The sequence below is a fragment of the Rhipicephalus sanguineus genome, chromosome 4, assembly GCF_013339695.2.
Source record: "Rhipicephalus sanguineus isolate Rsan-2018 chromosome 4, BIME_Rsan_1.4, whole genome shotgun sequence".
NCBI classification, from domain to species: Eukaryota; Metazoa; Arthropoda; class Arachnida; order Ixodida; family Ixodidae; genus Rhipicephalus; species Rhipicephalus sanguineus.
The window spans coordinates 66,639,535-66,711,623 of NC_051179.1; the positions used below are offsets into that span (position 1 = coordinate 66,639,535).

General features: G+C 46.0%; 2 long non-coding RNA genes across 2 annotated transcripts; one reads left to right on the forward strand and one right to left on the reverse strand.

The window, feature by feature from the left end:
• Positions 1–9,875: 9,875 nt before the first annotated feature.
• On the forward strand, positions 9,876–20,959 carry LOC119388799 (uncharacterized). Its single transcript, XR_005182836.2, has 3 exons — positions 9,876–9,954; positions 13,284–13,380; positions 20,705–20,959. It is a non-coding gene; the product is annotated as an uncharacterized LOC119388799 (long non-coding RNA).
• A 6,229-nt stretch (positions 20,960–27,188) lies between these two features.
• Positions 27,189–44,054, reverse strand: LOC119390165 (uncharacterized). Its single transcript, XR_005183236.2, has 3 exons — positions 43,889–44,054; positions 31,324–31,384; positions 27,189–27,448 (listed from the first exon to the last, which is right to left on the reverse strand). It is a non-coding gene; the product is annotated as an uncharacterized LOC119390165 (long non-coding RNA).
• Positions 44,055–72,089: the final 28,035 nt, after the last annotated feature.

Here is a 72,089-nt window from a genome sequence, read left to right on the forward strand (position 1 = left end):
GATGACCTCAATATAGCGTCCACCACACTTTCGTGCTGAAGCTCCGGAGTACTTAAATAGCGAGTCTGCTTATCTCTTGAATAAATATAAAGAGGTGACCAGACGGGTAAAGCAAGCCTCTTTTGTCCCGCAGACGCGTGCAATCAGATGCTCTGAACTGAGAATCACGTTTGTTTTCAGGCGATCGCTCGTAACGTGAAGTGAGGCTCGTAACGTGAAGTGAGGATGTTGCACTGTTATCGTTTCATTTTCTTTGGTTTGTCTTTTTTTTAAGGCTAAAGCCTCAGATATCTCATCAAACACGAAAATTGACAGTCGGCGTGCCGCGTAGTCAACACGAGTGAAGCACAAAATCATCACGCGATGACGTCGACAGTACTTGTGTCGTCACTATGACGTCATTCAACGTGACGTCATATGATGTCGCCATCACATGACATGGTCGCTTTGCATTGCCTCCGTGATCGTTCTGCACCTCACCTGCTTTTACATTGCCTCCGTGATCGGGAACCGATCACGAAGGCAATGTAAAAGCGGGTGAGGTGCAGAAAGCTTGCAATGCCTTCGATCCTGTCGGCAGTCCGAAACCACGTTATGTGCAGAAAGCTTTCGGACGGGCGAGGGAGGTTCAATGCATCGACTGACGAAAAAGATGGCTTTCGTTTTCGAGTCATCTCAGGCGAATGCATAAGTGACCGTGTTTTTTTTTTCATGTATTTTTTTGGCATAGATTTTACCTATGCGGTCAGTTCTTCAAAATGTATGGGTAACTCTAACATGTTGACATCGATATTGGTGACCATCAAGTTTTTTATAACCTGACGGAAACAAATCGTCAGACCACACATCGTCAGAATTATTTCTGGCTACAGAAAGCGGGTTTGCGCGCCACACGCCATATTATTATTGTTAGTCGTTACGCAGATGGCAAGCATGTCAAGTTAGTGATCCCATGACCTATCGGTCGTGTTGGGCATACGCACATTCGTGCCTCTCCGTGCCAATTTTCGTGTATACCAAGTCAACGAGACGCGAGTTATGCGAGTAATTTTTTACTTTTGGTACCGCGGCCAAGCCGACTGACACATCCGGCTTAGCATGAAATGGCTTGAAACAACAGAGCGCTGGAGGCAGCCTTGTAAAACAAATCGAATGCACGAAATAAAAGATAGGATATAAAGGGTGCAAACGCGTTAGCATGCATGAGCTAGTTAATACGTGAATATGTGCTACGTTCTCCTGGTTATCTCCAGTTTATTCTCTCCTGCAGCAAGTTTACGTTCGTCATTCCACACGAAAGTAAGTTAAGCGCCTTTTCTCACGATAAAGTGCGCGCAGGATGCGTTCCTCAAACAGCCACGAAAGTGTGGACCAATGCGGTGACAAACCATCCTATATACAAAATCCCCGTTTCACAACACACAAACTAACAAACGCGTTCTCTGTGTGATTAGTCGCTGCAGTATTATGTTGCAGTGACGCAGTATTAAATATTGCCAAAATTTCCGCAACTTTAGCTAATAGCGGCCAAAATATCACGCGCGTAGCAGACGCTCGCCGCTTTGACGCGGCTTGCGCCGCGGAGAAAGCCCACGGGTCCGGCACGGTAGCGCCGCGGCGCGGGAGTTCACCGCAAAAGGACCCTCGCTCCTCCCATGTATTCGCGCGGCGCTTTGGACACTCCCCCTATTCTAGGTCACTCTAGTTACGCAGTTCTCAGTTGCTTTAAGCGTTTTACTTAATTTTGCGCCTAGTTTTCAGGCTCAAAAAGTGCTTAAAACGTGCGCAGGAACTTGTCCGCTATGCCTGCAGAGTCTGACATGTTTGACGAGCGATCCCTGCTTCAACAAACCGTGCCGAAAGCAGGTGGTCTGGGCGACGGCTCTGAGCAGCGCGCGGTCCCGAAGCGCGGTCGCCGCCGTTATTGTTGCGTGGTTAATTGCCTCGAACATGGGGGTAAGGATCCTAATGTGCGGTTTTACTGGTTCCCCTGAAAGCCGTACGAAGTGGAGCGACGGAACCGCTGGATACGTGCCGTCCGACGCGTGCAGTGAGTACGCGAGCAAAACGTGGTTTGCAACGTAACGTGCTGATTACTTCTCGTACGCGCGTGCACGCGTTTATATATACATATATTCCCTGTGTGCAGTCCAGACGGCACGCCGTGGCTGCCGACGGCGATCACGAGGACATGCAGCCGGCATTTCGTGCGAAACGAGAAAAACGATGCCATGAGTCACCCTGCGTATGTGCCTACGATTTTTCCGGCAGCTTACAGCCGGCTGCTTCCAGCGGCCGGCTGTAAACATTGCGCGCCGTCGCTTCTCGACCGCCACTGCACGCTGACAGAATTTGACGAATTCCCTAGAAGCAAATGTTGAAAATTACGACCGTGCATGAGGAAAAAGTGTGTTTGCGACTGAATGCGGCAGAAAACGGCACACGACGCGAATGCGCTCATTCGGGCCGCCGACGGCTAGCCTTCGTCTGGACCTTTCTTGATTCCCTTTCGTCGTGTAATGCAAATCATGTCGGTTTTCTTAACAGCAATCTTTTAGTTTATGCACTGTCGTTAATCGCGCGAGCATGCCTCGTGAAACTTAACTCGAGTTCAACGTCGTATGAGATTCGCTGCACTTGCGAGTTGCAGCGCGCCGAAATGGTTCCTTCAATCTCGTGCACGTCGTAAACATACTTGACGTTGACGAGCTTCTTGCGTTTAAGCAGATTGCTTGGCCTGAAGAACTCAGCCACGCCAGAAACTGGCCGAGATCCAAAGCGCAGCACAACCGACAGCGGCGGCTCCATTGCGCATCTGAGCTTAGTGCTGCATGCGGCCGCCTGCCTGACTACTCGAAACCAAAGAACTTGTCGTAGGGGGCGCTTTTTAGCACCGTTTTCGCAGCGCCGCCTGGGCAGCCAGTCAGGCCTATGCTGGTTGTCGTCACTGAAGGATCCCTCAGGTCGCCTCGCCCGCTGGGCACTTCGCCTACAGGACTACGATATCCGCGTGCTGTACCGCAATGGACGCCAGCATGCTGACGCCGACGCACTCTCGCGCTCCCCCTTGCCTGACGACGATACCCATAGCTCAGTGTCTCACAATGCCGTTTCTTCTATAGACATTCACACCATCGCTACTGAACAGCGCAAGGATCACTGGATCGCCTCATTGATAGACTTGCTGACTGATCCATCGGCAACACCATCCACTCGCGCGTTGCGTCGTCAAGCCCACCATTTCGCCGTTCGCGACGACCTCCTCCACCGACGCAATTACGGGGACGGCCGCCAGTGGCTACTCGTAATACCCCGCAGTCTGCGTTCTGACATATGCGAATCGTTCCACTCTGATCCGCAGTGCGCACACTCTGGGGTATCGAAAACCTACCACCGCATTCGCCAACGGTACTTTTGGCGAGGGATGTACCGCTACGTGCAGAAGTTCGTTCGCTCCTGCATCGATTGTCAGCGCCGCAAAACATCAACGCACCTGTCGCCGGCAGGTCTGCAACCTCTCCCTTGCCCTGACCGGCCGTTCGGGCGCGTTGGCATAGACTTGTATGGACCAATTCCTCTAACGTCGGCTGGTAACCGCTGGGCCATCGTCGCTGTTTACCACCTTACGCGATACGCCGAAACTGCCGCCCTCCCAGCGGCTACAGCGCGCGATGTTGCTTCCTTCCTGCTGCACCGATTCATGCTGCGCCACAGTCCACCCCAGGAGCTGCTCAGCGATCGAGGTCGTGTCTTCTTGTCTGAAGTCCTCGAAGCCATCCTGAAAGAGTGCAACGTTGTTCACCGGAAAACTACTGCTTACCACCCGCAGACGAATGGCCTCACCGAACGCTTTAACCGCACGCTCGGCGACATGCTCTCGATGTACGTCGCCGCCGATCACACCAATTGGGATGCCATTCTGCCTTTCGTCACCTACGCCTATAATACCGCCCCTCAGAGCACTACTGGTTTCTCCCCTTTTTTCGTATTGTACGGCAGACACCCGTCGCACACAATCGACACAATATTTCCATACGAGCCGGATCCGTCCGAGTGTGCGCCTATTTCTACCACAGCCAAACTTGCTGAGGAGTGTCGGGAGCTTGCCAAGACGTTTACTACGCATGACCAAGAGCGGCAAAAGAGCATTCGCGGTGACACCACCACTTCTGCGCCAACGTTCCGCCCTGGAGCACTCGTATGGCTCTCAGTCCCTGCCACTGCACCTGGCCTCTCTTCCAAACTGCTGCCCAAGTACGACGGCCCCTACCGTGTCGTCGAACGCACATCCCCGGTCAACTACCTGATCGAGCCCGTTGAACCATCTTCGGACATGCGCCGTCGAGGGCGCGACATTGTCAACGTGGAGCGCCTGAAGCCCTATCATGACCCGCTCATAGTGACAAGCAGTTAGGTCGCCAGGCGGCTCCCTTTTTCGTACCCGGGGTAATTGTAGCGAAGCGTTGGAAGTCTGTAATGGGTCGCGTTCTCGAGCGCTTTCTAGTGAGTCGTCCCCTTCGGCTCTTCTCTGACAGCACGCTCCTCGCGCTCGGAGTCCGCGCTCTGTCTTGACTGTCGCCGTTGTGCTTCGTCGACTATTGCCGTCAATAAACGCCTTTATAGTGGTTATAACCGCGAACTTATCATTGTAATATGGTGCTTACTTTTGACAAACATAACTAATAGAAACACTTACCTGCCCTTCTGCCGTTTCAATACGAATCCCCCACTATTACCCCAGGCTTTCTCTCTCTTTTTTTTACTCTCTTTCATTTTGACTCAACCATTTCGGCACGCCAGCGCCTTATTCTCCCTAACCTCCACCGCCGTTTTCGCCCTTGTCCTTTCCACTTCTTTTGATTGGTTTGAAGGAGAGGGTACGAAGCCTCTACATACACGCACTAGGGTACGCAGCTGAAGCCTTGACCAAGGCGAGACCGCTTGTAGAAACGTTGGCTGCAGCGCTACCCCGTGTTTGCGAATTTTTCATGGTTGATTGTTGATGCAGAATAAAAAGAACAGCGGACTAAGCAAAATCGTTCGAACGCGTGTCAAAGATGTATGAACGAATGCAATGACAAAAATAGCAAAAAAAAAAAAATTCGGCAGATCCCACGCGTGGGAATCGGTTTCATGCGAAGCAGTCCGCGATTACTTCTATGCGCTGTGTATTTTATGGCTTCGATCTAAGCGTTACGAGGTGGATCGGCGTGTTTGTGTAAGTGTAGTAGCTGTGTACACATCGTGGGCTTACCAGGCATGTCAACAACACTGGCATTTCAAGGTTAACTTATGGTGCGACAAAACTTCAGCCCACATGTTAGAGTACATCCGTCATTATTATCGAAACTAAGTGAACTTTAGGTGCAATCATGTGAATATCATACGTAACTTTCGTTAATGTATTCCTCCGGGGTCGAGCAATTCTTCATTATAGCTTGGTGAATCATAGGAATACAAATGTGATGTTTATTGGGCTGCTATAAAATCGGAGCGAACACTGGAACCACATACGTTAATATGACATGAAGCCGTATCGTAGAAGTACGTATGTAGTGCTTATTGCCTTCTTGTGAAGTTGGATAGCCAGCACAACAACCATGACTGACGTTGCACCAACATTACGCCAGCTTAGGGGCTGTTTTTAAAATCAAGTTTATAGACCTTGCATGGCTCTGTGGTAGAATACCTGACTGCCACGCAGAATTCTTGGGTTCGATTGGTGCTGGGATCCTAATTTATGTTCTTTCCATTCGTCGGGTCAACGCTGCCGATGTCAGTTTTTGTTAACGTTCTCGCATTTTAACTAACAATGTATGCTCTCGCCGGTCCTGGGTAGATAAACTGTCAATCACCTGTGGCGCGTACCCATACACCGCGGTCCGTGGTAAACGGGTATGTGCCACAAGTGCCTGGATGGAAGGGTTTAACGACGTACGCAGCAGGATTTTCACGTTATTCATGTTATGAACCGACAGTCATATTCGTCAAACCATCTTACCCTCCCATGCTAATTTTGGTCTGTGCCAAGTTAAGGATGCGGTCTTGAGTGCACCCAGACGTAGGCGGCTCTATAGATAGATAGATAGATAGATAGATAGATAGATAGATAGATAGATAGATAGATAGATAGATAGATAGACAGACAGACAGACAGACAGACAGACAGACAGACAGATAGATAGATAGATAGATAGATAGATAGATAGATAGATAGATAGATAGATAGATAGATAGATAGATAGATAGATAGATAGATAGATAGATAGATAGATAGATAGATAGAAAAGCTCAAAGTGCCAAAGGTTCGCTAAGAAATGCTTCGCACTTAAAAGACAGAGTAATCCAAGTCACTCAGGGAGAGTTACTGAAAACGGCATCTAGTAGGACTATCATTAAATGTAGAGGACCATACCAACCATTTTTGTGATATCAGCGATATGAGGGGCACGGTTGCATTCTCCTCCCTGCGTGGAGGGAGGGAGCCTCATTATCTCGTCAGACATTTTCATAAACTTGTTCTCTCTCTTCTGTATAGTTCACGAGAACTACCCGTTTCAACGTGTGTCCCCACAACATTTCGAAAGAAGTCAAGAACAGACAGTGACTCTTGGTTCTGGTTCGCGGAATCTCGACGTCAAAGTGCGCACACGACGAGTGCTTTCTCTATTGGCTTCTTTTTTTCCCCGTCCCTTTATGCATATCCCAATGTGCACAGACTGAGTGTCTAGTAGTGGACGGACGAAGTCGGAAGTAGGTCTGGTTAATCTTTCTGCCTTTCTTTGCTCCTTTTTTATCTCTTTCTCTCTTTGTTTGTATCACGTGTCCGATACTTAAGGCACCACTGTGACGTTTTTTGCAACTTTATTCATAGTAGAACGTTTTCGCGAATTATGACAGCCCTCCGCTTGTTAGAGATGCACAATACGTGCAATGGAAATGAATTTCGCATTTCGGTTAATGATAGGGTTTGCCGCGGTGTCTTTAATTGTTAGGAGCCCGATAGCACATAGACTTTTCTATGATAGTTTCTGTGGTATGGAAAGCAGCACAGATAAAAGCCATTGTATTGATCCTAAAATAAAAAAAATGCTTTGAAAGCACTCGTTTGGCATTGTTCAGATGAAGAAATAACAGGCAGGTATATTGTTATAAGGCTACAGGTGATATGGAATTATGAAACAGTGAGTTTGCATTCATACTTATAATCTTCTTGTAAAGATACGCATTCGCTAGGGTACAATACGAACAGGTTAACTAGCTTGCAGCAGTGTTTTATTATAACAATGCGAAGCGTTGCACAATGAAGCCGGACCGCACGTTTACTTAGAACAATTATGTGCAAATCCAGTGTGGGCAAGGAAGCGAGGAGCCATCGGAGGGTTCGCAAGGAAAAACACGGCCATGTAGACGATTCAAACGTTAACTTGAGCTCGTACGCGGTGAAAAGCGCTATAATGTGCACAGGCACTCATGCAGGAGGACTAATTCAAGTTTAAATAAAACATAGCATCTGCATGGGATTACTGATAATCGGCAGTTGTGCTTGAATCTTTCATAGGGCTGCGCGCAACAGGGGATGAAGCTACACAAACATTGTCGAAATTTGCTCAAGCAGGGCACTTTCGCAAACGCTCTACAACATTTGAACAGGGGAACAGCACGTCGATGATGATGTAGGGGCATAGGTCGGCAAACTCACTCATGAGACGACTCACTCAGAGTCAGACAGAGTCGTTAGTCTGAGTCTCAGTGAGTCCGGGTGAGCAATATTTTGGTGATTTTGAGTCCGAGTGAGAACGGCTCAGAAAAAAATTTAGTGAGTCTGAGTCCGAGTGAGTCCGGTTGAGGAAAATTTTGGTGAGTTTGAGTCCGAGTGAACCCTAAGCGCAACATAGATATCTTGAGTGAGTCTGAGTGAACTCCACATTTTTTGCCGACCTATGGTTTTATCTACTCAACTTCAGCAATATTATATGCCTTATATCGATTCACGTTTATGCTCACGCAGACTCGCAAATACTTCAACGCACTTGCGTTCGTACGCTTGCTCAATATTTATTGATCAGAGGCGTGAGTTCCGGGGGGAGGGGAGGGGGTGCCATGACCTCTGAAAACTTTTCACGGGAAAGTTCTCGATAAAAATATCTCGTGTGAGTCATCTCTTTCAATAAAAATGTCCTTACTGGATTGCAACCACTGATAGCTCATATTTGAAGGTACGGGACCACAAAGCACCAAATAGAGCGCCGAATATGCGAGCTATTGGTGTTAAAGAGCATTGACACCGTGGTCCAAACGGCCAATTATACGCTAAAGGAATCATTAGTCGACTCAGACTTACTCAGACTCAGATAGAGCCGTGAGACTGAGTGAGTCCGAGTGAGTAATATTTTGGTGAGTTTGAGTCCGAGTGACTTCGGTTGGGAAAATTTTCAGGGAGCCTGAGCACGAGTGAGTCCGGTTGAAAAAAAATGGTTAGTCTGAGTCCGAGTGAGCCTCAAGGGCAAAATATATTTTGTGAGTCAGTCTGAGTGAGCTCCACATTTTTTGCCGACCTATGTCTAGTGCCAGCACTTTTAAACAGGCTTTGGATTGCGACCTCGGCGGTCGGTAAATGGCCTGTTGATGCGTCAGTTTACACGTTCATACCATATTCTAGTCCTTCTGAACGTACCAGCTCGCTCGTGGTACTACCAAGGTAATTGAAGATATAGATAAAAGCACGAGTAATCGTTAATTATCTAAAACGGACTTTTTCTCTCGCATGAGACACGACTTGCACATTGTTTTAAATGATAAACAATGACCCTTGCTGATCCGGCAATGAATCCCAGAGCATCGCTTAATGAGTTTTCTTGCTTTCTTGCAGTCGAGTCTTTAAATCCTGAGAAAATCAGCACGGTGCTATTTAACTTCTTATACACGGTGCAATTTTAGGCTCAGAAGAAATAAAATCTTTGAAATAAAGCCACCAGATGTGATCTGCGGACCAAAGCTATCAGTCATTGTGGAAATGATGAGTAGTAGAGTAGTGGTGTTAGAATATAGTGAATCAGTTGATAAAAAGACCATGGAGAGTCACGGACATTACTTATGATTCGACCCACGCCATGGGCACCGCAAGTCGTTATCAGCTGCGTTGAAGATACGTGGCAAAGCTTCTATATACCTTACATTTTTGTTTACACGTGAGAACTTTTCTTCCTAGCTAGCTTCTATTATTAAATTTGACATTGCGACGCCCGTCCGACTCAGCTGAAATGCGTCAGGTGCCATCGAATATTTTCGTACGTACTTTTTTTACGAGACAATGTCAGAGTAAGGACGAATGTACGTCTATTCCGGAAATAAAGAACCTAGATAGAAATGTTTTTCCTTGTGCGAGAATATTTAAAAGAATTAAAATGTTGCTGCGCAGACATAAGCTTTTGTTTCCGGGTGCTTTGTTCTGCTCCTACATCTACTTGAAAAAAAAGAAAACATTTGTCCGTCGATGATAGCCGCCTGAAATCTCTGCTCAGGCGGTTCGAGGCTATTGTGTCCGTTGCGCATTGTTCCGCGTGTTCTGCTTTGTGCGGACGTTTGCAGGTCACAAGGCGATTGCGTGTTTCTTTTGTTACTGAAGCTTTCCCATGTAACTCGCCTAAAAATGCTAATAGCGAGGTTAATGCGAATACCTATAATATCGAAACCGATGGCATAAGGCTATCTACAAGGTAGATAATGGTGAACATACAGGTGGCAAGACTGTCAACAAGGCAGCTGTAGGTCCTCGCGCAGCCTCGACCTTCCCTTCTTTCGGCGTCGACGCAAAGAGCCGCATTTACTTAAAGGCATTCAACTCCTCCCGATTCATTTATATAGCACGTTTGTGGAAAAGTATCCTCGGCAGGATTGAAAGACTGTGTTACTGAAGAGCCTTCTTGCTGTGATCAGTGAAGGATGGTGCAGGTAAAACAGTGAGCGATCATGAACGTATAGAAGAAAGGCGTGTATCCTGTACCTTCGGTATTTGTCTTGCGGTACAAGCACTTAAGAAACGACAAACACTTTTGATATCTATCTATGGTTGTATTAAAGGCGTCTTGGCTAATATATACGACGCGTGTTGGGAGGTGTTGCGCCAACCCAGCCGTTGTTAGATGTATCTGGCAAAAGCGATATTCGCTGTGTCACAACGGCGCTCACGTGGGGATAGTGCTGAATTCACTACCCATACGTGAGCGCAACCACTTAGCGCTGTTTATAAGTGATGTGGAGGCTAGGAGATACTCGTTTTTGGCGCTATCGTAGTTGGGTTCAATAAAAATTATCATGCAAGCACGGTGAGGTCACAAGCAGGAAGTGGCCGTCTGCGTACCACAAGAGCATTGGTTGGTAAGGAAATAGTTTTGATCAATAGGTGGTATGGAACGTCGTCAAACGGTGAAGCTAGGATGTCACTTCATTGGAAATTTTTACTAGTCTTGCCGGGTAATGTGGCTTCATGTTCTTGCGTGAACTAATACTCTGAGTTCGGCTCCAGTTACCTCTGTATGCATAGTTATCTAACGCGAACGTACCCTGCAGGACGCAAATATCATCGCCAACTCTACGAGTCTCTATAGATGTGCAGGTTACATTCCAAAAAGTTCGGCAGATCCCACTCATCCTGGGACTCGACGTAATGCGAAGCAGTAAGCGATTAGTGGCCTATAAAGAATTTTTTTATTGCTTTGTATCAAGCGTTGCGAGTTGGACCAACTTGTTTGTGCATGTTGAGTAGTTATGGGTATATCATTCGCAGGCCCATAGCGCGGAACTGTTTCGAAGCGGTGGGGGAAGAGGGGCGCGGAAGGGGAGCACTTCCTTAAGGCCTTGACTATTTGAAGTAAGCACCTATTTTGAGGACAGTACATATTTGAGGAAGCAACAACAAACACTCGCCCACACCCATGCTTCTAAAGCAAGAGTGTCGCAACTGTCCTTCTTGTTAAGGAAATTTGCGACGATTTACGGTTGTTTTTCACGCGTTTTTCACGGCGAGTAGAGTTCCGAATTTCTCATTACGGCATGTCTTCCTCTTGCGAATCGGTGAAGTAGCTACTACGTGTCAGTAAGGCAACACGCGCACCCGCGCAGCTCCACACTCCGTTGATGCTGTTGCGGATAATGACGATTAATTATGCCTGTGCGCTTTGTAAGTGGTGGACCTTTAAACCAACCACTAGTTACGCAACGCGTATGTTTTAACGCGTGGTACGATTCTACACTTTTGCCACGCAAAATTGCATGCCTTAAGGAGACTACTCGCACTGGATGACATTCGTATAGGTTTCTTTCTTTTTTTTTTCAAAACAGGTTGAAACCATAGTGCGCGATTCACAATAATTACAGGTAACCTGTCCATGCATTAAAGAAACAAAATAGCGGTGGCGTGGTTCTGCGGTAGTACACCTGCTTGCCACGCGGAAGTCCCGAGTTTGATTCCCGCTCGTAGCGATGATCTTTATTATTTATTTTTTGCATCTATTTCGAATTTTCGCACACAGACAACGCTGATTTTTCGGTCACAACCAACGACGCTGACGCCACAATTTTTGCTAAACAAGCCCTTTAACGCTATCGCGTTAATAAGAGTGCATTGTGAATAGAAGTTCCACCTGACTGTAGCCATGTGCTCCACCGCCCTGCCGATTTGATACTCAAGAGCACGAATAGCAGCAGTTGACATGGAGCTTTTTCGAAAAAACAAATAGTTGTTTTTTTAAAGCTTCATTTCCAGGTTTTATTAAAGGGGTCATGAAGCACTCCTTGGGCTTGTTGAAAAAACACAACCTGCGGAAAGCTGACACGGCTATGAACTGCTCTGCAAAATATTACAGTCGTGCGCGCCGCGTAAAGGCCACAAGCAGAGCGCGAAGATGCCGTTTCCTCAGGTGCCCTCTTTTCAAACAGAGGCCGGTTCTCACTGTCGTCGGTGGGCGGGGCGTCTGCACGTTGACGTCGCGGAGACATAGCATGCTTATTGGCCGATAGCCGGATGAGATGCGCTTCTTGCCACGGGGTGCCGCCACTTGCCCACGCCGCACTCCTCAGTTTGCTAACTTTACACGGTAGCCGCACTCGCGCGTGCGAATCACAGCGGGAGAGTTATCGCGTTTCATGACGCGCGCTGACCTAACTTCTTACCCCCGTGCCATCCCTCCCTGTCTAGGTTCCAGTGCGCTCGTCGGCACGAGAAAAGTGAGAAAGCGCTGAGAGCGTGCGCCAAACCCCCGTAACTCCGCTGATTCTTGACGGATTCGAGAAATTTTTCCGGCAATCGATTCGGGAGGCAGTAAACTCCGATACTAAGGTCATTAGATCATTACTTGGAAAAGTGGTTCATGACCCCTTTAAGAGTGAGTCGATGACAATTCAGTACCAACACCCCAAGCGTCACGCGCTTCCGATGCCTGCAACAGCGTTGAATTTCTGAAGGACGCGCCCACGTTAACTTGCAGCACTTTCTTGTATCGGAATATATATGTATGTACATAAAGCTCAAAGTGTGCGTGTAACCGGCTGCTCCCAAGCTGGCAACCTTGTAGGACGGTTCATATGACCTTGTATTGACGCTGCTTTCGGTAGCTAAGCGATCCTTATTAGAATGTATGCGCAAAACAAACCTGTTAGTTTGTGTGTGGCACGCCTTTCCTGCTTTGTAGTCAACAAAGTCATGCCTAAGGGCAACCTTCCGAACGAACAAAAAAAAATCGCAATTGTAATTTCATCACACATAGCAATGTGTGATGGAAATCCGGAAATCTTCCTGTTAGAAAAGGTCCGTGGTCTATCTCTAACTGTGAACTTTTATCTCACGGACCTGCGCCCTACTCAGCTGATTTGTGCGCTGGCCTAACAATGGCTTTAAGGTTGCTTTCAGGTGATGCGGTGGCTGCCTTTTAGTGTTGTCTTATATGTCAAGCAAGAAGTTTCTCTACGAGCCATTCTTACATTTTCATTTCCGTATTTTCTTATAGTAGAGTTGAAGCAGCTTGGCGTAATCCGTGATTTGATCTGAGCAGCACATGTATTACTCAGAGAGACAGCATTTTGGCTTGCTGTGTACGCAGTATTCGTTGTCGTCTACACTGAATCGGGCCAACTGTAACTGTTACGAATGATGTCTCTGAAATTGTGCCGTGAATCTGACATGACAAATTTTAGTTATGGAAAAGGAACGTTTTCATTGCTAAAGTAAACGGCAGGTGATTGGCACCCTGGTTCACTTGGTGATGCAAAACTTTTTTCTTTAGGTGTCTGTCGTTTCACTGACCAGGAATCTGTGCTTTTTCCTACACCTGTTGGTGGCTTCATGCTCCTGACAGTACGAATTGGCAGCACGTGTATTGGGTGAGTAATTTATAGTAACGAAAAACGGCATTGTTGTAAAGGGCTATTGTACTCTGTCTGCGAAACATCCAAGTCAACTGGTTTTAGGAACAATTCGAAAAAGTTTGTTAAGCATGACGTAGCAAACGTTAGGAAATTTTCGCTTCGTTGCGCAAAGGACAGATCCTTGGACTATTATATTTAAGTTTTTCTGATACCTACAGTGTCGCTGCCCTACAATTGTACTGTTAATCATGGATGAGATGTGGGAGGTCCACATAATATTCTCGCAAAAACGTAGCCGCAAACCTGGTTACACTGTGAGAAACGCGACAATGCGGAACTGCAAATATAGCCTGCGCGCGTATGTCTCAAGGATAGCGTACGACGTGCTAACGCCTATCTGTTTTGCATCGTAGGAGTCCCTAGAGAGAGAGGAGGAGGAGATATGGAATAATGAAGAAGGATGTAGGATCGGCTATATATGTTTAGATGCCGGGATATGTTTGCGCCACTCTAACGGCAGTTAGTTGCCTATAGTATACTAGAGATGCAAAAATTTGCAAAAATCAGGCACCGCTGTTGCAGCACCAGCCATATACGGTAATAAACTTTGACAGTTTACGTAGAATAAAGATCTTCAAGGTTCAATATTCTGATAATAAATAAGGTTGGGGTTTTACATCCCAAAACATGATATGATTATGAGGGACGCCGTAGTGGAGGGCTCCGCATATTTCGACCACATGGGGTTCTGTAAGCTGCACCTAAATCTAAGTACGCTGGCCCCTAACAATTTCGCCTCTACCTAAAAATGAGGCCTTCGCGGCTGGAATTCGATCCCGCAATCTTCGGGCCAACATTCCAGCACCATAACCACTAGAGCACCGTGGCGGTAACTTTTAATCAGCGCAAGGTTTTAAAAAAAATACTGAATTGTGCTGATATGTCATTTTCCCGTTTTTAATTTTGCCTGAGTGACTGTTCTTCCTTCTCATAAATGTTAGGCTGCGTTCATACATGCGCTCGAAGTGGCAGAAGCGTTAAAACTCACAGGAAATCCATTTGCTACGCCGCTATATGCAGGCGGAAAACCAGGCAGCGAGCCCGATCTGCCTCCGACCGATTTCTTCGTCAGGGCAAAAGCGGAACGTCCTTCTAATTTACCTTAAACTGCACTTTAGCTGGACTAGCATATATATCCGGCTTGGCAATTGAAAAAATGTGGCCAAAGTGTGAACGTTTTCAAACACATTGAACGCATCTTACCTATTGAGCTTTCGCTGTAACTAAAATGTTTATTCACATGCGTACAATGAATGAGCCAGCGACAAAGGGAATGAAAGATAGATGCTGTGTTTCGGCGTGGATGGGAGGTTGGGAGAAAGAACACGGACTTCACGTTGCCCCCGTGAGGCTACTGCTTGTAATTCATGTCATCGAAGTTCTCACCCGCCACTTCAGGCCTGGCTCGATAACGTTGAGAAAACGACCACTGCGAATATTCCAAAGTGATAGCCGAGATTTTACTTGGAGCCGAACAAACACTTTATATGGCAAGCTTACCGACAAGTGGTATAAATCGTTGTATAGGAGGTTACGCCATACCTAAATGAACCACATTTCTGGCTTGTCCAAGTTGATTTGTAAGCATTTGATGGTAAAGAGCTCTTCTTGTGCCCGTTGCTGAAATATATACATCGCATATGTTTTTCATTCACTTCACGCAAAGCTCTAAACGCCCCTTTATTATGAACAAATGCCATGGGTTTCGTGATCATGCATAAGCCCATCCTTCCGCAGATTGCTCAAGCCTACCAAAAAAAAAAAAATCTGGTTATTTGTACCGTCGTTCAGCATCCAAACAATAGGCGGAGGCGTGAAGACAAATGCGCAGTTGAGAGCTTTTTGCAGCTTGGGCTGGTCTGGGAATATATTGTCAGAGAACGCATATTGTTCAGCCAGGTGGCAGCATGTTTTGCAACTTATTCTGCGGCGAGGAATGCTTCACTAATATCGCACTGGTCGTTACTATAGAATGAAAATAGAATCGGTCTACTGCCATTGCCAGTCTACCGTCTACCGGTCTACCGTCCACCTCCGAATGCCTAAAAAAATCCGACCACAAAGTTTATTAGAATCAAAGGATCACGATATTATATCCGTACTTTATCTTTCTCTGTGTTATCACGCGCAGTGGCTTTATGTGGAACTTCTCGCAAGAAGCAACAGGTGCTGTAAACACGTCAGTAAGGACTGGACCATCGGAATATGCAGGATGTATTTTTAAACGAATTCCGAGCAAGCTGATTGATCATCGCAAGGCAAAAACAGTGCGCACTTCACAGGGGCACAGAAAGGGCACGTCAAAACAAACGCCGGCGAACAATTGTGAGCACCTGTGCGTAGTCTTCCCTTTCTGTGTTCTTATGAAGTGCTTGCTGTTTTTGCCTTGTCTTTTTCGACAAGGCAGATTTCTTAAATAAGGAAAGCTATTACATTAAGGCACCTGTCGTCTTCACGGACAAACTATACTTCAAGGCGGAAATAGTTCGCCGCCGCTAAAGTAATATTAGAACGACTAATAGACGAAAACTTTTAAGTGAACTGCTCAATTAGCAACTTGAATTATTAAGAGTTTATTAACCGAATTACAACTAAAAAGCTGTAAGGCGTCAAAATCTGTGAAATTCATATATTTTACAAAGCCAGAAGATTGCACGATATTTGAGATAATAAAAATTTACCGTCCCTTTAGCTAACGCTGAAGAGAGCACAGGCGAAAGCCTATGCTCTCACCAGGGCTGGGCAAAGATACTTTGGAATTGTATCGCGATACGATACAAGATGCCCAGGCAAGACGTATTTGAGATACAGATACAAGATACTACAAAACTGATTGTATCCGATACGATACATTCCAATTGTATCTTAAGATACTTCGATACATTGGCAAATTTGTTATTATCTATCCATATAATGTAGCACTAAAGGCCCATACACAAATATTTTGACTTGTAAATTTATGAACAGCGAGCAATATTGTTTCATTTGAATGAAATATGTGTTGGTATCTCAAAAGTTTTGTACTTCTATCTCAAGCTATATCAGTTTTATTCCGAGACAACTTACTGGTGTTTCTTTACAGCGTCTTAGCATGATACGAGTAGCTACTTAACATGATAGCTCTTTATACACTTCGCTGATAGAGGTTTCGTTTGTCGCTTTTGTAATTGATGGAAGTCGCTTCTCTGCTTGCCGACCAGCTAGCGGGTTGCCATCTACTTAAAAGAACGTCAATAAGAAGCCTCCGCACGATGGTGCAAATACCGCTGTGGAGTTGTACCTTGCCCGTAAACGTATTACGGTTTTCTCCATAGCGGGTCACCGGACAGGTGTACGTCACCAAGAACATGAGGAGCCCAATGCTTTCAGACGTATTGTACAGTTGTACGACGCGCCGTAGGACGCCGCCACTGTTCACACAAGTGGCACTAATAGCTCCGATTATCTGGTGATTAGTAACAGTATACAAAATAATTTAGGGAAGCTTAAACAAAGAAAACAAATATATCTAAGTAAAATAGAAAAGCGGTTCCTTATCAAACACGGAGAATAAGTATAGAAATAGCTAATAATATAATTAAGAGCTAATAATATGATTAAGAATAATTGTTGGGGTTTTTAAGTCACAAAACCGCGATATGATTATGAGAAACGTTGTAATGGAGGGCTCCGGAAAGCATCTGGTGTTCTAATACCTAAATATAAGCACACGGGCCTCTAGCACTTTCCCTCCATCGAAATGCGGCCGCCGCGAGCTTCGGGTCAGCAGTCAAGCACCATAACCACTAAACAACCGCGGCGGGGTACCCCGAATAGCTATGACAATTAGGCGCTTAAGGTAAGAACACATAAAATTCAGTGCCTGTGGAAAATAGCGTGAAAGGGCTCATCGGGACGCTCATGAGAAAAACGGAGCATTTGGTTTCTCGAATCTGGCTCCTAATAGTTTAGGTTATTATAATAAAAACTCCGTTTCACTATTTTACTTAGCAGTAAACAGAATTTGTTGCTGTATACTCTAGGCACGCCCGACTAATTATATATTTTCTTAACATATATTGTTCTCAACATCGCCTTTACATAACACTAAATAAGTGAAATATAAGTATGTAAAAAGTAACACAAATGACGCAGACAGTCGAAAAGTAAGAATAAAGCAAAGAGCTTACCTTGGCAGCACGTTAAAGACATATTGCAGCAAGCAGATCAAAATAAAACTATATAGAGACATAGGTAATGTACGGGATGAAAAAAGACAACTAAGAAAAAACTTGTGCTTACAATCAAACTATGATTTTAAAAACTCTATGAATAAAAAAGAGACGTACGCCATGACTTCGGTTAGGTGGATGCCTGTCCTGTTAGATCCAGCATCGGTGCCGGTGCACGGTGCTATAGCTATTAGTTATTTGTATATAAGCCAGTCTTATTGCATGTAAGCCAAACTTACATCCGTGAAATTCCTCAAATCACCGGTGTGTGAATGCCACGATACGCAAAACAACCTGCCATTATTCCATCATTCAGACTTCGTAACGACGCACTACGCAAGAGAAACATTGATAACGACACTACAGCGGCATCAGGATGTGTGCGAAGGACGCCGCACGCATTGGAGTACGCGGCACAGGAAGGGCTAAGTGCGAAGTGCAATCGCATTGACAAAATTAAAAAAAAGAAAAAAAAAAAGCAAGAAAAGAAAATGTCGGCTAGGCATCGACGTTCACGCGCTTGTCTTTGAGACGACTCGATCGCCACCACGTGACTCTGCTCCACCAATAGGGACGCTCAGAGCTCTTCACCTATCCTCGCTGGAATACTCTGGCGTGAAGATAAAATAATATGTCACTGCCTTTAGTTTTATTTTCGTGACAGTGGCAACAGTACTAGCTCGAGAAGCGAGAGGAGTTCAGTCAACGTTTATTGTTTCGCGCAGAGGTGGTGTGATCGCAGTATCTTGTACCTTAAGATACACGATACATTCTTCAATGTATCGGAAATACAGATACTGATACACGTCTTGCGAGACGTATCGCGATACAGATACAAGATACTCAAAGAGTATCTAAGATAGTATCTAAGATACATGTATCTTCGATACTGCCCAGCACTGGCTCTCACGATACATTCATTAGTTTACTTTGAAATCCTTGGTCGATTCTATTAGACTAGACCTCACAGAAAGATAAGCAGGATACCTCATACGGACATAATAAACGGTCCGCTGGTTTATTTCAGTGTACCTGCCGTTTTTTTAAATAACATTCTGGTGCAACGTGATTTAATTTAAATTTCTTCACTTCGTCACGGGAAGTTCCGATCTGACGTAACGCTCACAGCGACCGCTCTTGCCTTGCTACAATGCACCTGTGCGCGCGATGAGCTTGATTTCAATATCGGGGCCTTGAATCGGTAATTAATATATCTAATTATGTGTGCTTTTATGATTTCTAAAAATGAGGACACCAGTTATGTTACGGCCTACAACCTTCCCGTATAACTACTGTCCTGAAATTAGTTATTGAGAGGTTAATTAACATGGTTTTATTAATAGTTCATTTCAGTTGTACTTTAGCAGCGGCAAGGTATTTCAGCCGAGATGTTGAGTTCGTATGCGAAGACGACAGATGCGTTACTGTTATAGCATTTTTATAAAAATTCTGTGTTGCCTAAAAAGCTCACTATAAAAACAAAACGAGCACGGGCTTCTCTGTAGGTGCTTCGAAATGCTTATGGGGCTTCATAGCAGAGTAAATGCATAAATAATCGAGCAGCTGTCGTTCACTACTGGGTGAAAGTTTGGTGAAAGGTGCGTTCAGTGAGTTTAGACCTTGCAGAATTATAAGTTGTAATCCCTAGAGTATTCCACCCATGAAGGTGCGATATGGCAAACGTATACGCTTGAGACCGCATGTTCCCGTTGCTGTCTCAAGCGTGCAATGGAGCGTAAGGAGTGCAGGGTGTGCGCGATTAGTTCTTTTTGGAACGCAATCACATATGCACTAAATACTTCCAGATGCGAATGGAATCGGGCATCAGATATTTTGTAAATAGTGGGCGAGTAACGTAGACAATTATTCTTGCCATTAATATAAGCAAATCTAACTTCGTAGGATTCTCTATGTATACTCAATTCCTGCCACGCATTACAGTGCATATTATAAACAATTGTTTAAGGATAGTCTGAAACGAGCATTACAAGGCAATTAACTGAGCAGATCTAGAACGTCTCAAAAAGTATTTTATGCTTGATACTAACGATTCCAGTTGTGAATCAATTTCAGTAATGACTGTTAAGTTGGAAGACAGTATCCCACAACAGAATGTTTAATTTATTGTTATCGAATGTTGGCATTCACCTGAAGGCCGCTAACACTTCCTGACAGTATACTGTCACGGTATCGTGACCTGGACAAAGGCAGCAGTCAGCTCGTTGAAGACTAAACTTGTTATTTAGGCGAACCTGTGCCCGATAAACGAGAAATGAAACTACAAGCGATACACTCTTACACTGATAGCGGCGAACAGAACGTCGGCCGTCGATAATCTGAACCGCGGCATGGCGCGTCGGCATTTATACATGTGGCATCGAACATTCCAGTCTTATCGCTGGTGGCCGCGTTAGTTCGAGAATAAACTCAGATGAGTGCGCTCAAACCTAACTGATAATCCTAAAATGATCTCGAATGTTCCTAAAAATTCTGGCGCGGTTTGCGCAAGGCAGCAGCTACACGTGCAATGGGCCGGTAACATAAAACAGAAAGAAAGGACCGTGTGTGTGGCATTGCCCCCCTCAGAAAAGGCTTCGTTCCGATGCTTGTAACAGAGCATAGAAGAAGAGAAAAAGTGAATACACAAAGGAAATACAATAATAAAGCAAGAAAGTACAATAAGCAATTAGTACAAACTGAAAAGTACAGTGATAAAGCAAAAGGTATAGTCATTAGGTTCACTAACGCGCATAAAACGCTTAAAGCGCACAGCATGGAAAACTTGAGGTCGCGCACGGCGCCGTTGAGAGTTCGTAATGCCGTCGGGGATAACCTCGTAGTCTAGAGCGCCGAGACGAAAAAGCACCTTGTATGGCCCGAAGTATCGCCGAAGAAGTTCCTCGCTAAGTTACCGTCGGCGTATGGGCGTCCAGTAGTGATGCACACTTACGATAGCTTAGTCACTATCGAACTATCGATGGTAAAAATACTATCGATGGCGCTATCGATAGTAAGAAATTTGATCGCACTATCGATAGTATAAATTCAACAGCACGAACTCATTGCAGAATGAACTTCGTTCCCTGGGCGCGTGGTACATGGTGAAACCGGAGGAACAAGCTGAAGGGCAAGAAAGTTGACATGCTTTGCGTTCTTCACCACAGTGCTTTGCCGACACATCATCATAAAGTCAAAGTGTTCATTTGTAGCGGAAAGGAAGGCTTTACATGTGGTGGAACTGCGCGGCTTCAAATTTATATTGCATTTTATGGATTAAAAAAAAAACATATTTTTTAATTGTAAGGTGTAACTGGTTGTTTTTGGATGTGAATTTATTGATGGGCATATTCCGCCATTTTCACTGCAGAAATAATTTATGTCTTTCGCCAAAAATTGCTAATAAATTAAGCGAAGCTGATAGGAGACTGTCGCAAATATTTTGGCCATATAGCCGGCCAGCAACGGCATCATTATTCACACCACTATCAACAGTATTGTCACGTAGTTGTGACGGTGAAGAATGCTGGAGCAAGACTGAGAAATACGGAGCTCTTTATTTGGGCAGACTTGTGCCCAGAAAATCAAAACTCAAAATACAAGCGATACACGCTGCGCACTGATAGCGGCGACAACGGTCATCGACCGTCGAATAACCTGATCGTCGGTGGAATGCGTCGTCTTTTATACATCAGTCATCGAACCTTCCAGCGTTATCACTGGTGCTCGCGTAAGCTCTGGAATAAACTTGACTATTCACGCCCGGTGCGTAATCTTAACAGAGTGATCTCAAACAATCGCGAAGCTTCTCAAACATTACAGTCTTTCTGGGTGAAACCCTGATACATCAAAACAAAGCAATAAACACGCGTGGCTGTAATGTCGCCAGTAATAACAACGATGGTGCTACCGATTGCACTATCGATAGTTTGTAGATAGTAGTACTATGGATAGTTTGTTTACACTATCGATAGTTTCAAGAAAACTATCGATACTATCGATAGTCAATTTACCGATAGTTCTGCATCACTAGCGTCCAGACCCACACGCGGGAACCGGGCGGGTATTCCATGTGGCGTCGTCGAAGATTGTAGTGACGGCTGTCGACCCGCTGCTGGTTCTTGATGTGCAGGCGGGCCAGCTGTCGAGCCTCTTCGGCGCGTTGCAAATACGCGGCAACGTTGCGATTGTCTTCATCGGTGGCAGTTGGCAGCATTGCGTCGAGCGTCGTTGCTGGGCTCCTTCCGTAGACCAACTTGTAAGGCGTCATCTGCGTCGTTTCTTCTACAGCCGTATGAGAAGGTCACATACGAAAGGGTGGCGTCCCAAGCCTTGCGCTCTACGTCGACGTACATGGCCAGCATGTCGGTAATGGTCTTATTCAGGCGCTCGGTAAGGCCATTTGCCTTAGGGTGGTAGGCGGTGGCCCGGCGGTGGCTTGTCTGGATGTGTCTCAAGATGGTCTTGGTTAGGTCCGCGGTAAAGACCGCACCTCTGTCAGTGTTGAGGACCTCAGAGGCGCCGTGACGCAGGACGATGTTCTCAACGTAGAACTTGGCTACCTCGGCGACACTGCCTTTGGGCAGGCCCTTGTCTCGGCGTGGCGGGTGAGCTAGCTACGACGATCCATTTATTTCCGGAAGTCAACGTTGGGAACGACCGCAGTAGGTCCATTCCGATTTCCTGGTATGGTCAGCGAAGAGGTTCGATCGGCTGAAGAAAGCTTGCTGCTCTTGTCGGCGGTATCTTGCGTCACTGATAGCTTCGGCATGACCTTACGTAGCGAGCGGCGTCGGCGGCAAGGGGCGGCCGCTGATACTTTTCTTGGAATCTCGTGAGCGTGCCGGAAACGGCGAGGTGTCCAGCCGTCGGATCGTCGTGTAGGGTCTGGAGGACTTCTGGTCGTAATGCTGGGGGCACCACGAGAAGGTAGCTGGCTCGAACTGGCGAGATGTTCTTCAGAAGAATGCCGTTTCGCAAAAGAAAAGACGCCCAGTGCTCGCTTGAATACCTTCAGAACAACGGCGGTCGGGCCTTCGAGGTATTCCACAAGGCCCCTGAGTTCTGGGTCGGCTCGCTGTCGTTCAGCGAAGTCGTCGGCGCTTATGTTTCCCAAAAGCATTCGTCATCCTGGTCGTCCTGCGGCGGTGGGTCTACTGGGGTACGAGACAGGCAGTCGGCGTCGAAGTTTTTTCTTCCGGACTTGTAAACGACGGTAATGTCAAATTCTCGAAGTTTTAGGCTCCTCCACGCGAGGTGGCCTGAAGGGTCTTTCAAGTTAGCTAGCCAACACAATTCGTGGGCGTCGCTCACAACCTTGACGGGCCTGCCGTAGAGGTAGGGTGAAACTTGGATGTAGCTCAGATGGTGGTGAGGCACTCCTTTTCTGTTGTGGAATAGTTGGTTGCCACCTTGGATAGAGACCGGCTAGAACAATTTATTACCCTTTCCAGTCCGTCAGACATCTGCACAAGGACGGCGCCGAGTCCTACGTTGGTTGCATCGGTGTGGATTTCCGTGTCGGCGTGTTCGTCGAAATGCGCGAGTATCGGAGGCGTACGCAGGCGTTGTTTCAGTTCTTCAAATGACGCCTGCGTGACTGCGACGCGTGCGAGTTGTGACTTCCTCGTCAGTCGACTTTACCTTGCTTAGAAGGATGGCGTTGGTCCTGTTTTGCTGGAAGTTCATTCCAAGCGCCTTGATGTTGGGAAGCGGAGATATTGACTGCCCTTCTAGGTGGATGCGTATTGTAGGTGAATCTAATTTCGGCTTTTTGCCGGGAATTACAGCTAGCAGTTCCAATTTCTGAGGAGCAGAGGCCAGTCGCACGCCTTTGCATAGTTTTTGACTTCGTCGGTCCCGGCTTGTTGCCTGTCCTCGATCCCCCCATGGAGCCCATAGAAAAACAGACGGAAATGTTGTCTGCGTAAAGAACGTGCCCCTGGGATCTCGTTTAGCAAGGGGGGAGAGGACAATTGAATGATTGCAATATTTAGAAGCAGAGGAGACGCGACCACCCCTGCGGATTTCCTCGACCTCCAATCAAGAAAACGGCTGTTGCCTGATCTCGTATTATCATGACAGCCTTGCCGTCCTTCAAGAAGTCTTTTATATGGTTGTACGTCCTGGCCTTACCGTCCAGTGCGTTGAGATTGGAAATTATGATGGTATGTTTTACATTCTCAAACGGCCCTTTCATATCTAATGCAAAGATAGCCGTGCGTGAGGTACGTGTGGCGGGTGTCATTACCTCCTCTTTCATTTGCAGCAGTACGTCTTAGGAGGAGAGATGCGGGTCAAATTCGACCATCAAGTAGAACAGTTTGTGTTCTTTTACCAGGTAAGCGTGTAATCTGTCCAATATGACGTGTTCTAGCAATTTTCTTACTCAGGAAGAGAAATGGTGCGCAAGGTTTTGATGTGGGGTTTTCCAAGCTGCTGTATGAATCTGGCCTCTGTGGTCTTCAATTATTGAGGAACCTTGCTGGATTTCAAGACGTTGCTGAGATGCTGTGTAAGTTACAACATCGACAGGTCGTCGAGATTTGCCGGGATCTTATTTGAAATTTGATCTGCTGCCGGGGCCGTGCGCTCGTGGAGCTTCTGTACGGCTCTGGTGACCTCATACAGTTATACATCCTGATACAACCCTGCGTTAGGCTGGCCCGAATACAATGGAAGGGGTTCCGCAGGTTGCTCCGGCAGATACCTACGTTTCTGAGCCATGAAATGCCACGACACAACAGGAGACAACAACAAAAAAATCATGGCAGCTTTGCACTTGTGTTGCCAAGCCTGAAGGAAGAGCGCAGCTGGGCGATCTTTGTTTCATTGTAAGTTTTCTTTCATTTATTTCTTTATTTTTATCTCTGTTCCGTGTATCTCTTTTCTGTATCTGTTTGTTTCTACTTCTTTCTTTCTCTCTATCTTTGCTTCGTTCCGCCTCTTTCTTTGTTTCTCTTTATCTCTGTCTTTCTTTGTCCTTTCCGTGTCTGTTTCTTTCTATGTCTTTCTCTGCCTTTCTGTCTTTTCATGTCTTTATTCCCTTTGTTTCTCTTTGTTTTTTCTTCCTTTCTACCGATTTCTTACCGTATCTCTCTTTTTTTTCTCTCTATTTTCTCTTTCTTTCTTGCTCTCTCTTTCACGTGTTTCATGTGCTCCACTTCGCCGAACGGAGTTTTTGTTTAACGCTCGCAGCTGCTGTACTCGGTAGTAGTACTTGTGCTATTCGTGTGGCCCTTGCCCAAGTATAGAGTTTTCTGCAACACAACACACACTACGGCGAGCTACAACAGCTTCGCTGTTTTAATCATAGTGTCAGTGCAGCGCTTCACACAAACACACTTCCCAATATAATTGATGGTGAAGTATGCGTCGTTATCTGCTGAAGCAACATTGTTGTCTCGCGCGGCACCCAGCATAGCATGGACCTTCGACAAACTCCTATCTACAAAACGAGAGCGCGCACATTCATAGACGTGAGTGCGCAGTAATAGTTTCCCTGCTTATAAATCACAACCTATCCCCGGCTCTCTTCAATGTTCGACTAAACAGCGCTTATCAATTCGTCAGCGGCTTGTTTTCATGCAACGGCCACCAAAAACATTAGAGCCCTTCCAACTGTTTGTGACGAGGGAGAATCAGCGAAGTTGTTCGGTGTGTACTTTTCGGAACTCCAATACCTTGTTAAGACATTTATTGAGCGCTGACGTAATTATCTACCCATAACTAAATCAAGGGCTAAATTCATGGATCCAGAGGGCCAGCGTCGTCTCCGAGCAATGCGCGGTAGCGACAGACCCACTAGATAGCGCTGGAGAGTATGCCCCACTATAGCTTTCCTCTTCGCTACAGCCTGCATTCTGAAATTAAAGAGACATCAATCAGACAGTCAGTCGGCTGCGAAGGGCGAACCACGCCGCCAAATTACCGGCCCTCTGGTCAGCCCGGATTTGAACCTCCCGGGCCGAGCTGGTGATTGCCTTCCTTCAGGCGTCCTCTATGCTGAGAGGCTCGCAATCGCAGCGTCATGCATTGCCAAAGCATGTGAGGTAACGTGCAGCGTCTTTCGTCACAGTGCGGGCTGTGCGGCTTTATGTTGTCAATAAACTTACTGTCAACTAATGGCGAAGGGTACGTGCCCGTTTGTAGCATTTTTAGGGTGATTGAGCGGGTCCTCAAGAGTTGAGGGTGCGGGAGTGGGAAGCTACGCCCGGCCAATCGATAATGTTTACAAAGTTCATTAAATATGAGGAGCGCATCAAACTGCCAGATGCCTTCTCCGAAATTAGAGGCCTATATCACGTCAGGGTGGGACGGTTCGCGTGCGCGGGCATGGGCAAGCTCACTGGGGATAACAAGGTGGGCACCTCGGCCCGTGCAGGCATGAAAACACGTGCTGTTGCCGTCAAGTTCTGTACAATTTGGACTGTTGATTAGAATATGAGGCGCCTGTTCACAGAGTGACCCTGTCGTGAACGCTCGTGCAGAAGCCCGAAAGCCAGTGAAAATGCGCGTGTGCATGGTAATCGCCACCGATAGTGCTATAGCAGCCTGTCCTGCCCTTGCCGGCGTGGTATCTCGAAGAGATGCTACCGCGAGGTGGTTACCGTGAAGGTCAGCGACCAAAGGCACGAAATTGGCGGTGCTGGGGTCAACAAACGCCACAAAGTTAGTGGTGTCAGCCGCGGAACTGAGGAGCGACCGAGTCCTAGCGTCCTGGCGGCTTACATTGTACAGGCGGCGAACGTTTCTAAGAATTTGCGAGATTAATCTGCTCGCTAAATTTGAAGGGGAGTTTTATCTTTTCTTCTTCTACCAAAGTGGGGTCGCAGACCGGAAACTCCAGGATGCGCCTCTAAGCTCAGGAGAGTCTGGCAGCTTGTGGTGTTTGTTGCGCTTATGAAATATCATTAAATGTATTAGGCATACCAAGAGCAGTGAGCTTTCCCTCATTGGTGTTGTTTGGACGGCCTGAGATCTTCTGAATGCAGTTGTGAATAATTACGTCTAGTTTCCCTTGTTCTTTCTTTGTCCACCTATGCTCTGCGGCAATGTAACTTCTATGGCTCATAAGAAAGGCATGGAAGAGCCTCACAAATTTACTGAATTTACTTCAAGGTCGTTCTTGTTCATTGTACACAGAAGCCTAAAGCACTAAAGCTGTGTATTTCTTTCTCTTCCATGCACTCTTATGAGTATGTGGCAGCAAGAATGCGAGCGGAGGTGTACGTACATATAGCAATGACACCTATTGAAGACACCTACGTAAGAGGCGGAAAAGCACGAGTTCCTTTCGAGTTTTCCTTTTGCACTATTGCTTTGTCGTTTCTTACCAACAAGTCCTTTGTCACATCGCATGCATTAGTACACAGATATATATACATCGTAATGAATGCAAAGAAAATACATCATCATGGCACTTGAGTTTCTTTAAATACACCAAATTGTTCTCGCTTTGCAGAATGACAGATAGATGGGCGAGTTGAATTGGGTTCACACTGATGAAAAGGGCAGCGCCAAAAGAGACACAAAGGACGATATGCAGACAGAACATGCGCTGCACCCAGAATTGAAGTTTTTATTGAAAAATAAGCTACCTTTATATACAGCCAGAATCGTCACGCAAAAAAATTGTAACAGAAGGTTTATTTGCTTTATTTCGACATCGCAGAAAATAGCACGGTTTCATATTTTTTTTACGCTGAGCACATCATTTGTGCGGGCCCTTGCTTGGCCTCTGGCCCAGGGGCTCTGTAGTATACACAACGACAACCTCGTCCGCATACCTCTTCAACATTGCTTGTAGTGCAGGGCTAAGGAAAGAGAAGATATTTCAGTCACAAGTAATGGTTTGTTACCTTGAGAGCACATTACGAAAAGTGAAAGAACATGTCACTCTCAAATGTGTACACTGACGAGACTAATATTCAATCAAATATTACTCGATCGCAAATTTTAGCTGCATCCGCCATATTTTAATGGCGTACTTGGAAGGCGATTCTATGTTTTGAAACTTGGCGATCGTCAAGAAGTTCTGAAGTGCTGGTATATAAAACGTCCTTTTGCAGCTTCGAGCGAATAATCAAATTGAAATATTCCTTTGCTACAAAAATGGGCTATGGCTTGACTGGATGTCGCTATCTAGACAAGATTCTTAATAGCCGTATTTCGTTTGCAACGGAAACGCGAGAACGCGCCTTCTGTGCGGCGATATAGGCATTGAACCAGAGCTAAGTTGATAAAGGATTGCTGATTTATTCATAAATTTTAGCGAGAAATACCTGAACCACTCATGCGTTGCTGTACGAAACCCTACATTCCACGCATCGGTAAGTGAACGCATCCCAAGTGAAAAATAGCTTTCTTACTGTAGTGCTGCTCGCCAAAGTATATAACAAAGCTCCATGTGTGGAATCACATCAAACTGCTTATGCTACATCCATATTTTATGCTCGCTTCAAGGATACTGTTAAAGTCGTGCGTAGTTTGGGCATGTGCTCCAAGGTGAAGTGGGCCAATTACGATAGAGGTGAGTAGGAGACGGCGACCGGCTTACACGAGGAGCAGGCGGTGGGGCCAAGTGGCAATCGGAGGCCGGAGAACGGTTTTGCAGCGTCACTGGCCTTTGATTAGAAGTGCTTCCTGTGAATGTGTAAGGGTTACACATTCACAAGTGCTTACACTTCTAACACGAGGCCGGTCAGACATCGTCGATCGGTCAAAACTCGTTGGCTGATGGCGATTGCACGAGCTTCAAATGTGGTCCTCGATGGCGCAGTGGTAGCACGCGGGTAGAGGACGCTCGAAGATTGAATGCTGTCGAGAACACTCAGCCGTGAAAACTCGTCTCGCCAAATGCTGGGGCTCAGCATACTCAACAGGAGCTGTCTGCCTCTGTGCGCCGCTGCTGGGACGAAGGCGCTGCCCACATCACTGCTAAAACGCGAATGTGTCTCGATATGGCCTGGTTGTTTCTGTTTCGCTGGTTTCCGCGACGCATACCAATGGTGGCAAAAGCAGCGCGCGGTGCTACTGGCGCCGAACAATACGGTGAATAGTTTCTGTCGTCTGCTTTTATGTTGGATTTGGAAGTTCAGTAACCTCGGTTTGCGTCCGTATACCTCCAAAAATTTTTTTTCATTCATCTCAGGACGATACAAGGAACGCGTTGCAGCGTAAAACTACGTGGGTGAAATTTGGGTGCAGGACCCCTATAAGAAAGTTCCATCGCTTTTTTCGTAAGTTGGCCGTGAGAACTTTTTCTATGCTCATTGGGTATCTATTTTAATGATTCCTATCTGTACGGAAGCGCAACGATCTTCCTGACGCTATTGATATAATGTGCTAAAATAAACCACTAGTCGTGCGGCCAAGAACATCTGTTGGCAACTTATTGCAGCCAATAATGGCGCAAAAAGCGCATGCTTAAAGAAGCGTGCCACGGAGGGGATAAACGTGCGAAGTCACGCAATATGTCGGTGCCAAGGACTGTTGGCCTGACTGCCGCTCCATGTTTCGAATATTTTCCTATTAACATCGAAGCTGTTGAAACTTGAGCCGTCGTTCGCACGAAACTCGGCGGATATGTGTCACAGAAAGCGGGTATGTGCCAAGCAACTTCTAGCATGCATAAATGAGGAGCAGGAGGAATAAACGTTTCTTGTAGGAAACGGTATCGCGGTGCTAGTACCGCTTCTACCCTAGGTGGAAAGCATCCTCATTCCAGGGACCCTCTGGCCTTCCCTGACTCCTTCCCCGCAAGCTGGCCTCAGAGGGCATGGACCAACAATGACGTCTCGTAGCATAAATGAAAGAAGACTTTTTAAGAGCTCGTTCTTCTTTGTTAGACAGAATATAATGAGGACTAACATACAAAAATGCAAAGGAATGTATAGGGGGTGTTTTTGTAGTACTTAGGATATAAATATGGAGAAAGTGAAGTGGACGAAAAGATAACTTGCCGCCGGCAGGGACCAAACCTGCGACGTTCGAATTACGCGTCCGATGCTCTACCACTGAGCTACGGCGGCGGTCATCCTCCTGTCCACATTATGGGGTATATATGTGCATTTAAACCTGGGAGCCATGGCGGCAAGTGTGGAACACTGTTTATCTGACTGTTGGCGCCACGTAGCACGTGATCATTTTTACGAGCTGGCAGCTGACCAATAATCCCTAGCATACTACATGAAGGCATCAAGTCGGCCAGAACGACACACTCGCTATGAAGGAATGAAAGAAGACTTTTTCAGGGCTCGTTCTGCTTTGATAGACACAATACTAACGAGAACTGACAGACATCAATGCAAAGGAAAGTATAGGGGACGGTATTTGTAGTAATTATGATATGAATGTGAAGAAAGTAAAGTGGACGAAAAGATAACTTGCCGTCGGCAGGGACCGAACCTGCGACCTTCGAATAACCCGTCCAATGCTGTACCACTGAGCAATTGTGGCGGTGATCCTCCTGTCTACTTTATGGGCTAGTATAGCATACTCATGCATAGTATAATATAGCAAGGGGAGGGGGGGGGGAACGGAAGTGAGGGTGAGAAAAAGTCGTATGAGGGGGAGGCGAAAAAAATGTGGAGGGGCGAGGGTGTAGCGGGTGTGCGACACAAAGAAACGGGTATGTGCCAAGCATAGCATAGCCGTGCATAAGATAGTATAGCAAGGGCGTGGGAAAGGGAAGTGAGGAGTGTTGTGAGGGTGACCAGGAAAAAAAAAGGAGGAGGGTAGAGGAGAAATCATGGCACCGCCTTTTGTAATATCGCTTAGCAAGGGAATGGGGCAGGGAAGTGGGGGTGAGGAGGACTGATGTCTGGATGAGGAGGGGGGAAAGGAGGAAGTGAGAGGGTAAACCATAGCATGACCATGTACAGTGTAGCATAGCAAGGGGTGGGAAAGAGATGTGAGGGCGAGGAGAAAGGGCAATATAGAAAGAGAAGAAAGGAAGCTGAAAGAAACAAAATGTAGAGAAAGATAAAGAAAGCAACAAATATGTAAGAAAGAAGAAGATAAAGAAAGAACTCAATCTGCGTTCGCCAGGTGCTGGCGCTTGTTTGCCTGCTCCGCTGTTTACACAAACTGCACAGGCGTGGAACCAGCTTTATTTGTTCGCTTTCGGGCTCAAGTTATTGTTTCCGGTGCCCTAACTGTGCAGTCTTTTCGGCGTTGATATCTAGACGAATATTCTGATCTGGGCTGTAAAGAAATATTCTGGTTCGCATTTTCACGGAGCCCCGCACGCGTTCGCTGTATTACTATCAGCACATGGACAAGTTGCTCTTTCGATGACAGGTACTTTTAAAAGTTAATAACGCGAAGAGATGGGCGGTGGTGTTTCCAGCGTGGCATTGCAGGTTTACTTCATTGGTGAAAAGAGACATGGTATTTTCGTCAAGGTACCTAAGTTTACAGCGCAAAAAAAAGACACTTAGCTCCTGTGTATTCTTCGAAATTTTTTTCGGCCTTGCACTTTAGGACTGCAATTTCACGTGTGGATGACTAACGCGCCCTGCGTATTGGTAATGAAAGCATAAATGTCTTTCTTTGCAGGGGTCAAAATAAATAAATATTAGATATTTAGGTCTCAGGCGCTGAAATATAAAGCAGCCGGGTCATATTTACAAAAGCGCACTTGAAACATAGCGATTCAATGTAATTAAGATGTTGTGTTATCTCTTACTCTTCTGAGACAGACTACCGGCAAGCTCCATTGATGAGGATAGGCAGTGGTGACGTGATATCTGAAAGAAATAAAAACACTTTTACAACTGGTGCTCAAGTGAGTCCCTCACCCATTTTGGTATATAAAAATAGAATTTACCGCTGCTTTTTTGTTCACATTAACAATTATTATGGCACAGAAGTAGCTAAGTATATTTTGAAAAGTGAGTATTTTCTAGAAAGCACTAATAGCCATTTCATTTTTATGAGCTGGGTTTTATAAAACAGTAAGACAGGGCACGTATTCAAAAAATTTATGTATCTTTTCTTTTGAGAAAGCAGTAAAATAAAGCCGTTTTTTTTTTTCAATAGCGCCGAGGTGACTGAGGAACGCGCCGTTGATCTTCCGGTGGCTTCCGCACCAGCCGCTGTAATATTCAGGGACTCTAGAAACGGTAGTCTAAATTACGCAAAAGGGCGCCTTTCGCGTAAGCACAACAAATGCCAGCTAACTTTCGCTGTCAGCGGGTTGTCGGAATCATCTGCGTGCTTGCGCCCCCGCCCCCGCCCCCCATCGCCCGCCACTCCGGCACGGAGGCTCAAGAACTGACAATCCACCGGGGCAACGCGTTTGGGGCTCAGAGGGGATCGGATGGTTAGATAAGGTGAAATTACTAAACCACTGCATAGTGGGGATGGTCTCTTTTGCCGCCTCATACCCATCACTTAAAAAGCAGCAGGCGGTGGCATGGCGCCTCCTTCCAACCATTACGTATTGAAACCCGATGACTTATTATTCCTATCATCCAGAACAATATTCGTAAATTTTGTTAAGAAAGATCGAACCTGGATCCCATTATTTGGGCCAGCACGCAGGCGCCCCGACAGGGCCGTAATATTCTGGATGGACATCATTAGGAGTCCGTGCTACTCAACTCGACCCCCGAAGACCAACTCTTGGCTGTCCGGCCCGTGACGATGCCCGCCGGAGCCCAAGGGCTTCTTACCGCCATCGAGGCGGGGTCGGACACCCCACAAGTCTGCCGGCCACATAAATAAACGCTGTTTTCCCCCTTTCACCGTCTGTCATGAGATGAGATTGTTTTTAATACATTTAAGTGTGGTAAGACGCTTTGGTTTATACGAAAATGAAATACATTGAACTCGGTCTTTTAGGCGCTGGCTCGCCAGGTTCTTAAGCTGGAGCGAAGTCCCGCGCCGTAAGCGTAGCCTTAGTTCCAGAGGCAACCGCTACAGGCGCAGCTCGCGCGAAAGAGAAGTCTTGTTCCTCTTGTTCTTCGAGTGCCTTGATGATATGAACGCAGGCAAAACCACATATAGCACAGCAAACTGTAGCATACACACGCTCGCGCGCGAGAGAAGTCTTCTTCCTCTTGTTCTTCGAGATCCTTGATGATGATAATAACGCAGGCAAAACCACATATAGCATAGCCAACTGTAGCATGCGGCGCTCGCTCCACTCCGGCAGTGCGCTTCGATACTAATAACATGAGAGAAAAAGACAAGGCGGCGGAGCTGAGGGCTCTCAAGGCAGCAGCATCGCGGGCTCGCCGCCAAGACCCTGCGGTGAGCCTGCGCCGTGTTCATGAACTTTGTGCCAGAAGAAACTCTCTCCGGCTTGTAAACTGCTTCAGCGTCTTCAAACAGATAGTCGTAATAAGTACAAATGCATCTGTGTATGTCAAAAATATTCTTCCTGAGCAAAATGTTGTTGATGAGCTAAACTTAGTCATTTATTTAACAGAAATTTCTTCTCTGAAGATGGCGGTGAAGGGAAACGTCACTGTAGGACGTCCTACGCTAGGCGCAAGATGGCGGATATCGTTGGTGCCGTTTACAGAACACTTTTTGAGCTGCGTCGACCCAGTCTTACTTCAATGCCTGTCTTGCCGCTGGGGCAAAAACCAGTCAAAATGACGCCGGACAAGGGGAAGAAGTGACACACACAAGGACTCATATTTTAAACAATTGTTAAACTAATGCATGGCAACACTCTCGGAAACTTTAGGAATTCTCAGTGTTATAGACACGAAGCGAAAAAATCTGAAACTAGAGCGTTCTTGAGCAATGTCCTTGTGTGTGTCTCTTCTTCCCCTTGACCGGCGTTCTTTTTGACTGGTTTTTGCCTCAGCGTCATGTACCAACTGACCCAGACTTCGACCTTATTGCCTGTCTTGCTTTATGTGTGTAGAAAGCTTTTCATGCGAAAACGCGACTCGAGTGTGCATATAGACTAACTCCATAATTGTTTTCACCAGGAACAATACTACGTCGACTACAAGCACGCATATGTACAAACTTGCACTTTAAGGCAACTCTTGGTCTTTTTTTTGTCAATATGATGTTGCGTGAGCACGAGAGAACATATTTAAGACCTAAATATTATGAGAATAGCTACATGCTGGCTCATTTGAGTGGTTGCGCGGGAACGTTCATTTGGGCACTTTGGCGGCTTTGTAACTCTGATCTCAGAAAAATATTACAACTTGTTTTACAGAGTTAGAACACGCACGGGGCTTTTATTCTGGGCAGGTTAAAGAAAATCGAAGATGGCTCTTTTTATTGCATTCCGCTGTATTGCATTTTTATAGACATGCCTTCACTTATGCATTTTTGGTTTGCGTTTGACATCATTCTCGGCACTCATATTTTAAACAATTGTTAAACTAATGCACGGCAACACTCTCGGAAACTTTAGGAATTCTCATTGTTATAGACACGAAGCGAAAAAATCTGAAACTAAAGCGTTATTGAGCAATGTGCCTTAATTGCGATTTTTTTCACTAAATACCGGCAACAAAACTGCATGATAACGATATTTGGTAAACATGAGTTACTAGTAGTATGTGAATAAACATTTTCGGACTCGCAGCTCCAATACAGTGAAACATCGGTGATACGTATTATAGAAGCAGCGTAAAAAGACGTAGACGAAGAGTAAACAAGCACACTGGACGAGCGCTGACTCGCAACTGAAAAATTTATTTGGAAAGAACATCGAAGAAAACAACAAGAAAAATAACGAAAAAACGAAAACGTGTGCAAAACAGCGTGTCAAACAGCAGAAAACGCTAATCTAGTTACTAACATATAGGCATCACTTTACAGTACATGTGCCAAGTAGATAATCAAACTCTTTTTCTGTCAATGACAATGATGGCTGACTGACGCATGCGTCTCCCATTCTTTTGATGTGGAATGCCTCTATCATCTCTCGAGTAATCTTGCATTTGTGTGATGACAAGATCTTCGTGTCTGAAAACAATGGTAAACAGCCACACGTGCAACAGTACGATGCGAGATGTGAAACATTCGATTTGTTCAGTGACTGGTTGTGTTCCTTTAAGCGCACGTTAAGGCATCTGCTGGTTTGCCCAACGTACGAATTCCCACAAGTGAGGGGTATCTGGTAGACGACCCCACACTTACACGGCACATATGCAGGCTTTACATGGTTTGCTCCACAACCTTCATTATTTACATCATTCTGCTCTATTTTTTTTCCTAACGAGGAGACAAATTGCAGAAAATTTGTTAGGAGCAGAAAACACAGTTCTGACCCCGTATCTATTGCCGACATTACTCAAGCCATGGGTAAGTTTGTGTACATAAGGCAACACTGTTACCTTATCGTATCTCTGCTTATCATCGCATTTCTAGGAACGATTCTGGCCCTTCACCCACCTCAATAGCCTCTCGCTGCAGCTTGATAGCACACAGTTCGGATAACCCGCTTGCAGAAGCCTCTGAATTTGTGTAAGAAAAGTACGCTCTATCCCTGCGCTCTGATACGATCGCGGCTCATACGAATTTCGGGATGATACGAATTTTCCTTGGGGCTGGCCAAGGCCCATTGGCCTCCAATGTAATGGAGTACGGTTGTTTCGAACAAATTTTCACCCCGCGACGTTTGATACGAACGTACGCTACCGCGCCGGTACGAAGAGGTGCTGTCGCGGAAGACGCCCCAAGCACGTGCGGGCGCAGAAACGCAAGCGTCGGCATGCGCGCCGCGCCGCCAATTGGTCAGAATCACGGTGTAAGAAAGATGCTTTTCTTACAGTGATTAAAATAAACATTCAGTGACGCGTCGTGGCCTCCGAGATTGTGTGCGCGAATCTTGGTGGCCCTAATGCGCCTCCGTGTGCCTTCGCGTTTACATTACAAGTCATGTGCTTCATGCAAGCGATATCATCATGCATCAGACCCCTTGTGAAAGGTGAACGAGGACCGAAAGAAGACCAGGACGGTTTTGGCGAAGGATCTAGGACTCACAACATCAACGTGCACGGCTGTTGGAGACACACTTGTGCGGGCACGGCCGTAAATTTCTCGAAAAACATCCCCAACACCACCGCGATAAGAAAATAATATCGTAGGTCCGCGGTTCTAAAATTTTCTGGCCTTCATCTATCGCGTCAAAGCGCTCCTTAGGTCACTTCCGCCGCAGTACTTTGGTGTCCTGCACAAAAGCATACTAAGATTTGGAAGGGGCTACTAGCTACCGCAGGTCATAACACACCTGGTTCAATAACTACATACGCGCGCACAGGCTGCATATTTACGAGTGTAGGCATGATTGTTGACGTCTAAAAACTTCACTGACAATCATTCAGAGCGGTTCTTGACTTTAGTGCGGGCCTGAAAATGAATAAATGAAAATGTACGCCAGCTTTCTTTTGTCGCATGCTAATTTTTTATACTTTCTGGTGACACGAATTTCGGATGATACGAATATTTTTGGAGATCCCGCGAGGTTCGTATCGCCGAGGTTTTACTGTATTTGGGTGATTCCACGTAAGATCGAACAAACAATGGCTGGTCGACCTCTCAAATTTATTTCAAAATTTTATATATTATTGCCTGATGAGTGGAAAGAAGAGATCCGCAATTTGTTATGCCGCCAAAATTTTTTTCGAACCACAGGAAATCAATAATGACGAAGAGGTGGAGTGGAGCGCTCATCCGCTCTGCTGTTTTGGCCAACTTTCGTTATGAATTGCACAAAATATATTAAAGTTAGGTAGCTGAAATTTATTTACCTAAATATATGCATGTTTTTGCTTCTGCTCAGGTATTTTTAGTTTTTATGTGTAGTGTAGATGTTTTTATAAAAAACCTCAAAAATGGCCCAATCGGCAAAATTTTCTTTACTTTGAAGGTCTTTATCTCAAAAAAAATTGTAGCAGAGCGACAAAAATTCTGCATTACGTTCTTCGCATGCTTATCTACCAAACTGCCAAATCCTGTATTTATATAACTTTTCACTGAAGAGATATGATCGGGCTAAGTTCAAGAAAACATCGAACAATGAAAACTTCTGACGACAATTAAAAAAAACCCCATTTTTTAAATTTCTTAACCTTTGTCCACTTATTCTCCTCCACATGAGCTTTCACAATCATTAAAAACATGTTGCATAATGTCGTTTCGCTAAAAGTTACGGCCCCTCCAATAAGACCCTTAGGCAAGGAGTGGCAATTCAGACTTCTTGCCCAGCTAGTGTATAAAATGCAGGTAAGATTGAATTTCTTTTTATTAAAAGACCAGCAGTACCAAAAAAAGTGTCGACAGCACTGAAGACGTTAATTTTGAAAATATTTGGTCACTGCAGCGGCCACGAGCGCGGGGCTACCGATCAGGCGCGCGCGCATCCGAGGTGCTCGTTGTAAGAGACGGCGCAGTGAGAGCTCGTTTTCGCGTCCTCTGACCGATTGAGTTCGAAACAGCAACACCTCTCGGGTGACTTGAACGCACGTGCAGCGGTAGTCGCAGTGATCTGGTTAATTGCGTCGATTTCTTTTTCAGGGGGCATAAGAATGTCATCGTTAAACTGTGCGTTCCGTGAAGATCTTTCATTGCAGTGGTAGCAAAAGCACGCGTAGCAAAAGTAGTCCCTCTCGCTGACATTCACTGATCTTTCAGGCGTTAAACGTTCCATCAAAGAGTTTATGTCTAGGTCGGTAACTCTGCGAAATTTTGGCTTCTTTGCAATAATTAAAGGAGTACTGACACGATTTTGAGACATCGCAAAAGGGACATTTTTTGCTTCGTTGGTATGCAGTGTCCACGCTGTCCATACACTGGAGTCGGAGAACACTTATAAAATATTTTAATTTGACTTTGAAGTTTTCGTCGCTGAGCATTTGCAAGCCAACCACACTGCAAGGGCATTATCCCGACGAGTCAAGACAGTTCCTCCGAGTTCGCGAGATCTGCGTCCTGCATGCAGCCTAAATCGTAGAAATCACTGTGAGGTCACTGGACGACAATTCACTCATCGTTGTCTATTGCACCACGAGCAGATGACGGATTTCCCGCTAGTACGTCGCGAATTTCTGTATCTCCGTGACGTCACACTGCTATGAAACGACACTGAGAAGCCACCCCCTCGATATCGAAACCGAAAGTGTCTTTTTAAGGTGGCGCTAATTAAAATTTATAGGATGCATTCCCAGGCACCACAATAGTCGTTTTAGGTTTCTCGACACTAGCATTTTTATTTAGAGCAACAATCCGAATTTTTTTAAAATTCGTGTCAGTACTCCTTTAAGCTTCTTGTGCTTCGAAAGGTATTCTCCACAATAGACTCATTCAGAGCTATACTTTCTCGTCATGGGACGCACAGGAGGAGTAGAGTAAGAGCAAAGCACAAGAACTATCCGCGCCGAATGAAGTGTGAACAGCGCTCTGAACGCGCGGCTAGTTCAGGCCGTCTGCTGCCGACATCTAAGATAGGCAAGCGCAACCGGTTACCGATAGTTTTGCTTTTCTTTCCTTTGACAATCCATATTTTGCTTTGCCACTGGAGCGCCACGTTCATTGATCGCAACTGGCGCAGCGCAGTTCCTGTGGCAGCAGCGTGCGTGAAGCGAGCGCTCATAGCTCCCTTACAGAGTTTTCATCGTGCTTCCATCTCCGCCGTGTTATCAGCGCCTAGCTGAGACGCGAACAGAGGGCGGATAGAATAGCGAAGCTCCAGTGCACGTACGTTCAAGTCACCCGAGAGGTGTTGCTGTTTGGAACTCAATCGGTCTGAGGACGCGAGAACGAGCTCTCACTGCGCCGTCTCTTACAACGAGCATCTCGGGTGCGCGCGCGCCTACTCGGAGCTCCGCGCTCGTGGCCGCTGCAGTGACCAAATAATTTCAAAATTAACGTCTTCAATGCTGTCGACACTTTTTTTTGGTACTGCTGGTCTTTTAATAACAAGAAATTCAATCCTACCTGCATTTTATACACTTGCTGGGCAAGAAGTCTGAATTGCCACTCCTTGCCTAAGGGTCTTATTGGAGGGACCGTAACTTTTAGCGAAACGACATTATGCAACATGTTTTTAATGATTGTGAAAGCTGATGTGGAGGAGAATAATTGGACAAAGTTTAAGAAATTTAAAAAATGGGGTGTTTTTTTAATTGTCGTCAGAAGTTTTCATTGTTCGGTGTTTTCTTGAACTTAGCCCAATCATATCTCTTTAGTGAAAAGTTATATAAATACAAGATTTGGCAGTTTGGTAGATAAGCATGCGAAGAACGTAATACAGAATTTTTGTCGCTCTGCTACAAGGCGTTTTTGCGATAAAGACCTTCAAAGTAAAGGAAATTTTGCCGATTGGGCCATTTTTGAGGTTTTTTATAAAAACATCTGCACTACACATAAAAACTAAAAATACCTGTGCAGAAGCAAAAGCATGCATATATTTAGGTAAATAAATTTCAGCTACCTAACTTTAATATATTTTGTGCAATTCATAACGAAAGTTGGCCAAAACAGCAGAGCGAATGAGCGCTCCACTCCACCTCTTCGTCATTATTGATTTCCTGTGGTTCAAAAAATTTTTCGACGGCAAAACAAATTGCGCATCTCTTCTTTCCACTCATCAGGCAATAATATATAAAATTTTTAAATAAATTTGAGAGGTCGACCAGCCATGGTTTGTTCGATCTTACGTGGAATCGCCCATTTATTTTGTAGGACCTCGTCAAAATCCCCATTTCGCGCAATTCGCAAAAAAAAAAAAAAAGCGGTTCTGCTGTGTGGATACTTCCGAATTCTTTTTCACTAGGGCAACAATTCTTTTTCGCAAGGCTAAGAATGGTTTCGTGGCCTTGGGGACTCGAACTGCAGAAGATATTTTTTTAGTGAAATTAGAGGGGTCCGCGAACATGCACCGAGGTTCTTATCTGAACACACCCAGTAGGCATTCTAGGTTGTAATAGTGAAGCCAGGCTAGCGATTGTGGAGGCGATGCGCGGGGCCCTATTACGCTATCGCGTTCTACTCTTGAAGGTGAAGCTCAAGCGCCCTCCAAGTTTTTTCTCGAAGTTATGTTCCAACTCGCCCAGCAAAAAGTTCTGCTGAGATGTTTTGCCACCTTGCTGTCACTGATGGAAGCACTCCTTTCGATTGGTGATTTACAGCTTTGAATCGGAGCACAACACAGATACGTCGGCTAAGGCGTTTCCAACGTTGTGAAGAGCAGTTTGTATCAACGTGCCAATTGATACTGCGTTACAGGGCTGAACTACCTGCAAGTCTATCATGAGGGTGTTACGTTCAGGAAGCTCGTCGTTGTAAAAGGTTGCAAGCACCACCACTGCTAGACGTTCGCGGAGTTCCGGCGGCTTGTCGATGGTGACAGAAACGGGACGATCTTTCATCGAAGAGCTTATCGTCACAATGTGTATTGTACTGAGCTCATGCAGGCATTCCTGACATACCTGGCATTGTGCGTGCCGCCGAACTCTTGCTTCGAAAGAGGGTGCCAAGAAGTCCATCAACCTGGTGCAGTCATGACAGAGCGCACGCAAGGCTGTTGGCGTGAGATAAATTTTATATCGGCCAAACCGGCCGATGTATCAGTTACCGCTTAGAAAATACCCTTTCGATAAAGATCGGAATAGGGTCACATTGGCCGTTAAAATAGGAGTTTATCGGACAAATCCGAACTGTCGAAAATTTTACCTGCAAGGGTTTGTCGGATTTTTTCGGACTTATCGGAAAGCATTGAGCCCTACCTATACCTCACCAACGCAAAAGGTGACTTTAGGTTTCTACATGTCGCCGGCTCTATCGACAGGCAGTCTATCGACGACATGATCCGGCTAGCAAACAGGCCACTAGACATTGTCTTGGACCGGGCTACTGCCTTCATTCGATGCCACAACCACGACAATCACCTCAGGCTCGCCGCTCTCAACGTAGAGACGGTGCACGCTCACGTGCACTTCCTCGAAAAAGACGCTCTGCTTAGAGAAACTGGCGTGTTAGCACTTCATGAAACCTGGAACAATCAGCCCACTGTGTCGTCTACAACAAGCGGCTTCATTGGATGTGCGGAGGCGTGCGCACGTATAAGAGCACGGCGATGCGGAACTTCAACGTAGGCCGCATCCCACGTCGCCGGCCGCCCGACACAGAACACACACAGACAAGTAGAGGAATCGGCGAGGTCTGCGTTGCGCACACCAGTTACAATAACACAGACATTGCATTCGCCGCCATCTACGTGAGAACTCTCAAGAACCCCTTCCACTCATTCACACGGGTTTGTGAAACATTCCTGCGTTCTCCATCATGACGGAGAAGTATAAGCACCACATATCAGCTTACCGCGTCTGGTGTTCTTAATACCCATGTTGCTCTTGGCATCGTTACGCAACTGTAAACAACTGGTTATATAACAGATGTGTGAATCTTCAACATATGTGCGTGCGTATACAATTTGCACATATCTTTAGGGTCATTTCTAAACGTTTCGCTCAATGTAAAAAATTACGCCACAGTCACCTTCCCGCAGCTTGCTTCGCATAACATCGATTCATACGGCACGTGGGATCTGCCGACTTTTCTTTCTTACTATTTCCGGAAAAAAATCGGCAGATCCCACGCTTTGTGGGAATCGGTTTCATGCGAAGCATCAGCGGGTAGCTGTCTGCTGCATTTCTTGGCTTGCAGCCAAGCGTTATAAGGCGTGTTTTTTTAAGCGTAGTAGTTGGGTGCATATCGTGGCCTTACGAGGCACTTCGACTACACTTACTTTTAAAAGGTAACTGATGGCCTGAGGTGACGTCAGCACTCAATTCAGAGCACACGTGTGAGTATTGTCGAAATGAAGTGCTTATTGCAGTGCGACGATATGAATATCATACCTAACTTTCGTTAACGTATTTCTCCGGGGTCGAGCAATGCTTGAATATAGCTTGCTGAATCATAGGAATAGAAATGTAATGTTAATTAGACTTGTATGAAAGCAGAGCCAACACTGGAACCACAACTGACGTTAACCCGCCTTGACGCCTGTGTCATGGGCGTACATATGTAATGTTTATTGCTTTGTTATAAAAATAGACATCACTGCAACCACAATTGACGCTGCCCGACATTACGCCCTGCATAGGGTCTTTTTCCAAAGCAGTTTCAAGACGTGGCGTGGCTCTGTGGTAGAATACCTGACTGCCACGCAGAATGCTTCAGTTCGATTCCTGCTGGGATCCAGATCTTTATTCTTCGCGTTGTCGGAGTAGCTGCACTACTCCGACAACGAGCCATTACACGCTAACACGAAGCGAAAGGCGAAGAACGTAACTGCGTCTCGAGCTACTCTTCGATGCTAGCTCGACCAACTCTCCTCCCTGGCACCGAGACGTTCTAATTGCGTCATCGCGAAATCGCTCTCAATTGGCGGTCGTTAGTGTCATGACGCAGTACTTCACCACTCGCCGACGGTGGCAGCTCCCCACCCCGCCTAACCCCGCCAACTAAAACACCTTGCGAGAGGGAATATGTGAGAGATATAAGGCGTGTTTGTGACACCTCGTATGTCTAAGGCTGTGGCAATAACGAAAAAAAGTGTCCGCGGCGTGATTGGTAGAGCACAGGGCGGCTATCGCCGCGGACCGAGAGGTCGTTGGTTCCATTCCCGGCGGCGGAACTTTTATTGCGATAGCAATTATATGGACATTCTCGGCTGGTTTTTGCCGTCGCCGTCTGTCGACGCCCACAGGGCCCGTATATATATATATATATATATATATATATATATATATATATATATATATATAGAAGCCACAAAGAATTCAGAAAAATACTTTCCGACGCGCGGAGTCGAACGGGTGACCTCTCGCACCGCAGCGCGCGGCGTTAGACGGCTAGGCCACGAAGGGTGGGTCTTTCAGCATGCTAATGGCGAGCTATTTATATACACCATTTTCTTCAGCGTGCTTTCTTGGTAACCAGCGAGATGGCGCGAGGGGCGCGCTTTAAATCCGCTCGTTGCGAAGCCCGCGCTTCCTGTTAAGCGAGAGGCGCGAGGTACACTTTGCCCTAGAGGGCGTGGCCGCCGGCGGGCGCGCTTATCTCGTGAGTAGGGTGGTTTGTGTGTCTTGTGCTTCCAGCGCGACGTCCGCGCCAAAGTTACAGAGCGTACGAAGGTCACTTTGCTCGCTGCAGCGGCCGCGTTTGCGAAAGGAGCGCGCTGTTCAAACAGAAAAAGAAAGAAGTAATAATTGTTACAACTGTTAGTTCGCGTTGGTCCTGTGTGTTTCTCTGCGTTCCTTTCGTGCGTCCTTCTTCATGCTTGAGCAGAGCGCTTTAGGTGTCGAGCTGTGACAATTGATAGTTCGCACTGGTCCTATGTGCGTTCGTTTCGTGCGTCCTTTGCGCTTGATTGACGCGCTGGAAATTTCGAGCTGCCTTCCGTTCTTCATGTTACATTCCAATTTGTTGCTATAGCATTCATTGATTTGCCGTTGCGGCGAAACTGTGACTTTTTTCTTCTAGTTTTTTTTTCTTTCTCATCAGTTACTGGTGTGTCTTTGATCAACGTCATATCCGTGACGGAAATACATCGGTGGAGCCATAGTCCACCGCGGCATAAAGCGCTTTTGTGTTAAATATGTTGAAGCCAAGCGGATGGAACCTCAAATCTTGCCCACTCGGCATTCAGCGAATAAGGGGCTCGAGCTAATTGCACGGATGTCATAAACACAAAAACGAGCATTCCTGGTGGACAGCGATGTGTGTGATCATATTAATAATATCTGGGGTTTAACGACCCAAAACCACGATATGTTAATGAGAGACGCCGTAGTGGAGGGCTCCGGAAATTTCGACCACCTGGGGTTCTTTAACGTGCAGTTAAATCTAAGTACATGGGCCTCTAACATTTTCGCCTCCATCGAAAATGCAGCCGCCGCAGCCGGCATTTGATCCCGCGACCGTCGAAGGTCGCGGGATCGGGTCGCGAGAAAGCACTAGACTACCGTGGCGGGGCAGTGATGCGTATGCCACACCGTGGTACATACAGTGCATACGGTGAGATCACTATAAAAGTCATCTCAAGAGAATGGGAACCGCACTTCTGCGACGGTAATAATATTTCAAGCAAAAACAGCCTAATGAGTTCACCCAGAAAGCTTCAGGGCTTACATCATACGAGGTACGCATTTGTGAGGAAGCCGTAAGGAAAATTTAGCAATCGAAATGCTATGAAACAACCACATCAAGGTACAAGCCATAGTTTGGTGTGTAACTACACATCAGGTTTTCCTGGTACTACTTACCCATAGATCAACATGAGTGTAACAGCAAGAAGGCTCAATGTCCCAATTTTGAAAGACATGTTGAGGTATACGCTTAGCTAAGTTGCAGTTCTGTGTAACACAATGTTCTGGAGTTGCGCAAGCTACAGTTTTTATAGACTGTCACCGTCAGGCCACTTCTGCACAATTGTTTCGTGGGTTTCTTTAGCTGCTGTCAAAAAGATTATTGCTACGGACAGGAAAGTACAAAGAATGAACGCGGAACTTCACCCGTGCACTTTATTGCCAGTTTATTCGTTGTTGGGGCTGCCCACAGCAATGCATCTTAGCCAACTCGGCCACTTCCCCGTTCTATTGTGCGCGTTGGTGCAAAGAAGCTCAAACTATTGTTCTGCCTTAAAATCGGGTTAGCAATATCTTGTCATGGTAACGTTTAAGTGAACATGCACGTGTATGCTGCAAAAAAAACAACAAAAAAAAGGTCTGTCTTCTAACAGCGCTACGGTATGTAAAGCATGACGCCCTTGGATTTATGTGCTCTGGACTTATAAGGAGAATCTCTTTAAGAACACACACGAATTAACTGCGTTGTTTTTAACTGTAACCTTCTCATATATTCTTGGCTTCGTTACACTTGCACTGCTTGAAAGGAACGTGAAACGGTTTTGACGAATTAGTACAAAACGCACTGAACCGACAAAGCAAGTCGTATGGATCATTTTGCAGATAAATTGAAGCTCTCTGCATTAAGTGTGTAGTTTGCATGCAATACAAACTACACACTTATGCTCTGCGGTGGGAGGCAGAGTATCCGCACTTTTTTTTTTACCGAGCGCCAGGTAGTACACCTACCTGGCGCTCGGTTGTTAATGGGTACTCATCTCGAAAGGTGGCCCCATAAGGTTCTGTGAAGGCCCCTGGGCGCACCTTAACCCACCACAGCATTGGTAAAATAGTTGAGCATTCGCCGCTGCTGTGGGAGGCAGAGAATTGCTGCCGCCGGGTACCTACCGGTAAAATAGGGACAAGCGCACTTCCGGCCTGGTGCTCGGCAGAACGAAGTTCATAGTCGCTTGGAAGGGCACCCACCCTGTGGGAAATTGGCGGCATGGGACCACCAGACCTAAAATTAAGGTCATCCTCTTTTTGCACCGCAGCGGTGGCTTCATGGTTGAGCGTCCGCTTCCAATGCGGGAGGTACCCGGTCCGATTCCCAGTGCCGACCGGGAACCCATCGGTTTTTCCAAAGGGGTAGAGGAATACACCTACCTGGCGCTCGGTTGTTAATGGGTACTCATCTCGAAAGGTGGCCTCATAAGGTTCTGCAAAGACCCCTGGGCGCACCTTAACCCACCACAGCCTTGGGGAAATAGTTGAGCATCCGCCGCTGCTGTGGGAGGCAGAGAATCGCTGCCGCCGGGTACCTACCGGTAAAATAGGTACAAGCACACTTCCGGCCTGGTGCTCGGCAGAACGAAGTTCATAGTCGCTTGGAAGGGCACCCACCCTGTGGGAAATTGGCGGCATGGGACCGCTAGACCTAAAAATAAGGTCATCCTCTTTTTTTTTAGCTTAAGAACAAGCTACACCCGTACTAGTGTTGTGTAATACATAAAAACACCCTTGAAAAGATAGCGGTTACAGGGAGAAGCGCATATGAACCTTCTTCCCTGTCAGCCCCCTTGAGGCACTACAGACATCAGTGTGCATCTGGTCCCTTTAGGCGCACCCTAGAATGAATTTTCCCGCTCTAGTTGCCCTTCCCAAGAAGGAAAGTAATGCACTTTTTATACCTGCACTTATGCAGTTTATAAAATAAGGTGCCATGTTCTAGAATGGGCAGGATAACATCAGTGTATGTGTTTAGCATCAACTGGAACGCACGAGGCACGGTCTGGTCGTTTTCCTGTTAAGGAGATAGTTCAGAAATGTGCAATCCCTTGATGAAAAAGTGGATCGATAAAGTTTCAAAATTCCAGCAGTGCCCACACCATGGTGCATGTTGTCGACTTTCTTTGCAGGGTAAACACTGCCATCTAACAGCTGTAGCTGATACACGAGCAGGGTATCAATTCTCCGTGACAACTCATGCAACATTATAAGCTCCGTGACAACTCACGCTACACTATAACGACTCAGAACGTCGTTTTGCTCAGCAGGTCTCCATATGATCTCTCTTCTGGGAAAACACATGACTGAAGTAGTAAACTGTCCACACTGTCGGAATTATGAAACCTTTCCCACTTTCTCAAAAGCAGTGGATTGTGGCTCCAACACAAGCAAGTGAGCAATTCGGCCATGACAGGCACGTTGCATGCAGCTCATACTGAATGCGATAATATGTAGGAAATGCACGGAATAGAGACATTATTGCCACAACCGCACTGGAGAAGCATGATGTACATAACAACAATGGAATGAAATTTTACATAGGCATTTTCAGAGAAACATAAGGATTAACCCTTTCAAAGCAAAGACAACAGAATCAATGGTTATTGAATAAAATGAGTATTTATTTCTTCTAAAAGAAATAGCTAAAAAACTAAAAGCTTGTCATGTAACTGAAAAATAAATGCCAAAACAATATTTAATACACTGATTTCACTGACAAGTACTGGCAGTTTTGTTAAGCTAAAATTTCAATAGCAAAAGATCTCAATTATTTTAACTACTGTGAAGAAAAAGTCACAAAGCGCTTTGAATATAAAAAACTGAGTAAAAAACCACAAAGCGAAATCACCTACGAGAGCATGTTGAAATCGTCAGAGACAAAATGACTTGTAATAAAATGTCACAAGACAATGAGCAAAAAAATTGAAATGAAGTACTAGTACCACCATAGTAATTGTTTCTGTATAGTCAAAAACAAATAACTACTCGTTATCATATGAAAATATAACTTTTTGGTTTAAACTCGAGTTTATCACAGGTGGCGACATACCTTAAGCAGAAGCTAAGGACTATTTTCTAGGCTTTCTTGAAAATGTTCAGAAACTGCTACTTGTGTACTCGGTGTCGTTACCAGCTGGCCAAGAAGGAGCCATTAAACAGCGACGAGAACGTTGAACGCCTTGCAATGGTACTCGATATTTAATGGTCAATGTGCTGCCATGAGTGCAGCTACTCCTTCTTCAGCATTGGACACACATAAGAGCAGTTCTTTGGCCACGTGGAGGAAAAGCTTGCTTGCGTAAGGAATATCGGGGCCATCGTACACAATGCAAGGCGTTATTGGAACGCTCTCTCCCTGCATGATAAAAAAAAAATAAATTATTGTCTTGAAAGCACTTCGCGGACTTCACTGATTTGTTTCAGTAGATAACAGTTTCTGTACCATGTACCATCGAAATATAAAGGCTCATAACATGCCCCATATGTAACTGGAGAGAATTAACAGCTTTTCTACGTGCAATTACCTTTTTTGCAAAGCGAAAATACTATTTGGCGAATATAATCAGCATTTTTAAAGAAAAAGGAGCATTTTAGTGGCATGAAAGATTCCTGTACAGCGATAAAAGCATATAAAAGAGAACTATGCACAAGAACTTTTCTTCAAGGCTGCAACTTGCAGCCTTGAAGATGCTCAGAGAATTTAAAATATTAGGCTTGTGATTTACCAGAAAATGACATTGGAGGTGGCGGTAACAAACTACGTTCTATAATGTTTGTACACGTAAAAGTACTCAGCGAAGTTACAACGCCAAAGCGGGGCGAGGCGTATATAACTCTTAATAACCACAACAAAATAATGAAAGCTAGTTATAATGGAAACAAACAGGATAAATGAAATTGTGCTCGAACGCGCGCACTCATAGGCGTACGCACGGGGGGAAGGGGCGCAAAATTTGCTACATACCTTGACTTAGTAAGGCGGGGGGGGGGGGGCAGCGATTAACCTCCCCCCCCCCCTGATGGGGAACCCTGCGCACGCCTATGCGCGCATTGCTGCTCGAACTAGCGCTTGCACAGTTCAGGTAAGGCAATTCGGCCACATATAGACATGAAAAATTCGTTCGAACACAAATCAAGTTTAACGAACTACTCCACATGCACGGGTGCCGGTATTATCAGGCAACCTATGTTGCGGATGAATTAAAACGTGTGTACGAATTTAGCGAAACGGAATATATTAGCACTTAGGCGAGCTTCGCGAGGCATACCTAAAACGAAGCAATGTACTGCGTTAAAATGACCCACACGCATCAACCCGAGTATTACGGTAGTTTTAGCGCACACAACGAAAAAGGACGGAAAGGAACGACGCCGACACCACGTCGTTGTTTTCCGTCCTTGGTCTTTTTGTGCGAAACAAAAGTGGACATAAATTATCAATAGGCGCAGGCATACGCGCTTTAGACACGCTTGACGCTTAGAGCTAACAGGCGCCGTCCCCACCCAACTATTCTTAAGCGAAAATAGTGGTTCATCGTGAGCGGGGCACCCTTCCAACACCACTGGCGACAGAGGAGGGCGCCGCCACAACTGTGTTCAAATCCCCCGCCGAATCACAGCGGCGCATGCGCACTCTGCTTTCAACATCAAACGAAGCAAAGCTTTCCCGCGCCTAACGTCACACAACTTTGCCTTCATCCCGATGAAACAATACATTTAAATATGCTCGCTACGTTATCAAATGCTCACCTATCGTCAACCAGTTAAGAAAAGCTTTGTTAACGGCGTTATTATCGCGCTCTCGGAGTTAACAAAGGGCTTACCGTAGCAACGTGACAGCGGTGCACACCGTTTCAGTTCGAGTGCTCCACAATATGAAGCCGCAGGTCTCCCCTTGAGTATAGTGCATCTTCGTAATAAGCAGCACTGGCGGAAGGTAAAGGACGAGCACAGAGCGCAGGCACAATTCAGACAACAAACACTGACTGCAACATTCGACCGATCGGGAGGCGACGAGCAAGCACCGCACGCAGAAAACGGGAGAGTATTTCAGAATTTCGGCAGCGTGTCTGAGCTGGTCTGAGCGATTTGCATAAGTCACATGGTACATAGAGCTGTTGCACGCGCTGCGCACGCGCGGCGGCTTCGGCGGCCGAGGAGGCGGCGCTCCGGCCGTTGTTGGGTTGCGTGGACGCAGCTTTCTTTCTGCGGCAGTGTTATGTTTTGTTATGCTGCTCACACAGTGTATTCGAATCGCAGTAAGCATTGCGACGACACAGTAAGGACTGCATGAGCTGCATGTCACAGCGCACAAATTCAATATTCAAGGGCAAAATTTAGGGCAGCTTCGCTGGCCTAACGTCGTGAAGACTGATGAAACAGCGGATACAGGGTCTCCTTACTAAGTACTATTTTAGCTGTGGTGTACACACTGCCCGTAGACTGCCGCGACGCCAAGCGGAAATTAGGAGCATCCTCTCAAGGAGGGTTAGTAGACGATAAAATGGCAGCACTACGCAGTCGCTCCCTTGTTCGGCTCACTAGTTCGGCTGTGCTAGCCTCAGTGTTAACGCATTGGCGAAAAAGGAACACTACGACTTTGCATGTTTCCTGCTTCAGTGAACAAACCGGGCCCTCCTTGACACGAGAAATCTTATTCGTTCTAGCGAGACGCGAAGGTTTCGTGAAAATACTCGGCCACTCGCGCATTCAATGATAGCCCAGAACGTACACATATCAGCTTCGCGATGTTTTCTGTAACCACGTAAGTTAGTTAAATGTTATCGGCTGACATTTTCAGTTGAAACTCACCCTGGTTTGCTTCCATATAGCATTCGTCAGTGTTTTTGTAGTGCATGAATCCCATAACATTGTACGCGGGAGGTTGCGCGGGCTCGCGATGTGCTCTTTTATAACTGAGCAATCCCAAGTTGGCGATACATTAAAATAGGGCCTCTATTCTTTGTCAGGAAAGCGCTTCTTGTGTGTCCTGTGTGTGAACATTGTTGTCGACACGTGGACATTATGCATGACGTGAGAACATTCCTTTTAAAATGACATTGCCGTGAGTGAGTCTACTTTTATTTATAAGTTCGTCACGGTAATTAATAAGGGAAGAGGAGTAGCCGGAGCCATGTATAGGCACCAACCTCTCCTTAAACACATTCAATAAAAAAAAGCGCTGTTATGAATCATGCGAGCGACGCTTCAGTCATTCGAAGACGTGTCCGTTCCCACGCCTTTCGTGGAGCGAGCGCTCTAACGCCGTCCTTTACCAGTGTGTTGTTGGTTTCATAGCCAGCGCAGCACCCACCGAGTGTTTTTGTACGTTTGTTGATAGGTGGCAGCAGACTGCAAGGGATTTGCTTGTTGACTAGTTTGAGATCAATATTGCCTAAATGTTCTCCGCGCCTAGACGTCTCTCTGATTGTAAACGTGGTGATGCGGAGTGGTCGAAGTCGTATGGCGGAGGATATTCTTCTGATTGATTTCAGCAGTGATGTTGAAAGAAACCATCTTGACGACGAGGATTTTTCAATGGAAGCAGAAGGCTGTGAAAGCGCCGAGTGACAGCGACGATAAACGATCAGCTGCTAACTCACGAGGAGCGAGTGGAACTTCACATGCCCTCGAGGCTCGAGCCATCGTGGCTCGAGCGTTAATGTTTTAGAGCGGAAGCTGTTATGAGATCACAACAAGGGCCGTTTTTTGGCGCCGTAGTTGTCCGTCGCGGCCGCCGCCGGTGTCCGTAACCACTATCGCTCAAAATAAGGAAAAAAAAACGAAATGAAAAAAAAACAGAAATAAGAAAAAAATTCCAGGATGGAACGAGGTTAGAACCTGGGCCCGCTGCGTGGGAGCCCAGTGTTCTACCTCAGATCCATACCGGTTTTTTTTTTGTCTTTATTGCAGGGCTTCAGTTTCCAACCGTAAGAAGAGAGTACATCCTGTCTACAATTGTTTCATGTGCAACAGCAATTCCATGCGAGGTACCCAATCGGGTACATCCTTTTGCATTTTTTGCAATTCAAGAAACGAAGTCAGCGTCTCACAAAAGTAATCTATGGCTCGCCGAGCGTCAACATCAGCGTTACGTACAGCCATTCGGGACCTCCAAATGCTGTAAAGCGCCAATAACATTGTGATATCATAAGGAAATCCATCATCATTTTCAATCATCAAATACCTTATGCCCTGTGCGTCCAATGAGAAATCTTTCTTTAGTGTCCTCTGCAGGACGGTGCTTGAAACCGCTATGCAAAAAGACCCTATATAGGCTTCATGCCGGGAAGGAACCGCATTAACCAGCGGCGTAGCGAAGGGGGGGGGGGGGGTTAGGGGGTGTTCAAACCCCTCCCCGAAATTTGTCAATTTTGCTTGCCTATATATATACGCACACATACAAACGTAGGCACGAACATACATTAAGTATGGTTGAACCCCCCCTGAAAAAAATTTCTGGCTACGCCCCTGGCATTAACATATGTAATCTAGCATGGTAGAAGAGTAAAGTAACAACCAAGTGTCACACAACGCGAATTCTGTTACCAGGCGTCACACAATGCGAATTGCTCAACGAGTGGGTTGTTAAATGCTTCTAACCCATTACAAATGGCTCTGCCATAACTCTTCGTCGTCATTAGCCACAGCATCAAGAAAGTGCACATAATACTTTACAGGTGTTTAGCAGGTACCATGGTTCTGCGCAGAATGACGAAAAATTGCATAGTGGCTGCTTCCCTACTTCACAAAAATTATGATTTATAGCGTACTGGGTTCCTCGCAAGTGCACTTCTATTGGTTGCCAAGGAAGCCCATAAGGCTCCCATGATCCATTTCCTCAGGGTTTCAATAAAGTGAATTCCCTCTCTCTATCTCTTTCTCACGTTAGCCTTTGTTATAAAGCCTGGTGGGAGAGTGAAATAACGGCCGGGCGTCACACAATACGAATTACGTAACTAGTGGGTCCTTTAAAGCTTCCGACCCATTACAAAAGGCTCAGTCATAATTCTTCATTGTTATCAGCCGTCGCATCAAGAAACTGCACATAATGCCTTACAGATGCTACTTCGCTTTTCCGCAGAATGGCGAGTAATGTCGTCGTGGGTGCTTCCCAACTTCACAAAAATTATGATTTGTGGCGTAGTGGGTACGTTGCTAGTGTAGTTGTATTAGTAGCTACAAGAGAGTTTATAACGGGCTCTAGAAATGCCGCTCTTTGAGCTTTCGCTGTGACTGTGCTGCGCTTTCCGCGCAGGCCTGCCGTTTTTTTTACGCTCGGAAGTCACTTTGATTGTATTTAATGTATAATATCCTTGAACGAGATCAACATAAAAGCATAGTTCTTCTTGTGCGTTGCATGTAGCGCAGTTATTGTGGATATTATGGAGCGCCGCATGCCGCCAACACGCTCGATCTCGATCAGCGAAGCGAAATGGTTAGAGCGGTGAAACGTGCAGTCACGGCCACAATCCACGCCTCTCGCCTAACTTCTCCTGTACTTCAACGTTACCTTCCAGACAGCATTGTTGTTCGACGAATTTTTCGCAATTTGACGTTGCGAAAAGCATACCTGTGCATTCTTGTCGATATTCATGTTTCGATCGTGCTGATCGAACCTGCAACATCCGAGTGAAGTGAATTGCACACGACTAAAGTCTGAGCGTGGCTGTGACTCAAGCGCTACTGAATGGGATTTTAAATGCTTGTGTTCCGTTGAAGTGACTCCGCGTTCCTGATTGCGCAAGTAATGACGACGGCGTAATGTGTTTGCAAACCATCACCACGTTAAACATGCGGTCCCGTGCAGCAGCGATGGCTCTATTGGCCTAGTGTGCGACCGATGGCGGCGCTACGAACGGCGCCTGTATGAAGTCAGAGCGGGGATTCGCGCGCTTTCGTCTGCTACGTAGGCCCAGTGCCGTGTTGAAACCACCGTTGTAGTAAATCTCAACAAAAAAGCAGTTCAACTAGGTTATCTTGTGTATGGTGGCTACTGACGCTGTTCGAACAACCGTGGGTCTGCTTTAAACATTCATTTAGAACCACAGCTCTTTGTTTCTTAGAACTGCGGCCGCGTGTCTCCGCGGCGAGTGCTGCGCAATGGTGAAGTACTGTTCTGTGCCTCAGTGTACTTCGTCCGCTCGTGAAAAAGGCTTTCACAACTATCCTAAGGACCCGAAGCTGAAGAAGTGCATCGCACGCTCAGAATGGCAAAGCGCTCCACGCCTTCATCGACCGTGTGCAGAAAGCACTTCGCAGACAGTGACTTCTGCTACCCACCGTAGCGCGACTCTTAGGTAAGCTTGTGACCGTGTTTAAGCGCCCCGCCAATACTTAAGGTGTTTATGGCACGCAGGCTATAAGCATAGGCGACTTACACCAGGTGTGGTGCCGTCCCACAACCTGCCGTGAAGGCCCCTAGACAAAGAGCCGACGACGCGGCCTCCGAATCGCCTGGCAGGAAAGTGCGCCTCGTGAGCTCAGCTGAGCGGCGCAGGATATCTGAGACTACGGCTGCATTTGGGTGGCGTACATACGTATTTTACTTATGAAGGCAAGCAAGCGCCTAGCGGACTGCTTATCATAATGTCATAAGCGAAACCTGTTGCCACTGTTTAGTGCACATTCTCTAAAAGTTTTCACCTGAGGCAGTGCAGACGCTTTTTTAAAGGCGGAGTTCTTTAAGCTTTTCGTTAGGGTGCGTGGCGTGAAAGTGGACCCATCTTGCTTTTGCCACGTTAATCTCTGTGGCCCTGTGCGTGGTATAATCAGCGATTAACTATTTGTTATATTCTAATACCCATGCGACGGCCCTGTGCGGTAATAATAGGAACTACGACGTAATGTCGTTCTCACTGAACCAACATTACGGTACAAACTGCGATCATGGGCATCGGCAGGGGCGTTTGCAAGAAGGCGGCACTTGCGCACTTGTTTGCAGGACGAAAGCAGCGGCGGTGATGCGATCTCCGTTGACGGCCTCGACCGCGCATTCAACAACGTGGCCTGCGTCGTACACTGCCTCACCCTCGATGAGGCACCGCTACCTTTCACAAGCTTTATCTACATACTTGTAAATGCTGGAGAAGGGCACGCTTACAGAAATATCGAAAGCACCACCCAAACTAATAAGTATCGTACGGTGGAAACAGGATTACGAGCGAGAACACTCACACATAGTTTCACTTTCTTACTAGCAATGCGGTCGCTGGCATCGGCGCACTCGTCGGCCATCCGGGGGATTTCTTGGCCCTGGCGAGTGGGCCGCAACTAAAACAAGTTCAAGATTATACTCGAAAACATTCGTTGCAGGCGTTAGTTAGACCGTCGCGAGGCTGTTCGTTCGACAACGTTCCAGCCTGAAGCAGACGATCCGCATACAGGAGCAGCGGCTGCTGCAGCCAGAGAACACCCATACACTTAGAGAAGGGAAACTGTACCTTTGACAGTGCAACAGAAATAAGGGTAGCGGTGGCGTTATGAACTAAAGTAGCCGACCAAGAGATGCCGTTGTACAACAGGAAACGGAAATGAGTTTTGTGCAATATGGCTGCCGTTTCTCGTTTTTGGTTGCCGTGCACTGCGCTCCGTTTGCCCGTGCTCGTACAAAAGAAATAAATGTATACGCCACGTTTTGTTCACTTACCGAGCCCTTCGAGTGCCGTAATGAATCTTCTGAACTGTCTTTCGTGTGTATTCCGTGCCCCAACTATGTGAAATGCTACGAAGGTGCCAGGAGACGCCAATGCCTGAACTGGCATTAACGCACACAACACCGGTGACGTGTAAGCTTGATAATGTTTTATTACATATTCATAAATCATTACAAGACAAAATACACCACTGAGCGTTCACACAAGCAAACAACGCGGTTACATCGTGAAGTAGTGGCTCATAAAGCGCGAACGCACGAGCAAGAAGACCTGAGCTACGAAACGTATGTATACGCTCGTGTACACTATAATAATTTCCCTATTTCCTCGTGCCAATTTTATGCAGCCTCTTTGGGACATCACCTAGCCCGTAGCTTTGCGGAGAGAATACGATAGCTTGCAGCGCAAAACTCACTGGCTGCCTTCTCTCGACCTTTTTTGTTGCTTGACAAGTTTAGCATAGCAGGTAAGGTGCCGCGCTGGTATATGCGAGGACGTGGGTGTGAATTCCCTCCACGACGGCCGCATTTGTTTTGTTTTATCGCCTAGGAAAACTAGGCGGCAAAACAGATGCGGCCGCCGTGACGGGCATTTCGGTGGGGTGCGAAAACCGAAAACACGTGTACTTATTTTAAAGTGCACATTAAAGAACCCCAGGTGGTCAAAACTGATGCGGAGTAGCCACTATGATGCGCGTCATAATCGCATCGTGGTTTCAGCCCGTAATTCTCCAAAAACAATGAATATATTAAATTTCTATGGATTCAAAACTATTTTAACTGGTGGAGCGAACCTATAATAAATTCGCCCTGGATGAAAAATTATCCTAACGTCTAGTTTCTCTCTGCAGAGGCAATCGGCTAAGTTGTGACCAAAGAGGCAAGTAATGGCTCGGAGTAGCACAAAATTTGTTTCAGCTTGCAGCTGACCGCAGACAAGTGGGCTGGGAAAATTCCAACCTTTCTTGGTAAATAGCCCACGGCAAGTGCCCAGCAATTAATAGGTATGGTCTAATCATTCTGTGCGTTCCCACATTGTAGGTAACCACATGCTTAATTCACAACACAGATACATAACAAACACTTCATGGTGACAATAATACTGTAGGAAATATCAATACATTGCTTATAAACACATGGACAACAAGTACAATTGTACAACCAAGTCACGTGCTCCTCGGATTGCTTATCCTTTTTGCTTAGAACAATTATAACACAGCAGTAGATGAGCCCACAAACAATAGTCTTGAACTGCTAAGTCAATTTTTGCAGCAGACTTCCAAGTCTTTGCCTGGCCTAATTCTCTGTTTTTGAATTCCAAATACCACAGAATCCTAATATGTACAAACATTTGCAGAAACAATTTGCGACAGTGAGCAGTGCAAAATGGGCGATTAGTCACCTCCATCATAATACGAAGCAGTTTCTCTGACACCGCTCTCAAGTGTGCTACAGCACCTATCAAACAAAAGTGAAAGCTGCTTCTGTGGGCACTCTTAAATTGCCTAGAGTCTTGTCCTGCACCTCCACTGCTTTGAACATCATGGAGATTTGGTTTGGTGAAGACAAATCTTGGCTTTTGTCTTTCAAGAGGTCCTTGCACTGTGAGCATGGTGCTTTTTTCAGAAATGCTCGTACTAGGTATCCTGACACGTAACAAACTATGTTTGATTCAAGTACATCCGGTGGTTCTTCGGTGTCTGAAAGGTTTGAGCTGAAGGTGTCGGCCACAGTATGACTTTCTTGATCGAGTCCTAATTTCTTTAGCTCAGTTAGAAGAACAACCTTATCTGCTTCGCAGTTGCTGCCATCTGAAAGCTTGAAGAGCTTCCCGACAATGATATGCCTGAGACCGGCAGTGAACTGAAATGTGTTTGGAGTCTCGTTACAGCCGTGCTGCTGCCGAACGATCCCAAACAAGTTCACCAAGGGATCCTGATTCAGACGACGAGCGAGCAAAAATTTGAAGTTATAGGGTTCCTGCGGATCTGCCCACAGCATACAAACTGCTTTAATCGTCACCTGCCAGCCCTGAATATTTCTTGGTTGCCTAGGTGCTTTGAATTTCCAAGATTTAATCGATGCAGTGCAAGAATGCAAGAATTCATTGTGCCCTGTAGAAGTATTAATTGCATACCTCATTTTTCTCTCAGTTATCTTTACACAAGAGCTGTTCAATGAATCAAACAACTGATCAATTTTCTCAACAAACTCAGCCGTGCTTGTGGCTTCTGGTGGTAGAACATTAAATGTTATGAATGCTTCCATTGCTAGATAGATACTGTTGCTGAGCGCCTGAGAGGCCCACTTTACTTTTATATTACCAAATGCACTTTCACAGACGTGCCCTCAGTGAGTTTGGGTAGGTATTTTAGTTTCAGGTGATGTGCTGATTCATACAAAGTCTTAATATGTCCCCAGGAAGCAACCTTATCACCAATAGAAATATCATGCTTCCTCAGATTATTACTCATATATTTTCACAGGTGGAGGACGTCAAAAATGAAGAAATTCTTCTCTTTATCAGTAATAAAAAAAGACCTGTCAACGCTCACAACCAGTGTCCTTGCAATAACGCAATTGCTGCTACCCTGGTCACAAACCAATGCTTTGATGAAGAGGCCACATGTCTTTAGCTCAATGATTAGCTTATTCAATGACATTAAAAATGGCCCTGTGTGAACTGTCCCCTCTCCTGTCAAAAGGCTACCGGCTGTATCCATTTCTTCGCTATCCCAGAGACCAACACAAGCGCTGCAGTGTTCGCTGTGCCATTTGTTCTTTCTCTGGCATTATCAACATATCCATGTATGATGTCCCCCTTAGGGTCATGCTGCAGATTTCTTTTTAAAGAAATCTTGTCAAAAATCAGGCAGCAAGCTCTTTCTTGAGTTTCCCAATTTTTTTTCGTCTTTTCTTTCACTAACTCGAGAATCTGAGGCAGAACTCCTGTCTTTATATTTACGGCCGACAACCACGTCCTTCAGGACTTTACTGTGGGAAGGCTTAGTACTAGGGGTGTGCGAATATTCGAGTTTCGAATTCGAATCGAATACTACCTAATCGAATAATTCGACAGTACGAATATCTAAAACGCGACAAAGGCCAATGGTGCAACTTGGTGATGGTGGGGTGGCTAAAACGAAAGCTAACGTCGTTACAATAGGCCTTTCGTTAAAACTTTCACCAATTTCCTGGTTCGAAAATGAGCGCATGTTTACTTTAGAGGAGATTATGTTATTTCAGCACGTAAAAAAAAGAAAGACAAGACACTGACCACTCGTTTAGAAACTCCGTTCTACCAGAAACTCCCATCATTTCGGCGTACAATCAAAACGCTGCTGTTAACGGGCGCCCGAAGATTTTCGGGCCCATAGCACCCATGGCGATGGAGCACAATAACGTGACCATTGTAAGATGAGCCGTATTGTACGGCCATAGGAAAAAAAAAGCTATGTACTGTACCACCCTCTCTTACCCTTTAGCAAGTTAAAAGTGGCGCTGCTGACTAGAATGGTGGCTCTTCTATCAACATGGTTGCACGCCCATAAAAGCTGAAAAAAAAAAACTTTTTTTTTTTTGTGTTGCCGTAACTGGTGGGGCACGCTTCGATACTATTCGTTATTTTCGGCCACTATTCGGCACTGTGCGATTAGAATTCGATTCAAGATGAAATTTCACTATTCGCACACCCCTACTTAGTACCTTTGATATATATTCATATGCCTCAGGGCTTGTAAAGTAAAGACTGAGGGCAAACTGTCTAAGTTGCGTCGGCCATCGTCTCCCATGTTTTTTCAGTGGTTGCAAATGCATTTGCACTCTTGGAATTTCCAAAAAGTCCTTCTTTAGGTACCTGCCTGCTTCAAGAAGAAGCTGCGCACGAGATGCAATTGGTCTCTTGGGCTTTTTATGTCTTGCAACAATTTGATGGAGGTGGGAGTTCTCGTCACAGTAGCGCTGAAGCCTCTTCATAGAACGTGGAGTGAGCACCTTCCGGGTCCTGGTCCTGGCTCTTGGGGTTCCTGGAAAATCAAAAAGCCACATCACTGATGTTAAGTCTAAGCAAGAGGTTTTAAAACTTACACTTTGGTTAAATGGTTTGCTAAGTTTGGTACACTAGAAACACGTACATTTGTATTTTAATGCAGCGTATTATTACCTGGAATTTTGTGTGCACCCTTTACAAAATTTGCAAGCTATGCCCAAATTTAAATACCAGGTCAGGCTAGTGTAAAAGGCTAATTTGGTATTTTTGCATATTATGACAACAAAATAAACACAGGCAAAATGTATTTTTTGTCACACAGCCACGTATATGACTGGCCAAAGTAGGAACACACCCAGTGGCAGATAGTAAAACGTTAAAACAAAAGTGCATTTATTTAATGAAAGCATCTAATTAATGGAATGAGCTGTATCATTAACCAGTTGTAGTGCCAATATTTATATACTGGGGACGCATGTGGGAATATTTCCTTTTTGTTTTGTAGAATGAAGACACACTTACTGGAATTACTATGTAATCTTGCATTAATCTTGCTTTAATAAGAAAAGGAATACCTACTCTGCGTAGTTGGTGCTGTTGTCAATGGCTCCTGTGCCCCCAGGGATGCTGGCTCTTGTATTGGTGGAGAGATATTGAGGGGCACTGGAAAAGAATGCTGTATATCTCTATAACAATTTAAGCAGGAGCAGTGACATTGTGCTTTATTTTTGGAAAGCTCCCACTTACTGGTCTCACGCCTTGATGCTGACAGCTCTGGAGAGAAGTCGGGGAAATCTTGGTATTCTGAAAGTACACATCATTACATTAATTCTATATCCGCTTCAGAAAAAACACATCAGATGAAATGCACACACTTTCAATCAAGTGAACAATGAAATTTACCATCTATGGAAGCAGCGAAACGATGATTCGACACTTGTAACATAAGAAATATTATTCGCAAAGCCATTGCCGTTACAGGGTAGAAGGTACAAAATACTCATCAGGCAAAATTTGTTACAAAGTTTAGATTTTATAGTAATCGTGACACCAAAAAAAAAAAAAAAAAGATGAGTTTCTGAACAATCTAGACGGTCCCAACACACACACCCCTACATTCTGGCGAGATGGGTCTCAGATCTCAATATCGGTGGAGGGGTATGAGACCCCCAGAGACCGCATTAACTTTAAGCCCCCTTGACTTTAAGCACTGCTGATAATAATCTAAATGTTTAACACAATCTAATCATTCATGGAGAACCCCAAAGTACTTAAACGTTCTCTTTCACCTAATGCGATTACCATTACGTTCAATAATCACCGCGGTTCGTGCCCCTCGCGGATATAAAATCTATTTAAAAAAAACTTGCGCTCGATTATTCGAAGAAACGCTGCACGCATAGCCACTTGAAATTGCCTAGACGTCGTATTGCAAATCACGCGCAATCCCTTTACGTACAGTACACCGAAATCACAAACCAGACGTGTCGCGTGTGCAAGTTACACGGCAATGCAAAGCTGACACAGAACAATATGTGGTTTATGTATTCGTCATTATAGCAATATATTAGTTGATGTAAAAACCATGTCAAAGAAACGACGACGGACCATTGAACAAGAGCATAACTGACGCGCCGGTTTACCTGTTTACGGTGCCGAATCAACAGATCGACTCCATGAAAGCGTCAAACGTACCCCTCGATCTCGATCGCTGCGGCATTCCTAAGTTCGCCGGTAAACTGAGTCAGCTACTATTGCTGTAAAGATAAAAGGGCGTCTGCGAACTGAAGCGAAAGGTGCTGCATTTACGTTGCCGCCGAACAATTTGAACGCCAACGGCCACGGAAAAGATCGATACACATTGGATTTTGGTCCAGTTAGTCATCACTGAAGTCTTAAAACGTTGACACTACAATTAAAAAGCAGCTGTACAAATTAGGTCTAAATGTAATTAACTCTCTAGTTGTCCAAAGCAAAATAACATGTTTGAATAATTCATTGCCTTGCGCAAAACAATTTCCTAAAGTGGAAAATTTGGATGGTTTAGCGCCCCTAGCAGAGAAAATGCAAACTAAGATAGCCGACCGCTAAAAGAGGAGTTAGTAGCTCCACTCTGCGCGCATACCGATGGAACTCGCCGTGGTCGATTTTTTCGCCCTCTGCGGCGATCGCTAGAACTTGAGACTTTCCGGGGCCCGCTGCAGCGCGGTTGAGAGCGGAGCCCCCGCTCTGACGTCACACGCGAGAGGGCGCCACTCTAAGATCTCGAGGCCAATACTCACTAGCGGCTACTACTGCGGCAAATCCGTCAGGCAGGTTGGGTACGTTCTACCTCGGAGTGCCGTTCAGTTCATACGTCAAATTTAGTTCATGTAGTTTTCTGTAGCACGCACATGATTTTGCAAAGCATCCTTGATGCACGTTAATGGTGCTGAAATATAATCTTTCACACCGCAGCGAATAATTAGGTGGCGAGCACTTAGCGCTTTCCATTTTGGGAAAGTATTTTGGTCTCATATCCATTTCATTGCAGCTGATGACTTCATCCGGTGGAACTGGCACGGGCCGTACGTCCGCACGTCCTATCTGCTCCTATGCTAACAAACTGGTTGACCCTACTCCGGGCGCCACCTTGAATCGCACGCCGCGCCACCTATAGTTCGTGGGCATTACGAGTAGCGATGATAATGTGATGCCATTAAATTGTCCCTCAGCTCCGGCTGTAGCCACTCTCTCTCGGAGGCGGAAATTTGTCAAGACTCGCAAGCGAGGGTTGAATTCCCTTCGTTGCTGGGCGGCCAAACGTCTCTGTTCCCTATGAGCCTTGTCGTACCGTTGCCGCGACGCCGCCTCCCTCACTCGAAACTCGAGGCCTTCGTCTATTCGCTGTCGCTTAGCCTCGGCTTCCTTTGCTCTAAACTCTAGGTCGGCACGTCATCGTTGGATCTATGCTCTAGCAACTTGCCGCCGTCTTTCATGTCGTGCTGCTACGGAGGCATTTGCTTCGTGATCCTGACCACACTAGTCGTCGAACGTCGTAGTGCTCTGCGCCGACAGTGCACGCTTTTATGACTGCTTTAGTCACGGAGAAATTATTCTAGCAGTAACAACAAAATGAAGCATGATCATGAAGCATATAGTGTTAGGGCTATAAACGTGCAAAATCCCCAGGCCACATACCCGGAAAATCAAGGTGTGTGGCCTGAGGGCGGGGGGCACTTTTATATCAAATCATTGATATAAATACAAGCTACATGAATAATTGAAATGCGCAGTGTTCTTACTTTCCAAAAAGCTCGGAATCAAAGCGCGAAAAATTTGAAACGTCTGTTGCGGCAACAGGAAACGCTATCTTGAACAAATTTTGAATTGTGCTAATCATTGCTACAAAACATACATGTCTTGCGAATTAAAGTTATTCAACATGGTGTAGACGTCTACACGCCATATTTATTTAGGACTGGCGCTGATTCTATTGGATAGAGGTCAGTCCTGTTGTGTCTCCCGTCTTCGTAGCTTACGCGCTTTATGAATGAACACTGTGTTGCGGTTACACTACTTTACTTTTGCTTCGATCGGTTACTAGAACCGAAAGTAGCTAGTAGTTAGATGCATTGCTGGTATCAGGATGGTTCATGTATACTTTAACATATGAGCAAAACTTGGCCGAAAATGTCGTATATTTGTATCCTTTTTCATTAACACTCCTCATATGAGGGTGTAAATGCGGTGTCGCAAGGGTGTTTTACTTGCGAACACCCTAATTCTGAAAATAAGGTGGAGAAAGCCTGTTTACAAGGGTACCTTTTACGCGAACACTCGTACTACACTCATCAGGGTGTAAATTTTTTTTACTGTATGCCTTTGTTACCCTAGCTGCGTTGTGTGTTGTAAATCTAGCGATTCGTCACTTGTAAAGCTGCGACATCGTGTCAGGCATGTGAGGCAACTGTCAAGTGCAGTCGCTTCAGCTCGTCGGTGCAGTGAGCGTCGGGCTCCCGCTATTCGATCAACGCCAGGATCCACGCGTCTGTTGCTGTAGCTTCACTCTTGAAAACACAACCACATTGCCCGGATATAGACTTATCATTTTCAAACATAAACGTAGCGTGTCACAGCGCGGTACAGAAAAATTTCGACAGATCCCACGTACCGTGGGAATAGATGCTATACGAAGCATACGGCGGGAAGGTGACTATGGCGTAATTTTTTACAAGGAGCGAAACGATGCGAAATGACGCTGAAGATATATGCACATGGTATACGCTCACACATATGTTGAAGAATCGCACACGTGTAATATAACTAGTTGTTTGCAGTTGCATAACGATGCCAATAGCAACATGGGCATTAACAACACTAGACGCGGTAAGCTTGTATGTAGGGCTTATAGTTTTCTTTTATGATAGAAAACGCACGTACGTTTCACGAACCCGTGTGCATGTGTGGAAGCAGTTCTTGAGAGTTCTCACGTAGATGGCGGCGAGCGCAATGTCTTGTTATGGTGATTGATGTGCGCTACGCAGACCTCGCGGGTTCCACTGCTCGTCTGTGTGTGTTCTGTGTCTGACGGCTGGCGAAGTAGAATGCGGCCTACGTTGAAGTTGCGCATCGCCGTGTTATTATGTGCGCAGGCCTCCGCACCTGCAATGGAGCCGCATACTGTGGAAGACACGGTGGGCTCATCGTTGCAGGTTTCAGAATGTGCTAACACGCCAGTTTCTGTGAGCAGAGCGTCTTTTTCGAGCTTGTGCATGTGTGCGTGCACACACTGTACTTTGAGAGCGGCGAGACTGAGGTGATTGGTATGGTTGTGGCATCGAATGAAGGTGGTAGCCCCGTCCGAGACAATGTCTAGAGGGCTCTTTGCTAGCCGGGTCATGTCGGGGACAGACTGTGTGTCGATACAGTCGGCGACATGTCGGAACCTGAAGTCAACTTTTGTGTTGGTGAGGTATAGGCCGTCGCGGCTGGTAGTCCTGGAATGTGCTACGTAGACCAACTTCATTGGTTGGCGCTCATCGTATCTGTAGACTACCTGGGTGTATGACCTTTTCTGACTTATATATAGTCATGGCGTTTTCTTGCGCCCGGGGAAACTGTGTTCTCTTACACGAGATATTTTTCTGGGGTATATCGTGCTTGTGGTGGTTTGCATTACCACAGGCACCTATTTCAATTATAGTGAGGAGTGTGCAGTAGTGATGTGCTTCGAACTGGCGGGAACGACAATGCCTACAGCGGACGCTGGAAATTCAAGCCACAGTCGCATGAGGTTGCCGCGTTCGTTACGCTCGATGTACCACAAGGTGCCCATGTTTCCATTAATGATGCCGTTGCTTACGTCGATGTTGGCAATGATCATGTACGGCTTGCCGTTGCTCAGGCAAATTGAGGCCGGCAGGTCACCTTGGTCAGGGCTTCCCTGTGTACCTGCTCCTTCTTATAGCAGCTATGATCACATGCGGGATGACATAACACGTTGTCCGCAGCGTCGAGGCTACGTGAGCTTTAGCGGTTGATGTCCGCATTTCTGTAGTATACTCGTATGGCGTCAGGACACTTAGCAGCGGCTTCTTGATGTGTCACAAAGCGGCTCTCAATCAATCTGACGTCATATTCGGTCAGCATGAGGTCATCGCCTAGCTTCATGAGAAATGAAGAGAACACTGCGTTATTCTGGCGGACCACATGGACGAGTGCATGGCAGTTGAGCGTCTTCTAGGGGAGTTCTGCTTTGGGCTCCCTGACTTGCCTTGTATTTCAACGTGCATGTTCACGATTACTGTGTTGATTGAGAATGTGAATCACCTGTGGCATATACTCGTATAACATGAACTGGGCTGTGCGGTTATGTGCCACAAGTGAATGATGGAAAGGGCTTCATGACGTACGCGACAGGCGTTTTGAGTTATTCATGTCATGATCAGTGAATCGTGTTCGTCATATACTGATTCCCTGCTATGCCAATTTTGATATATTACAAGCTATGGCACGACCAGGAGAGCGCCCAGACGTAGGCTAGATAGATAGAGAGATAGAGAGATAGATAGATAGATAGATAGATAGATAGATAGATAGATAGATAGATAGATAGATAGATAGATAGATAGATAGATAGATAGATAGATAGATAGATAGATAGATAGATAGATAGATAGATAGATAGATAGAAACGTCCAAAGTGCCTGAGGATCGCTAAGGAATTCTTCACATTTAAAAAAAGAAACATGACACAGACGTAGAGAGCTGCAGGCTCTAATTAGCTCCTACTTCTACAGACTAGTAGGCGCTATAGAAAATTAGCGCCTACATGTATCTAATTTTGTGTCGTGGTCCTTTGTTTTATGTACTGCGCTAATACACGCCACGTTTATGGATGACGAACTCGCCGGAGCAGCAACCCTTCTGCTCTCAAACACCTCATGTTTGCCGGCATACTTGGTGCTTGCAGATTGTCAGCGTGCAGGAGAAAAAAAAGAACTTGGAGGATGCTTGAGCTGCGCTTTGAGGAGTAGAGCGCCATTGCGTAATCGGATGGTGTTCGTATCGCTTCTCTAGCCTGGCTTCACTTCTCGGTAGAGACATAAACTGTGCCGCAAGGAAAGACACAGTGCGGACGGCCACCTGGTCCAATATCCATGCATGCGGCGCGACGAAACACGCGCACATGGCGGGGCAATGCCGTTTTAAAGCACGGCCGTGGCCATTTGCGCTATCTCGCGGGTATTGTGGCAAACCGCTCAATAACCTCCGTGATGGGCGTACCACCAACGCTAAATGCTGTATATATTTAGCTCGCCGTTATTACGGTGAATGGTGTATGCGTGGTAGCCGAGCGGCTAAACGGATCGCGCCACGGAGCTAGGGGTCGGAGGTTCGAATCCTCGCTCCCACGTGAGCTGTAGATGTTTTGTCATTAAATGCGAAGAACTTCTTAGCGAACCTTTGGCACTTTCAGCGCATCTATCTATCTATCTATCTATCTATCTATCTATCTATCTATCTATCTATCTATCTATCTATCTATCTATCTATCTATCTATCTATCTATCTATCTATCTATCTATCTATCTATCTATCTATCCGCCAAAGTCTGGTGCTCTCATGATCGCCTCCTTAATTTGGTAGACCAAAATTGGCATGCGAGGGCAAGAGGATTTGACGAATATGACTGTCTGGTCATGACATGAATAACATCAAAATCCTGTCGCGTACGTCGTCAAACCCTTTCCTCCAGACACGTGTGGCACGCAACCGTTCACCACGGGCCGCGGTATACGGGTATGCGCCACAGGTGATTGACAGTTTATATCTATCTAGGAACGGCGAGAACACACGTTGGTAATTTAAACGCGACAGCTTTAAGGAAAACCTGCATTGGCAGCATTTACCCGACAAATGCAAAGATTAAAAATTATTATCTCAGCAGGAATCAAACCCAAGCATTCTCCATGGCAATCAGGTATTCTACCAAAGAGCGACGCCAGGTCGAGAAACCGCTTTGGAAAAACACCCTATGCAGGCGTAATGTCGCTGCAAGGTCAATTGTGGTTGTGGTGCTGGCTGTCAGAAAGTTAAACTCAAGCGTCGCTTCGCCACGGATAAATACGCTAACAAATGTTACGCATAATATTCACATCATCGCACCGTAAAGTGAACATCGTTTCGATAATATTGACGTATGTGCTCTACGTGAATGCTGACGTTACGACAGACCATACGTTACCCTTTAAACACCAGCCTTGTCGACGTGCCCGGTAAGCCCACGATGTGCACACAACTACTACACTTACAAAAACACGTCGACCCACCTCATAACGTTTCACTCAAAGTCAATAAATGTAGCAGAGAACTACTCGCTGACTGCTTCGCATGATACCGATTCCCACAAAGCGTGGGATCTGCCAAAAGTTTTGCAAGACGTTCTACATTCAAATGGCGGTATATTTGCAAGTTTGCTTCTAGCATGAATGGCGAGTGAGAGCGTTGATATTTCTTGAATGCTGTCGAATGTTTAGGGTTCCGTTATCGTGGAAGCGTGTGGTATGACGTTTGCGTATATATTTATGATCTGGTCAAAAATATTAACGCAGCTTGCACTAAGTCGTGCAAGGCTCGGTCACAGCAGAGCTGGTGCGCACATAGCTGGGCCTGGCTTGGCTAGGCTTTTAACCTCTCACATCTCTCATTCCCACCCCTTGCTATCTTATGAAAACGTAGCTATGTTTGCTCTCGCCAATAAATTTTTGCCATGAATTTCTCTTTCGCTATCTTTATTTCTCTTCCCTGCGCGCTCTTCCTCTTTCTTTCTTTCTTTCTTTCTTTCTTTCTTTCTTTCTTTCTTTCTTTCTTTCTTTCTTTCTTTCTTTCTTTCTTTCTTTCTTTCTTTCTTTCTTTCTTTCTTTCTTTCTTTCTTTCTTTCTCTCTTTCTGTACTCGCTCTCTCGCCAATCAGATTTATTGCAAACCACGCCGTTGAAATGGGGAAATGGGCGCATGTGATTTGGGAGCGAAGCTGAAGACGACAATGAAGAAGAGATCGCGTGCCGATTCATGATGGTAATAGTTTTCTCCCCAAGACACACGGCCAACCTCAAGAATATCAGCTGTGCTGTATAAACTCCGAGCGCGTATGTGCGACTGAAATTGATTGAGAATCGCTACTAACCACATGTCAAATGAAAACGAAGAAGCCGTCCGCGGGCAAAAAGCCACAGAAATGTGTGCCACCGAAATTGCTGAAATCCTACTACGCCGGAGAAATGTGCGGACATGTTCTGGGAGCGAAACAGAACATGAGGAAGAGGACGACAATAAAAAAAGAGAGCACTGTCGGTTCATGATGACGATAATTTTCTATCTACTACACACGGCCAACCTCGAGCATAACTGCTCTGCTGTAATGCGCAATAATTTCTAATTTCTGAGTCGCACTGTATGGGTGTGCCGTACGCTACTTTGATGTATTCTGAGATCTAGTACAGACGTCACCAGTGTCAGCGTTCTGACTTGCATCCGATGTATTAATTATGTCTGAAAGCTTAATGGAAAACCCCTCTTGAATAGGTGCCGCTAAATTAATGCATGTGCGAAAGACAGCTTTTTATTTTGCGTCATTGATAAAAGCTATCCTTTGGTTCTGTTTACACAAATGCTATTTTTGACACTTGGTTTTATTTTTTTTAAAGTTAGGCGTAGAATGGTTTGAGCAGTAGTTATTTCACTTCTTTGTAAAGACACCAGTCATCTTCAAATAGCCAAATAGGTAAAATACTTCTTACTCTTGAACCCTAAAGGCCCGACGCATTACATAGGAAAGGGAGTAGCATGCATACATAAACTCAGAACAATGAAGTACACAGAAAGGTTAAAAAAACATCATATCTATTATAAAATACATAGAAAAGCAATTATAGCGACAAACTGCACTAAAAAGGAAAGTGTAAAGAAAGATCCCACGGGTTGGGAGAATCGATCGCATGCGAAGGACTCAGCGAGTACTTTTACTGACACGTACATCAAACAACGAGCGCATGAAGGTAACGACAAGTTGTGTCAGTCCTACTGGACAAACACAAGTTTAAATTTGCTTGAGCGCTGTCAAGGGTACTACCCTCGACAACCACTGAGATACAAACTCCTGAGCTTTCTCCCATAGTCACACAATCTGGAGGCTTCACAAACGCGCCTTTTATATCTCACACTTTCGTCTCACCGTGCTCTTGGTTGGCGGGGTTGTGTCGCCGTCTGGGAGCGGTAAAGTGAATGCATTATGGCCCTGGCCTCCGCGATTAGTTCCTGCAACGCATCGTTGCTACGCGTGCGTCCCGTTGGGCGCGTGTCTGATAGCAGAAGCGCAATTTTGTCAACGCCTAAACACACCGCGAGGTGGCGACTTCAGGCCAAGCCTAGGCCTCGCTGCTAGTTCACTGTAGCCTCGCTCGTAGCATCTATCCATATTTAAAAAAATCACAGCATATCCACGGAGTGAATGATGATGAGTGGGCGAAGCTGCGGAGGTTCATCGGTAAACCGTGAATCTTCCGTGAATTCTGCCCAGTACATCATCACCGACGTGAGATCGGGCGCGTTTATACTAAAGGTTCGATGAGTTATGACGACTTGCAGCTCACTTTAATTTTACATGTACGCTGTGAATTTTCATTGTTCAGAAAACCATTGCTTTAGAAAACATCTGGCGTCTTTCGTTAAGCAGCTGGCGTCTTTTCGTTTTGCTTTAGAAACATCTGGCGTTCTTTCGTTTTGCTTTTAGAAAACATCTGGCGTCTTTCGTTGGTTTATTTCATCAATCAACGGCATTTTGAGCAAAATTTTTATTGTTTAATCACGCACAGGAGAAATCTCACCAGGCACTACCTTGGAGGTAAACAATGGCTGCTAATGGGAATGCGACACAGAAGAAGTCGGCTTTTAGCTAACACTTACACTTCTACTTCTACTAACGTTTCCTACTGGAACATGCCAATGGCGGCTAATGGGGAATGAGAGACAGAAGAATTCGGCTTTTAGTTAACGCGCACGCTGCGAATTTTTTATTGTTCAACAACGCACAGGAAAAATCTCCCACCGGCACCACCTTTGAGGTCAAGATCTGGTACTAGCGTTACGACTGGTTACGCACTACTACGAGGGACGAACGGGTGCCGCCTTAAAGGGGCCCTGCGACACAATTTGAACATGTCTTTTTCATCGGTTCTTCTGGTACTGTGGAATGCACCGATATTGTTGCGCAAGTGGCAACGCCGAAATCGAAGCGGTTATAATTTTATTTCACGGGATAAACTAACTTGATTTCGCACTATGGCGACACACATCGACTATTTCTGTTAGAGGAAGTGACGTGATGTCATGTGACAGTGACGACAAAAACCGTTCGTTTTTGATTGGCTTGACGCGACACGTGACGTGCAATATTCATATGGTGGTAGCTAGGCCATATTACGGAGGCCTAAGAGGATCTAAACCCCTTTTTGTGCTTTCTCAGAAACAAATTATTCCTGTTTCTAACTGATATATTTTCAAAACAACGAACACGACGCTAGGTGCGCTGTGGAATGGTAATCAAACGATACTCTTCCGCGTTTTGTCTTTTGCGGCATCGAGCGACACCGGCCACAGCGGCACCTGCGAAACACGCAACGCTCAGTTCGGCACGATACTGTCAACGAAAAAAAAAATTCTAAACGCTTACCGGCCGACGCCTTCCGCGTCATCGGGCGTTAGCGTTTCGTCTGGGCCCATGGAGCCATCCTCGCGTTGCGCGGGGCTCAGCGACGCACTTTCAATTTGCAATGGTTTGCACGACATGCAAACAATCACTGCGTCGCAAGAGCTCGCGCTCGAGGTCTGTTAGGTCTTCCAGACTCATTTTGTGCACTACAAGACAAATCATGGGAGCGTCTGCTAGCTGATGCACGTGGTTTGTCTTAATCATGGTAACAACGCCGTCAAAAAGAGGGGTAGCAATGTAGTGTGTGAAGGCCACCGTGAGGTGACATTTCCGGTATGTCTTTATAAGACGCGCGCGGTGATTGGAACCGGTCTTTGACGTCAGCGGGAGAGTGAAATCCGTAAAAAACGTTTCTCGTCCTCGTCTTCTTGAGTTTTGAACTTTGAGGACTAATAACTTCACTTTTCGTGCACCAATTTGCATAATTCTTTTTGCGTTCGTCTCGGCATTTATACCTACACGCATGTGCGGTGCTAAATAAGGCAGTCGCAAAAGTGTCGCAGGGCCCCTAAAATTCGGCAGATTCCATGCGTTGTGGGAATCGGTTTCATGCGAACAAGTCAGTGAGTACTTTTATGCCGAATTTCATTGTTTTGAGCCAAGCGTTACGAGGTGGATCAACGTGTTTTTGTAACTGTAGCAGTTGTGTGCACATCGTGGGCTTGCCAGGCACGTCGACAACACTCGCGTTTAAAGGGTAACTTACGGTGACCTAACGTCAGCACTCACGTTGGAGTACATACGACAATATTATCGAAACTAAGTGCACGTTATGGTGCAATCATGAATATATCATACGTAACTTTCGTTAATGCATTCCTCAGGGGTCGAGCAAGGCTTCAATATCGCTTGTTGAATCATAGGAATACAAATGTAATGTATATTAGACTGCTCTAAAAGAGGAGCCAACACTGCAACCACGGACATTATTCTGATACGACGCCTATATCGTAGCAGTACATATTCAGTGTTTCTTGCTTTCTTTAAAATTAGATGGCCACTGCCACAACCACAATCTGCGGAATCAGACGGCGCCGCTGGCTCGGCATTGCTTTCTCGAATATCCCGATCTTTCGCGTTCGTTGGCTGTGTCGGTGGCGTCTTCTGCGGAGAGGGTAAGAGGCGCGCGGGCGCGCTCCCGGCGCCTTTTTATACTTGTTTTTTCGATGCGCGCGCTCTGTCGCGCACGAACCGTCGGCGCCAGGCTTTCATGCCGTCGTTCGAAATCGGCGATGTGCGCTTAGTTAAGCGCTCGTTCGTGACAAACATCGTGCACAAGTCCACTTTCGTAAAGGCCCGCGCCTTTCCTGCAGCTGCCAGTGCAGAATTAGTTGTCTGGCACCCGAACGAAGGGGAAATAGCAGCCGCGAACTTCATTCACCTCCTCACAGCAAAGGTATGCAAAGCGCTGTTGTCTGCTCGGCTTCCCGCACGTACTGTCGCCGGCGCCCGCTAGGTGGCTATCACTGGCGCCTCTATAGGCGGTGCACAAGGCGTATAAGGCCCATCGTATATCAGATGTTTGGAAGAGAGTCCGGTGTGCGATGCGGCACTGACAGCCACACGACGGTACCCGGTAGGAAAGCGGTAGTCGAGATGTGGGCATCGTGGATTGCTTTTCGAGGGTTCTGGTTGCCTCGGGTAAAGCGGCGGGGCGTCTGGCGACATTGTTCCGCTGGTCTGGCGGCGTCCAAGAGAGGTGGCCACTCGGCCGAGCCCGGTCGATAGGGAAGTATAGTCTCAATCCTGCGCGAAGGGTGACGGCCGTAAATTAGGTAAAAGGAGGAGAAATAGGTCGTCGACTGCGTCGCGGTATTATAGGCGTAGGCTACTAACGGAAGAACTAGGTTCTAATCAGAGTGATCACATTTTGACACACGTAGCGAGCATGTCACGAAGAGTTAGATTAAAGCGCTCTGTAGTACAATTGGTTTGTGGACGGTAAGCGGGGCATGTGCGATGAACAATAGCGGAATCAGCAAGCAGTTTTTCCATGACTTCTGATGAAAAGGCGCGGCCTCGGTCACTGAGCAGTTCTCGAATACCTCTGTGACGCACCACAAAGCGGTGCAGTTAAAGGTCCTCTATCTTTCAAAAGTAGCGAAAGGCCTTGATCCAGCCGCCGCGCCCTGCGATAGGTCGGTTGGCGACACGTGACCTTTTCGCCTTCGCGCCCCGCCCAAAAGGTCCAGCGGCGGCAGCGCTGTGCCGGCGATAGGTACGGATCACTGTGTTTTCAAGCGTGGATTGGGCCGATTTTAGCAAGTAGAGAGTACTTCACGCGCCTCTGTCGCATTGTTGTTGCAAAACAGAAGCGTTTATGTGCCTGAAATTGAGTGGACGCAGGAATTCCGCGCTTGAATTTAATGTTTGGTGCGTGAAGTGCTAGTATGTCTGGTCTCTATGCCTTCGTTTGCCTCCGCGCGCGGAGGACA